Source organism: Xenopus tropicalis, chromosome 9 (genome assembly GCF_000004195.4).
Source record: "Xenopus tropicalis strain Nigerian chromosome 9, UCB_Xtro_10.0, whole genome shotgun sequence".
NCBI classification, from domain to species: domain Eukaryota; kingdom Metazoa; phylum Chordata; class Amphibia; order Anura; family Pipidae; genus Xenopus; species Xenopus tropicalis.
This window is the reverse complement of record NC_030685.2, coordinates 90561447-90633535: the sequence shown is the minus strand read 5'-3', so window position 1 is coordinate 90633535 and position 72089 is coordinate 90561447. Positions and strand designations below refer to the sequence as shown.

Sequence of the window (72089 nt, the reverse complement as noted above, 5' to 3'; positions counted from 1 at the left end):
CCGCTTCCCTTAAACCCACCGTGTCCCCCTCGGCGCAGCCAGACGGAGCGTCGGCCAAAAATGCCTCCTCAACCAACTCCGCTCCGCCTTTACGATCATTGTCTGCCAATTAATGGTCCCAGATGCCTCGGGCGGCCAAGTTGATGCCGATTTATAAACTGGCATTTGGGCTCCTCGCGTTACCGGCAGTAAGTCACCCGACTGGCACATTCACTAAGCACCAAATGCACAAACGTGCGGCGTGGGGGGGGGGGGCATTGTCCGATGCTGTTACTTTAATAGTAAATTGATTTCATGCTGCTAATGGAGAGGAGCCGGTTATGGGGTCATTAATTACAGTTAATGAGATGTTTCCCGCACGCAAAACCCGGGGGGGGGGGGGCAGGGGGTGATTATTTGCTTTAGTGCCATGAGAACTGCCCCCAGGGGAAGGAGATCCGGAGATCCAGGTTTATTTATATATAGTGATCAAATGTGTGTATGAGAGTTTGTGAGAGTGAGTATGAGTGTGAGTGTATGAGTGAGAGTGAGTGTATGAGTGAGAGTGAGTATGAATGTATGAGTGAGTGTGAGTGTATGAGTGAGAGTGAGTATGAGTGTGAGTGTATGAGTGAGTGTGAGTATATGAGTGAGAGTGAGTATGAGTGTGAATGTATTAGTGAGTGTGAGTGTGTGAGTGAGAGTGAGTATGAATGTGAGTGTATGAGTGAGAGTGAGTATGAGTGTGAGTGTATGAGTGAGAGTGAGTGTGAGTGTATGAGTGAGTGTGAGTATATGAGTGAGAGTGAGTATGAGTGTGAATGTATTAGTGAGTGTGAGTGAGAGTGAGTATGAATGTGAGTGTATGAGTGAGTGTATGAGTGAGAGTGAGTATGAGTGTGAGTGTATGAGTGAGTGTGAGTATATGAGTGAGAGTGAGTATGAGTGTGAATGTATTAGTGAGTGTGTGAGTGAGTGTATGAGTGTGTGTATGAGTTAGAGTGAGTATGAGTGTATGAGTGAGTGTGTGTATGAGTGAGAGTATGAGTGTATTAGTGAGTGTATGAGTGAGAGAGTGTGTATGAGTGAGTGTATGAGTGAGAGTGAGTGTAGGAGTGAGTGTATGAGTGAGAGTGAGTATGAGTGTATGAGTGAGAGTGAGTATGAATGTGAGTGTATGAGTGAGAGTGAGTGTAGGAGTGAGTGTATGAGTGAGAGTGAGTATGAGTGTATGAGTGAGAGTGAGTATGAGTGTATGAGTGAGTGTGTGTATGAGTGAGAGTATGTGTATGAGTGTATTAGTGAGTGTGAGTGTATGAGTGAGTGAGTGTATGAGTGAGTGTGAGTGTATGAGTGAGGGAGTGTGAGTGTATGAGTGAGTGAGTGTATGAGTGAGTGAGTGTATGAGTGAGTGAGAGTGTATGAGTGTATGAGTGTGAGTGTATGAGTGAGTGAGTGAGTGTATGAGTGTATGAGTGTGAGTGTATGAGTGAGTGAGTGAGTGAGTGTATGAGTGAGTGAGTGAGTGAGTGTATGAGTGTATGAGTGTATGAGTGAGTGAGAGTGTATGAGTGTATGAGTGTGAGTGTATGAGTGAGTGAGTGAGTGTATGAGTGTATGAGTGTGAGTGTATGAGTGAGTGAGTGAGTGTATGAGTGAGTGAGTGTATGAGTGAGTGAGTGAGTGTATGAGTGAGTGAGTGAGTGTATGAGTGAGTGAGTGAGTGAGTGTATGAGTGAGTGAATGAGTGAGTGAGTGAGTGAGTGTATGAGTGAGTGAGTGAGTGAGTGTATGAGTGAGTGAGTGAATGAGTGAGTGAGTGTATGAGTGAGTGAGTGAGTGTATGAGTGAGTGTATGAGTGAGTGAGTGAGTGTATGAGTGAGTGTATGAGTGAGTGAGTGAGTGAGTGTATGAGTGTGAGTGTAAGAGTGAGTGAGTGAGTGTATGAGTGAGTGAGTGAGTGAATGAGTGAGTGAGTGTATGAGTGAGTGAGTGAGTGTATGAGTGAGTGTATGAGTGAGTGAGTGAGTGTATGAGTGTGAGTGTAAGAGTGAGTGAGTGAGTGTATGAGCGAGTGAGTGTATGAGTGAGTGTGAGTGTATGAGTGAGTGTGAGTGTATGAGTGAGTGTATGAGTGAGTGTGAGTGTATGAGTGAGTGTATGAGTGAGTGTGAGTGTAAGAGTGAGTGTATGAGTGAGTGAGTGAGTGTATGAGTGAGTGAGTGTAAGAGTGAGTGTATGAGTGTATGAAGGGCAATTAAAGTGGGAACTGTGTCGGTGCGGCCGTGTCCCCATGTGACCAGCAGAGCTCAGGGAAGTGCTGATAAGTGCAGACTTGGCCTTTAATCTGGTTACTATGGAAGGTAACAGTGAGGGGGGGCCACTGCCCCCGCAGTCCCCAAATAGAGGCCATTTCCGTCCCAATATTTAATCTGCCCCCCCCCCCCCGTGTTGGCTGGGCAAGAGGGGCCTTAGATCAGAGCCCTGTGACGGCCCCCCGAGAGAGAATCCCATACAGGCTTAGTGGCACCCCTGGCAACCGCTCCATCTTCTATTTGCCCCCCCCCCCAGCAGGATGGATTAACCCCCAGGCTGGTGTCACTACATTCTCCTAAGGGCCAAACTGGAACCTTCCTGCAAGGCCAGAATCCTCTGCTTCATTGGTTCTGCCCCCCCCCCCCAGGCCAACTGGTTAATGAGGGGTTAATGTAATATAAGGTGCAAAGTGCTACAGGCCTAGTAACCCATAGCAACCAATTAGCATGTACATTTTCTGGGCTCTACTAAAAATGTTTCACATCTGATTGGTGGGAGTGGGTCAGGTGACACAGATGGAGTGTTCTGGTACTGATCCATCAGGTTTCCCTTGCACATACAGTGTAGCTCCCAATGCATTGCTTCTATAGTACCCAGTGTGAGTGTGAGTGCCTCTGTGTGAGTATGAGTGCCTCTGTGTGAGTGTGAGTGCCTCTGTGTGAGTGTGAGTGCCTCTGTGTGAGTATGAGTGCCTCTGTGTGAGTATGAGTGCCTCTGTGTCAGTGTGAGTGCCTCTGTGTGAGTATGAGTGCCTCTGTGTAAGTATGAGTGCCTCTGTGTCAGTGTGAGTGCCTCTGTGTGAGTGTGAGTGCCTCTGTGTGAGTATGAGTGCCTCTGTGTGAGTATGAGTGCCTCTGTGTCAGTGTGAGTGCCTCTGTGTGAGTGTGAGTGCCTCTGTGTGAGTATGAGTGCCTCTGTGTGAGTATGAGTGCCTCTGTGTCAGTGTGAGTGCCTCTGTGTGAGTATGAGTGCCTCTGTGTAAGTATGAGTGCCTCTGTGTCAGTGTGAGTGCCTCTGTGTGAGTGTGAGTGCCTCTGTGTGAGTATGAGTGCCTCTGTGTAAGTATGAGTGCCTCTGTGTCAGTGTGAGTGCCTCTGTGTGAGTGCCTCTGTGTAAGTATGAGTGCCTCTGTGTGAGTATGAGTGCCTCTGTGTGAGTATGAGTGCCTCTGTGTGAGTATGAGTGCCTCTGTGTGAGTGTGAGTGCCTCTGTGTGAGTGTGAGTGCCTCTGTGTGAGTATGAGTGCCTCTGTGTGAGTATGAGTGCCTCTGTGTGAGTGTGAGTGCCTCTGTGTGAGTATGAGTGCCTCTGTGTGAGTATGAGTGCCTCTGTGAGTGTGAGTGTCTCTGTGTGAGTATGAGTGCCTCTGTGTGAGTATGAGTGCCTCTGTGTGAGTGTGAGTGCCTCTGTGTGAGTGTGAGTGCCTCTGTGTGAGTGTGAGTGCCTCTGTGTGAGTGCCTCTGTGTGAGTGTGAGTGCCTCTGTGTGAGTGCCTCTGTGTGAGTGTGAGTGCCTCTGTGTGAGTGCCTCTGTGTGAGTGTGAGTGCCTCTGTGTGAGTGCCTCTGTGTGAGTGTGAGTGCCTCTGTGTAAGTATGAGTGCCTCTGTGTGAGTATGAGTGCCTCTGTGTGAGTGTGAGTGCCTCTGTGTGAGTATGAGTGCCTCTGTGTGAGTGTGAGTGCCTCTGTGTGAGTGTGAGTGCCTCTGTGTGAGTATGAGTGCCTCTGTGTGAGTGTGAGTGCCTCTGTGTGAGTGTGAGTGCCTCTGTGTGAGTGTGAGTGCCTCTGTGTGAGTGTGAGTGCCTCTGTGTGAGTGCCTCTGTGTGAGTGTGAGTGCCTCTGTGTGAGTGTGAGTGCCTCTGTGTGAGTGTGAGTGCCTCTGTGTGAGTGCCTCTGTGTGAGTGCCTCTGTGTGAGTGTGAGTGCCTCTGTGTGAGTGTGAGTGCCTCTGTGTGAGTGCCTCTGTGTGAGTGTGAGTGCCTCTGTGTGAGTGCCTCTGTGTGAGTGTGAGTGCCTCTGTGTGAGTGTGAGTGCCTCTGTGTGAGTGCCTCTGTGTGAGTGCCTGTGTGATGTGAGTGCCTCTGTGTGAGTGTGAGTGCCTCTGTGTGAGTATGAGTGCCTCTGTGTGAGTGTGAGTGCCTCTGTGTGAGTGTGAGTGCCTCTGTGTGAGTGCCTCTGTGTGAGTGTGAGTGCCTCTGTGTGAGTGCCTCTGTGTGAGTGTGAGTGCCTCTGTGTGAGTGCCTCTGTGTGAGTGCCTCTGTGTGAGTGTGAGTGCCTCTGTGTGAGTGTGAGTGCCTCTGTGTGAGTGTGAGTGCCTCTGTGTGAGTGTGAGTGCCTCTGTGTGAGTGTGAGTGCCTCTGTGTGAGTGTGAGTGCCTCTGTGTGAGTGTGAGTGCCTCTGTGTGAGTGTGAGTGCCTCTGTGTGAGTATGAGTGCCTCTGTGTGAGTGTGAGTGCCTCTGTGTGAGTGTGAGTGCCTCTGTGTGAGTGTGAGTGCATGATACAGACAGACATAAATGGCTTTAGACAGTTCTGGGAAATGACATTAAAATATGACGCTGTGCCCTGAGGGGCCCATAGGGCCCGGCCCCCAGCAGCATAACTGGAAGTGTCAGTTACAGACAATGGGGCTTTATATTCCCCCCCCCCCCATGGGGCTGGGGGCATTAGCTGTGGGGATAGGGGCCCAGTTACACCCAGTTATTCCCAGAGTGCCCCCCCCGTGCAGCTGGGGGCATTAGCTGGGGGTTATTCCCAGAGTGCCCCCCCCGTGCAGCTGGGGGCATTAGCTGGGGGTTATTCCCAGAGTGCCCCCCCCGTGCAGCTGGGGGCATTAGCTGGGGGTTATTCCCAGAGTGCCCCCCCCCGTGCAGCTGGGGGCATTAGCTGGGGGTTATTCCCAGAGTGCCCCCCACCCCGTGCAGCTGGGGGCATTAGCTGGGGGTTATTCCCAGAGTGCCCCCCCGTGCAGCTGGGGGCATTAGCTGGGGGTTATTCCCAGAGTGCCCCCCCCCGTGCAGCTGGGGGCATTAGCTGGGGGTTATTCCCAGAGTGCCCCCCCGTGCAGCTGGGGGCATTAGCTGGGGGTTATTCCCAGAGTGCCCCCCGTGCAGCTGGGGGCATTAGCTGGGGGTTATTCCCAGAGTGCCCCCCCCCGTGCAGCTGGGGCATTAGCTGGGGGTTATTCCCAGAGTGCCCCCACCCCGTGCAGCTGGGGGCATTAGCTGGGGGTTATTCCCAGAGTGCCCCCCCGTGCAGCTGGGGGTTATTCCCAGAGTGCCCCCCCGTGCAGCTGGGGGCATTATCTGGGGGTTATTCCCAGAGTGCCCCCCCCCCGTGCAGCTGGGGGTTATTCCCAGAGTGCCCCCCCGTGCAGCTGGGGGCATTAGCTGGGGGTTATTCCCAGAGTGCCCCCCACCCCATGCAGCTGGGGGCATTAGCTGGGGGTTATTCCCAGAGTGCCCCCCACCCCATGCAGCTGGGGGCATTAGCTGGGGGTTATTCCCAGAGTGCCCCCCCGTGCAGCTGGGGGCATTAGCTGGGGGTTATTCCCAGAGTGCCCCCCCGTGCAGCTGGGGGCATTAGCTGGGGGTTATTCCCAGAGTGCCCCCCCCGTGCAGCTGGGGGCATTAGCTGGGGGTTATTCCCAGAGTGCCCCCCCCGTGCAGCTGGGGGCATTATCTGGGGGTTATTCCCAGAGTGCCCCCCCCCCCGTGCAGCTGGGGGTTATTCCCAGAGTGCCCCCCCGTGCAGCTGGGGGCATTAGCTGGGGGTTATTCCCAGAGTGCCCCCCCGTGCAGCTGGGGGCATTAGCTGGGGGTTATTCCCAGAGTGCCCCCCCGTGCAGCTGGGGGCATTAGCTAGGGGTTATTCCCAGAGTGCCCCCCCCCCCGTGCAGCTGGGGGCATTAGCTGGGGGTTATTCCCAGAGTGCCCCCCCGTGCAGCTGGGGGCATTAGCTGGGGGTTATTCCCAGAGTGCGGCCCCCCCAGGGTGGGAAACTCAGATTTACTTTGGATTTAGCCCCAAATCTGCAATAAACGTTCCCTCAGCCAAAGATTTGTGGGATTTCCTTCCGCTCCAATCGGATCAATTCCAAGAAATCCCTTTAATTCCCATCTCTTCCAGCTGATCCCTCACACACTGTGGGATTCTGGGAAATTATTTGTTGGGGGAGTCATAAGTATTGTTCTGTGTAGGACTGTGCAAGGGTTAAATCCTCCCCATGGGGAACACTCTATTTAACCCTATCCTGCCTGTAATGTGCCAGCTTCCCCTGCACAGAGGCTCACACTCTATTTAACCCCATCCTGCCTGTAATGTGCCAGCTTCCCCTGCACAGAGGCTCACACTCTATTTAACCCTATCCTGCCCTGTAATGTGCCAGCTTCCCCTGCACAGAGGCTCACACTCTATTTAACCCTATCCTGCCCTGTAATGTGCCTTTTCCCCTGCACAGAAGCTCACACTCTATTTAACCCTATCCTGCCTGTAATGTGCAAGCTTCCCCTGCACAGAGGCTCACACTCTATTTAACCCCATCCTGCCCTGTAATGTGCCAGCTTCCCCTGCACAGAGGCTCACACTCTATTTAACCCTATCCTGCGCTATAATGTGCCAGCTTCCCCTGCACAAAGGCTCACACTCTATTTAACCCTATCCTGCCCTGTAATGTGCCAGCTTCCCCGGCACAGAAGCTCACACACTATTTAACCCTATCCTGCCTGTAATGTGCCAGTTTCCCCTGCACAGAAGCTCACACTCTATTTAACCCTATCCAGGCCTATAATGTTTCAGATTGGGGATATACTGACCCAAGAGCCCCCCATTTGTGCTGCAGGCCCCCCGCCCCCCAGTATCTGACAGTACCTTGTGGGACAGACAGGTGGCACCACCCATCACTTAAAGGGAATATAAACCCAAGAAATGAATGAGGTTGCACTTTGGCAATTAACATTCATTTTGCACATTTAGGCACCTAATACCCAGCTCAACAGAGAGTTGGCAACCCAAGGGTTAAATGAGACCAGGAAGTGCATAGAGTGTGACCCCCTGGGCCTTGCCGTGATTGGCTGATACTGGCAGTATAAAACTGCTAATGTGTGAGTAGAAAGTAGAAAATCCCTGGAAGAGCCCCGACCTCCTTTCCATCATTTCATTTTTTTGGTTTTGGATCCCCTTAAATAATAACTGGGGGGCCCAGACTTGGTCAGAGTGGCTCTTAGTGCTGCCGGGGCAACATGTCCTGTGTGGGGCCCGATTCCCAGCAGCCCCGGCAGCGACTCAATGAGCAGAAGGTCTCACCCCGGGGCCCCTCCCCAAGGTTTCCTCTCCTCCAATGAGAACATGAATTCATGTAAACGATGTCTTTCTTTTAATTACAATTAAATATTCAACACTCAGCGCATAATCAGGCAACGAGCTCATTTCATTGGTCGGGAGACATAATTAAACCTGCAGTCGCCTGTCCCTCCCAGTCATACGGCGCCCCCTGGGGATAGCGGCGCTTAATTACACTAACTCCGCCAGCGCTACCTGATTATTATATTAGGTACCTACCTAGCGCTACCAACCCCTATTCCCTATATATTAGGTACCTACCTAGTGCTACCGACCCCTATTCCCTATATATTAGGTACCTACCTAGTGCTACCAACCCCTATTCCCTATATATTAGGTACCTACCTAGTGCTACCGACCCCTATTCCCTATATATTAGGTACCTACCTAGTGCTACCGACCCCTATTCCCTATATATTAGGTACCTACCTAGTGCTACCGACCCCTATTCCCTATATATTAGGTACCTACCTAGTGCTACCGACCCCTATTCCCTATATATTAGGTACCTACCTAGTGCTACCGACCCCTATTCCCTATATATTAGGTACCTACCTAGTGCTACCAACCCCTATTCCCTATATATTAGGTACCTACCTAGTGCTACCGACCCCTATTCCCTATATATTAGGTACCTACCTAGTGCTACCGACCCCTATTCCCTATATATTAGGTACCTACCTAGTGCTACCGACCCCTATTCCCTATATATTAGGTACCTACCTCGTGCTACCGACCCCTATTCCCTATATATTAGGTACCTACCTAGTGCTACCAACCCCTATTTCTGTAGGGAAATGAGAGCAGGGCAGGCAGTAACCCTTCCAACACTTTCCCCTGTCTCTGCCCCTATATATTAGGTACCTACCTAGTGCTACCAACCCCTATTTCTGTAGGGAACTGAGAGCAGAGCAGACGTGCCTGTCTGAGCTGTGAGTGACCTACAGAATGGAGAGTGTTAGCCCGGGTCCAGTAGGGCCTGGGTGGACACGTTCTCAGCGCGAGGCCCAGGCCTTGGGGCCTACAGTGGAGGGCCAGAGATCCACAAGAAACATCACTAAGCCCCAGGAGGAGAAAGCAGGGAGGAAGCCAAGATCCCTGGGGAGAGTCCCTGCAGCAGCCCCGGAGGAATGGGCCAAGCCGGCAGCCAGAGGCCACAGGGAAGCTACTGGTAAAGGGGAGAGTGGAAGTGGGAAGGAGGGAGGAAAGAGCCACAAAGGTGGAAATGTGCTGAAGAAGTGTGTGGGGAGGAGAGGAGGCAAAGTGGAAATGGCAGTAAGTGCAGACTCAGACAGTTCTGTTGTAGAAAGTTCTGCAGAAAATGTTACTGATTATGTTGTTACACCTGCATGTAAAACTGAGTGTGTGGCTCCCCCGGCAGTGACTGCCCCTCACCAACATGGGGCCCCTGCTGCTGCCCCTGGGGGGGAGCCAACCCTGCTGCCCAGTCACAACACATTGCTGGGTGATGTTACACACACTGCTGAGAGTACAAGTTGCACAATAACACAAACTGTTGGTGTACATACCCAAGATGGCGCATCTGTAAGTGCAGTACCAGCTCCCATAAACACTTCCCCTGCTCCATCCCAGGCTCCCACTGCTCTGGGGAAGGGAACTCCTTCTCTCCCTGGGGGGAAAGTGCTGAAGGAAGCCAGCAAGCAAACACAGAATGCCAAACAGCAAGAGTCCAGCGGCCATCTTGGATTTCCTAAGCACATGGCTTCCAAACAGGAAGTGCATGTTGCTGGCGGCCATCTTGGATTTCCAAAGCACATGGCTTCTAAGCAGGAAGTGGATGTTGCTGACGGCCATATTGGATGTGGCAAAGAGCAGAGCCGGCTTCATGGCAGCCATCTTGGTACTCCCAATTTGAGTAGCAGCCATCTTGGAGGTGCAGAAGGTTTGCGGAAGCACAGTGGCGGCCATCTTGCTACACCTGAATTGGAAGGCAGACATGTTGGTGCTCCAAGCCTGAATGTTAATACGCACAGTGCCAAAACAATACCTTAGCTGGGCAGGCCATCTCTGTGCTTAAACAGTCTCCTTTTGAAGGGGACAAGATTGATAGTGACCAACTGATTCAGTCAATCAGACTGATGGAAGATCTGGAGGCAAAAAGGAAGCAGCTGAGTGTTGAGATGAAGGCTGCCTACAACCAGTACTCCTATGCAAAAGTGGAGGATCAGGAGTATTACTTGTCTAAAGTTAACCATCTAAATGCTGAAATGTTTTCGCTGGATAAAGAGCTGGACAGCGTGAGGGGCCAAATAGGGCCAATGGCGGAGGTGTACGCCAACAGGAGGCGCTTTGAAGCATCTGCAAAAATCCTGAAGGAGCCGGTGCCGTACAGATCTCCCAGGCAGGTCTCCTCATCCGAGAGCGAGCGGGAAGGAAGAACGCCAGGGAAACTGCACTATAAGAAGACGGTTGTTGCCCAGATACATGCCCCTAATTTCGTCTTTACCCAGGAGGAACTGGCAACAGTGCAAGGGAAGGTGAAGAAGGGCAACCTGCCCCAGAGAGAGGTGGAGACTTTTGTCTTTTCCCAAGATGACTTTCCATCTCTTCCATCCTATCAGGAAAGTGGGGCCCCCCAGGGCCAAACCGAGGTTTCTGTTGTAAAACAGAGTGCTTCAGATGCTTCTGCTCTGGGGCATGGGGAGTGTTCGGATATGGAATTGACGGTAACACCTTGTGTGGATGGGCCGGTGGCAGTGAGTGTTGGAGTGGCAGATGGCAAGAAGGAGGAGCCTAGTGTGGGTGTGGCTTGTATGAGTGATGGAGAAAGTGATGGTGAGAATGCTGGGGTGGTAACGCGGTGCGTGGAGTCAGTTCTGCAGGAACCACAGGGCAGGGAGAGTGGAACTGCAGGGGCAAGTGATGTGGCAGTTGAGGCACCCTCTGGGGCTCATCAGTCCGTTCCACTTACTGTGCCGGTACCTGGTGTCTCCTCAGCACCTAATCCATTAATGCCACCCCCTCCCTCATCAATCCAGGCAAATAACGCATCCATGGGTAGAAACTCAGGCCAAAAGACCAACCCCCCACAGCCACCTAATGCTTGGAATAGGCCCCTAAATCGAGTAAGAGTCCCAGGGGTGGAGCGGCGAGTTACTGGCCCAGTGTTCAAGCTGAGAAACCGCATTAGGCTGAAATGGGAAGGAGAAAGGGAGTCAATGCCCAGCAGGGATGTGATTGGGAAGGAGTTGCTGCTGAAACAGGCCACCCTAACCCCTGCAGATGTGAGAGCCTGCATAAAGAACTCCGAGTTGGAGTACGACATTGTTTTCAGGACCTCTAACAAACTTGAGTACTTCTGGCATGAGTATGATCACTTTAGATCCACGGGTCTCTGGAAGAACTTTAAGGTGATTCCAGTCACTAAGCCAGAGACCAAAAAGGTCACGATTTTGTTTAAAAATGACAATGTCCCTCCTGAAGACATAGCAATATGGCTGGGCAGGCATTGTAAGGTTCTCTCCCCCCTCACTATGGACATAGACAACAATGGGTACTGGTCTGGGGGTTGGTGTGCTAATGTGGAGCTCCGAATGCGCTATAACATCCCTCAGCATCTCCCTAACTCAGTCTTTATTGGGGATGAGAGGGGAGTGGTCTTTTACCCCGGGCAGCCGAGGGCTTGTTTCAAATGTGGCTCTTATGGTCACCGTGCAAATGCCTGTGCAGTGGTCAGGTGTTCACTTTGTGGTGATGTTGGGCACATAGGGCGAGACTGTAAGGACGTAAAGTGCAACCTGTGTGGATTCTTTGGCCACTCGCACAGGGCTTGTCCCGAGGCTCTTCATAATATCAGGGAGAGTTGCCCTAATTTGGAGGAGGAGATGGCTGAGGAAATGCTGGAAGAGATCAGAGAGGAGCTTAGAGAATGTCAGCCCCCAGTCCAAGGGTCAGAGTCTCATCAGTCCATAAGTCAGCCCATACTGGCCATAGAACCACACAACCCATCCCCACCTCCTCACCAACCCAAAGGTCCCAAGTCTGCTCCTTTGCCTCAGAGGCAGAGTTCTAAGCCCATACTCCTAAAATCTGGTTCTGTAGCTCCAAAATCCTCTGTCCCTTCTAAAGGAAAAGAATGGGTGGAAGTTGGTAGAGGGAAAGGAAAGCAGCAAGCCCCACAGAGACTAATTCCCTCCATGAAAATTGATCTCTCAAATAAATTTGCCCCTTTGAGTAGACAAAAATCTTGGGGGGAAGAAATGGAGGAACAGGATGAGCTCAAAAGAATGGAAAGGGAGGAGGAGAGACAGGCTGAGCCGGAGAGAGTCCCCTTTGGAAGCTGATCCTGTACATTCCCCTGGTCAATGTCTTGCTGAAGAATCTGATAGTGGGGCGGAGGGGGATTCCGAAAGCAAGAGTGGGGATGATGGGGAAATGGACACAGGGCAGGAGCATGTAACCCAAAAAAGGCCCTCTGAAAGGCAGGGGGTTAAAACCCAGGTAAAGAAAGGTAGTGGGGGTGGTAACCTTTCAGTGGACACAGATGAAATTGTGTCTATTGGGGATGATGATCCTGTCCCTTCAGGTGTTCAGGTCAAAAGGTATGGGGACCTGAAGGGGGATACCAGTCAGGAGGATAAGAGACAGGAAGAGGCAAGGAAGAGAAATAAAAGATATAAACATAAATCTTAACCATGGTTTTCTCTCCACTCAGGATCATGTCCACCAATGTATCAAGTATGAAGTCGCCCCGTGCCATGTTCCAAGTATATCAAGCCCTCGAACACTCCTCGGCAGATATCATTTTCCTCCAGGAAACCAGATTGGGATCCTCTGTGGATCTTCGGAGGGCTTCCCGGGAGTGGCATTGTGGTCCCAGCTTCTTCTCGATTGCACCAGAGCCAGGTGCAGGAGTTGGGATCCTATTTCGGGGACATTCAGGGATCCAGGTGCATCGTCTCGTGGAAGTTGAGGTAGGGAGATGTCTCCTGTTGGATGTGTCAGTTGCGGGGCGCAGATTGCGGCTTATTAACACCTATGGCGCTCAGTCAGGGCTCGGGAGGAGAACTTTACTTAGGGAATTACAGCAGTACCTCCACACCTCCATCCCGGTCATCTGGGCTGGAGACTTTAACCAAGTCCTTAATGCTGCTGATAGATCAGGTCGCTTCTTTGATAAGCATGAAAGTCACTTTTTGAAGAACATGCTGCAGCAGGCGGATATGGTTGATGTCTTCACCCATGATGGCCGGGTAGGGAAACATACTTATCACTGTGCTGGGAAAAGTAGTCGGCTAGATATGGCTTTTGTCCAGTCAGGGGAGGTCTTTACAGAAGTTGAGGAAGTCCTTGTTGACTACTCAGATCATCTTGCCTTATCCTTTCTGTTGGGGGCTTCCTCAGTTCCAGCTAAGGGTCGGGGGTTGTGGAGGTTGAGTGCTGAATCCCTGGAGGGGGAGGCAGTTAGGCACTCCTTTGAGGCACTCCTTCAGCTCGAGTTGACAAGGACTATGCTTTTCGACTCTATGTCGCAGTGGTGGGAGGAGGCTAAGGAGTCATTCCGCAACTTCTTCCATAAACTATCTGTTGTTAGGGAGGGAAATAAGTATAAAAAGTACCTGTCCCTACGAAAGAAGCTTGAGTCTTATATTTCGGATGGGGTGGCAGGGGATAAAGTTTCCCAGCTGAAGCTCTTGATCAGGGAGCATCAGTACAGTCGCTACAGGTCTCTGGTTCTAGAGAGGGATTATGGTGGTTTCCATTCCCCTGATCCTTTTCGGAATTGCAGAGAGTCTGTGGAGAAAAAGGTAATAACTGGCCTGAAGGACTCCCAGGGTATAGTCCAGACATCCAAGGGTGGGATCTTGCGAGTTGTTCAGGCCTACTATGCTGACCTGTTTAAGAGCAAAGCTTTGGAGGGGGAGAAGATAAAAGCCTTCTTGGAGGGAACCCCGGGTCCTGATCTGCAGAATTTGGACTTTTCCTCTTTGGTGGCTGACATTACGGAGGATGAGGTCAAAATAGCGATTGACCAGCTTCATTTAAAGAAAGCCCCAGGCCCAGACGGCCTCACAGCCGAATTTTATAAGACCTTTAAAGACCTTTTGGCCCCAATTCTCGTGGAGGTCTTTAGAGACTGCCTGGGAGGAGGTGTCTTACCTCCCTCCATGAGATTGTCCTCCTTAGTGTTGTTATCAAAAGGCAAGGAGCCCTCGGATGTCAAGAATTGGAGGCCTATTGCCCTCTTGAACACAGACAGGAAGCTTCTCGCAAAGGTGCTTTTTTCTAGACTGATTTTGTTTTCAGGCACTTTATTGTCCCGTGAGCAGTTCTGCACGGTGAAAGGGCGGAGCATCTTTGGGGCACTCTTGTCAATTCGTGAAGTGCTTGAAACATGCAAAGCTCAGAGTAGTAGGAGATATGTGGTAGGTCTTGACCAGGCCAAAGCTTTTGATAGAGTGGATCATCAGTACCTATGGGCCACCTTGCGTAAGTACGGCATCCCGGATCAATTTGTCGAGTGGCTCACTGTTTTGTACAGGGAGGGAGAGAGCTTCCCACTTGTTAACGGTTGGCGCGGTGAAAACTTCAGGGTTGAGGCCGGGGTGCGTCAGGGTTGTCCTCTGAGTCCATTGCTGTATGTCTTTGCCATAGACCCTTTCCTGCGAGCGGTGCAGGCCTTGGATTTGGAGGGCTTTCGGGCCCCTCGTTGCCTGCCCCTGAAGCTGGTAGCCTACGCGGACGATGTCACAGTCGTTGTCTCACATCCTGAGGAGGTGAACTTGTTGACTGATGCCATCGAAAGTTACTCAGAGGCCTCCGGGTCGCTGGTCAACACTGACAAGTCGGAGGCTTTCTGGACTGTGGAAGGGGAGCCAGATTTCCCTCTTCCTGATTTTCAGCTTGCCTCCAAAGAAATTAGTATCCTTGGGGTCAAATTTAGGAGGGAAGACAATTCCAAACTCAATTGGGAATCAAAGTTGGATGCTGTGAATGCAAGGGTACAGCGGTGGAAAAAGTGGAGGCTGTCCTATAGGGAAAGGGTGAAGCTCATCAAAACTTACCTGGTCCCTCTCCTCCTGTATGTGTCTTTTGTTTATCCTTTGCCAGAAGCTTTCTATGCGAGGATCCACAGCCTGTTCTTCCAGATGCTCTGGGGGAGCAGGCTGAACCCTGTAAAAAGAGGGATAACCTACCTGCGGACAAAAGAGGGTGGGTTGGACATGTTGTGTCCTGTGGCCTTCTTTGGCACCATTTTCCTGAAGTTTAACTTTGGGCACCTGGGTCAAAGAACTGAAGTTCCGTGGCAAAGCAGTGTCAGGGCCTGGGTATCCCCTTTTGTAGGTGACTGGTTACAGGGCGATAGGGTGAAGCAGGTGCGGGTGCGACATAGTCATCTCCCATCATACTTTGTCCTTGGGCTGAAGCTTTTGAGGAGATGGGATATCAGAGTAGATGATCTCGGTACAGCCTCCAGGCGCGCTCTTTATATGAGGGTGCTAGATGTCTACTTTGCTATTCCGCTCGCCTTGAGGGACTGCGTTGGGAACACTCTGGTCAGGAGCTTGCGTTTCCTCAATAGCAAGAGGTTGCCTCCCAAGTCATTTGACCTATCCTGGCTCTCTCTTCAGGGAAAACTCTTTGTCAGGGGAAATGTCAAGTATTTGTCGGTGGTCGACCGAAATTGCCCCTGGGGATGTGGTGTGGAGGAGTCCCAGGAGCATTTTCTGCAGCATTGTCCCTTGGCAAAGAGTGTGCGCTCTCAGGTCTCCCGAGCTCTCTGTGCTCCGCTCCTGGACACCCTGGGCTATGCTGAACTGGCCTATGGTGTGTCGGCCCGACAGCACAGCCACGACCACGAGACGTTGTACCTGGTCATTACGGTATATAGGTACCATCTATGGCACGGGCGATGCCGCTATTCCTTTGGTTCAGATGTGACCCCTGAGAACATTGCTAAATCCATCATGGTGGAGCTAAGGTACATTAGATCATTAGAGTCGGCTCGATCCTCTTGTACCCCAGCATTATGGGGGGGCTTTACCCTTTAGGCCTCACCTCTAGGCAGTTTCCTTCTGCTACTGAGTTGGTTTTTGTGTGTTTATATTTATTTCAAGAACGTGATACTGCCTTTTTGTTTATTTTTAGGCATTTTCGACAGATCCCAAGCCTTTGCCTTCATTATTATGGCGGAAGCCTTGAATTGGGTTTGGGGGTCTTCTTTTTCCTTTGGGTGGGGGAAGGGGTTAGGGTGGGCGTGGGCTTTGGACATTTTGCTTTGGTGGAGGGGAATGGAAGCCAAAAAGGACAGAGACAAGACTTTGGAACTGGCTATCCATTGGGTGTTGTGGGATTGGTGAGGGTGTGGGGAGGGGAGGCGGTCAATATGGACAAAGGGGTGGACTTTGATAGTTGGCCGTCCTCATGTGGGTGGAATGGGGAGGGAGTAACAAGTGAACTGGTTATGATTAATTCAACAAAACCCTTACTTTTGTATTGTTAGTATAAGAATTGTATTGTTTTGTTTCTTATTGTAAGCATTTTTATTTTTAATAAAAATTCCTATATATTAGGTACCTACCTAGTGCTACCAACCCCTATTTCTGTAGGGAAATGGGAGCAGGGCAGGCAGTAACCCTTCCAACACTTTCCCCTGTCTCTGCCCCTATATATTAGGTACCTACCTAGTGCTACCGACCCCTATTTCTGTAGGGAAATGGGAGCAGGGCAGGCAGTAACCCTTCCAACACTTTCCCCTGTCTCTGCCCCTATATATTAGGTACCTACCTAGTGCTACCAACCCCTATTTCTGTAGGGAAATGGGAGCAGGGCAGGCAGTAACCCTTCCAACACTTTCCCCTGTCTCTGCCCCTATATATTAGGTACCTACCTAGTGCTACCGACCCCTATTCCCTATATATTAGGTACCTACCTAGTGCTACCGACCCCTATTCCCTATATATTAGGTACCTACCTAGTGCTACCAACCCCTATTTCTGTAGGGAAATGGGAGCAGGGCAGGCAGTAACCCTTCCAACACTTTCCCCTGTCTCTGCCCCTATATATTAGGTACCTACCTAGTGCTACCAACCCCTATTTCTGTAGGGAACTGAGAGCAGGTGCATCAGGGTTGGGGTGCATCAGGGTTGGGGTGCATCAGGGTTGGGGTGCATCAGGGTTGGGGGTGCGTCAGGGTTGGGGCAGGGGAGGTGTCAGGGTTGGGGCCGGGGAGGTGTCAGGGTTGGGGTGCATCAGGGTTGGGGTGCATCAGGGTTGGGGTGTGTCAGGGTTGGGGGTGCGTCAGGGTTGGGGCCGGGGAGGTGTCAGGGTTGGGGGTGCGTCAGGGTTGGGGCCGGGGAGGTGTCAGGGTTGGGGTGCATCAGGGTTGGGGTGCATCAGGGTTGGGGTGTGTCAGGGTTGGGGGTGCGTCAGGGTTGGGGGTGCGTCAGGGTTGGGGCCGGGGAGGTGTCAGGGTTGGGGGTGCGTCAGGGTTGGGGCCGGGGAGGTGTCAGGGTTGGGGCCGGGGAGGTGTCAGGGTTGGGGCCGGGGAGGTGTCAGGGTTGGGGTGCATCAGGGTTGGGGTGCATCAGGGTTGGGGTGTGTCAGGGTTGGGGGTGCGTCAGGGTTGGGGCCGGGGAGGTGTCAGGGTTGGGGGTGCGTCAGGGTTGGGGCCGGGGAGGTGTCAGGGTTGGGGCCGGGGAGGTGTCAGGGTTGGGGTGCATCAGGGTTGGGGTGTGTCAGGGTTGGGGTGCATCAGGGTTGGGGTGCATCAGGGTTGGGGTGTGTCAGGGTTGGGGTGCGTCAGGGTTGTTCCATTTCTCTATGTGCCATAGACCCTTTCCTGCGAGCGGTGCAGGATGGGGAGGGCTTTCGGGCCCCCGAGGGGGGGAACTTATTGACTGAGGCCATTGGACGTTACTCAGGGGCCTCTGGGTCGCTGGCCAACACTGACGGAGGCTTTCTGGGCTGGGGAGCCGGATTTCCCCCTCCTGATTGCCAGCTTCCCTCCATAGGGATCAGTACCCGTGGGGGCCAGTTTGGGGGGGAAGATAATTCCAATAACTCAATTGGGAATCAAAGTTGGGTGAATATAGGGGATCAGCGGTGGGAAAGTGGAAACTGCCCTATAGGGAAAGGGTTAAGCTCATCAGAACCTCCCTGTCCCTCCCCCTGTATGTGTCTTGGCTTATCCTATATATATATATATACCCTATACACACAATATATATCCTTACATTCCCCCTGTTGGGGGTATGTGCTACTGTATATCCACTTTGCTTCTCCCATAATGCACTGCAAAGCCTGGGTGTACCACAGAGGATTGTGGGCCGGCTGGGTTGGAGTTGCCATAGACTCAGAGTATGAGACCAAGGGGTTAAAATGCCAGTAAGTACGGGGCATGGGCACCCGCTGGCTTTAGAGCTTGTATGTATAGAAAGAGTTAAAAGTGGGATTATTCCTGAGAGTGAGGACCTGCGGGGGTTAAAGTCTGCTGTTGCTGAGATGAAAGTGCTGCAGTGCAATGTGTCATGTGACCCTTCATTTAACCATGTAGGTGCCAGAGCAGGGGAATGGGCCGATATAACCTGCAATTCTCCCCCTAGGAAATCCGGCTGAGCTGGGGCCCCGGGGCCCCTGTAGGGGAGTCAGGGGGAGACGGTGCAGGTGGTTCTACCCCAGCCGGGGGTTCCAGAGAGGAGGGGGGATCAGCACTGAAAAGGTTACTGGGGTGGAACATGTGCTACAGATAATGACCCCCAGGCCTTTGCCCCTTGAGCCATAATGGGTGGTCTCTATGGCTGGCAGCTGTGTGAGTGTGTAATACCCCCCATGTGTGTAACACCCACCCCCTGTACCTCTGTGCCCACTCACCCCCTGTACCTCTGTGCCCACTCACCCCCTGTACCTCTGTGCCCACCCACCCCCTGTACCTCTGTGCCCACCCACCCCCTGTACCTCTGTGCCCACTCACCCCCTGTACCTCTGTGCCCACTCACCCCCTGTACCTCTGTGCCCACTCACCCCCTGTACCTCTGTGCCCACCCACCCCCTGTACCTCTGTGCCCACCCACCCCCTGTACCTCTGTGCCCACCCACCCCCTGTACCTCTGTGCCCACTCACCCCTGTACCTCTGTGCCCACCCAACCCCTGTACCTCTGTGCCCACTCACCCCCTGTACCTCTGTGCCCACTCACCCCCTGTACCTCTGTGCCCACTCACCCCCTGTACCTCTGTGCCCACCCACCCCCTGTACCTCTGTGCCCACCCACCCCCTGTACCTCTGTGCCCACTCACCCCCTGTACCTCTGTGCCCACTCCACCCCCTGTACCTCTGTGCCCACCCACCCCCTGTACCTCTGTGCCCACCCACCCCCTGTACCTCTGTGCCCACCCACCCCCTGTACCTCTGTGCCCACCCACCCCCTGTACCTCTGTGCCCACTCACCCCCTGTACCTCTGGCCCACTCACCCCCTGTACCTCTGTGCCCACCCACCCCCTGTACCTCTGTGCCCCCCCGGCATTCCCAGTACCCAGAGGCACAAACAGCCCCCCCCAGCCCAATAAATAGTGACTGTCTGTGGCACCTTACAGCCCCCCCTGGCATTCCCAGTACCCAGAGGCACAAACAGTCCCCCCCCAGCCCAATAAATAGTGACTGTGGCACCTTACAGCCCCCCTGGCATTCCCAGTACCCAGAGGCACAAACAGCCCCCCCCAGCCCAATAAATAGTGACTGTCTGTGGCACCTTACAGCCCCCCTGGCATTCCCAGTACCCAGAGGCACAAACAGCCCCCCCCAGCCCAATAAATAGTGACTGTCTGTGGCACCTTACAGCCCCCCCGGCATTCCCAGTACCCAGAGGCACAAACAGCCCCCCCCCCCCCCAGCCCAATAAATAGTGACTGTCTGTGGCACCTTACAGCCCCCCTGGCATTCCCAGTACCCAGAGGCACAAACAGCCCCCCCCCAGCCCAATAAATAGTGACTGTCTGTGGCACCTTACAGCCCCCCTGGCATTCCCAGTACCCAGAGGCACAAACAGCCCCCCCAGCCCAATAAATAGTGACTGTCTGTGGCACCTTACAGCCCCCCTGGCATTCCCAGTACCCAGAGGCACAAACAGCCCCCCCAGCCCAATAAATAGTGACTGTCTGTGGCACCTTACAGCCCCCCCGGCATTCCCAGTACCCAGAGGCACAAACAGCCCCCCCCCAGCCCAATAAATAGTGACTGTCTGTGGCACCTTACAGCCCCCCCGGCATTCCCAGTACCCAGAGGCACAAACAGCCCCCCCCCCAGCCCAATAAATAGTGACTGTCTGTGGCACCTTACAGCCCCCCCTGGCATTCCCAGTACCCAGAGGCACAAACAGCCCCCCCAGCCCAATAAATAGTGACTGTCTGTGGCACCTTACAGCCCCCCGGCATTCCCAGTACCCAGAGGCACAAACAGCCCCCCCCCCCCAGCCCAATAAATAGTGACTGTCTGTGGCACCTTACAGCCCCCCTGGCATTCCCAGTACCCAGAGGCACAAACAGCCCCCCCCAGCCCAATAAATAGTGACTGTCTGTGGCACCTTACAGCCCCCCCTGGCATTCCCAGTACCCAGAGGCACAAACAGCCCCCCCCCCAGCCCAATAAATAGTGACTGTCTGTGGCACCTTACAGCCCCCCCTGGCATTCCCAGTACCCAGAGGCACAAACAGCCCCCCCCCCCCAGCCCAATAAATAGTGACTGTCTGTGGCACCTTACAGCCCCCCTGGCATTCCCAGTACCCAGAGGCACAAACAGCCCCCCCAGCCCAATAAATAGTGACTGTCTGTGGCACCTTACAGCCCCCCTGGCATTCCCAGTACCCAGAGGCACAAACAGCCCCCCCAGCCCAATAAATAGTGACTGTCTGTGGCACCTTACAGCCCCCCCCCTGGCATTCCCAGTACCCAGAGGCACAAACAGCCCCCCCAGCCCAATAAATAGTGACTGTCTGTGGCGCCTTACAGCCCCCCTGGCATTCCCAGTACCCAGAGGCACAAACAGCCCCCCCAGCCCAATAAATAGTGACTGTCTGTGGCACCTTACAGCCCCCCCGGCATTCCCAGTACCCAGAGGCACAAACAGCCCCCCCCAGCCCAATAAATAGTGACTGTCTGTGGCACCTTACAGCCCCCCTGGCATTCCCAGTACCCAGAGGCACAAACAGCCCCCCCCAGCCCAATAAATAGTGACTGTTTGTGACCCCCCCTTAACTGCCCCCCCCCCCCCAGTGTAACCAATCCCAACTGGGCCAGCCTTTCCCCATAACTGAGCCCATTCCCTTTATCAGCTTAGTCGCTCTTCCCTGTACTTTCTCTATTTCATTACTGCCCCCCCTTATATATTTATATATAGTGCCCCCCCCTTAACTGCCCCCCCAGTGTAACCAATCCCAACTGGGCCAGCCTTTCCCCATAACTGAGCCCATTCCCTTTATCAGCTTAGTCGCTCTTCCCTGTACTTTCTCTATTTCATTACTGCCCCCCCTTATATATTTATATATAGTGCCCCCCCCTTAACTGCCCCCCCCCCCCCAGTGTAACCAATCCCAACTGGGCCAGCCTTTCCCCATAACTGAGCCCATTCCCTTTATCAGCTTAGTCGCTCTTCCCTGTACTTTCTCTATTTCATTACTGCCCCCCCCCTTATATATTTATATATAGTGACCCCCCCTTAACTGCCCCCCCCCCAGTGTAACCAATCCCAACTGGGCCAGCCTTTCCCCATAACTGAGCCCATTCCCTTTATCAGCTTAGTCACTCTTCCCTGTACTTTCTCTATTTCATTACTGCCCCCCCCTTATATATTTATATATAGTGACCCCCCCCCCTTAACTGCCCCCCCCCCCCCCAGTGTAACCAATCCCAACTGGGCCAGCCTTTCCCCATAACTGAGCCCATTCCCTTTATCAGCTTAGTCGCTCTTCCCTGTACTTTCTCTATTTCATTACTGCCCCCCCCCCTTATATATTTATATATAGTGACCCCCCCTTAACTGCCCCCCCCAGTGTAACCAATCCCAACTGGGCCAGCCTTTCCCCATAACTGAGCCCATTCCCTTTATCAGCTTAGTCGCTCTTCCTGTACTTTCTCTATTTCATTACTGCCCCCCCCCTTATATATTTATATATAGTGACCCCCCCTTAACTGCCCCCCCCAGTGTAACCAACCCCAACTGGGCCAGCCTTTCCCCATAACTGAGCCCATTCCCTTTATCAGCTTAGTCGCTCTTCCCTGTACTTTCTCTATTTCATTACTGCCCCCCCTTATATATTTATATATAGTGACCCCCCCTTAACTGCCCCTTCCCCAGTGTAACCAATCCCAACTGGGCCAGCCTTTCCCCATAACTGAGCCCATTCCCTTTATCAGCTTAGTCGCTCTTCCCTGTACTTTCTCTATTTCATTACTGCCCCCCCCCCTTATATATTTATATATAGTGACCCCCCCGTATCTCTCCAGCCCCCCAGCCCCTCGTTCCCACAAACACAGGAGAGATGACGTGTGATTGGCTGGGTTTATTGGGGCAATAAGTTAGGGCAGTCGCTCCGGGCACAACGCACTTTATTCACGTTACACAAACTCCAACAGCAGAAAATCTTTGGCTTTAAAGGGCAGTTCGGCGCTTGGGTTTTGGGGCCCAGAAACTGGTTCTACAGTTAAAGGGGAACAGTCAGAAACCCTGGAATTGACGAGGGGGGACATTGGGGTCCGTACAGCAAAAGCTGTATCTGTAGGGTCCGCACTGAGGAGGAGTTCATTGTATCCATATTATGGGGGGTCCCATTTTGCACCACAGGGGCAACAAGAAGCGGAGATTCCCCCGTTACTGGGAGGATTTCCCTGGGGTCTGTGCTGCACAACCGGTACCGGCACCGGACTGGCCCATTGGCTCCCTCTCCTGCCCAGTAGCAGAACAGCAGCTGCACAGTCACCGGGCAGAGTTGCCCCCTTTGCTCACTGTCCTGCACAGTAGTAGTAGATGATTGGCACAGTCACCGGGCAGAGTTGCCCCCTTTGCTCACTGTCCTGCACAGTAGTAGTAGATGATTGGCACAGTCACCGGGCAGAGTTGCCCCCTTTGCTCACTGTCCTGCACAGTAGTAGTAGATGATTGGCACAGTCACCGGGGGGCGCTGCCCTCACTCACTCTCCTCCTTCTCCTGGACAGTAGTAGTCGAGTGGTTGTACAGTCCCTGAGCCATGAGGTGCAGAGCCAGCCCGTTCTTCATCCCTGTTGCCTTTTTGATCTTGGCCCTTTTGTTCTGGAACCAGATCTTTATTTGGGATTCATTGAGACTCAGCTCTTGGGCCAAGGTCTGTCTCCTCTGCTCTGTGATGTAGCGATTGGCCTGGAACTCAGCCTTCAGTCTCTGGAGCTGCTCAGCAGTGAAGGCCGTTCTGGGCCTCTTGTCCTCCTTCTCACTCTTCTTCTTCTTCAGCTTGCGGGTCCTGGGCCCTGGGGAGGGGTACAGGGGGGGTACAGAGTGGTTAATGCCTGGGACACAGATACTCAGCACTCTCTGCACTGGCGCTCCTTGCCTGCTCTTACGTTACCAACAACACCAGAGAGCTTCTCTCCCCTACCAGTCTCCCTACTTCTCTCCCCTCCCTACCAGTCTCCCTACTTCTCTCCCCTCCCTACCAGTCTCCCTACTTCTCTCCCCTCCCTACCAGTCTCCCTACTTCTCTCCCTTCCCTACCAGTCTCCCTACTTCTCTCCCCTCCCTACCAGTCTCCCTACTTCTCTCCCTTCCCTACCAGTCTCCCTACTTCTCTCCCCTCCCTACCAGTCTCCCTACTTCTCTCCCTTCCCTACCAGTCTCCCTACTTCTCTCCCCTCCCTACCAGTCTCCCTACTTCTCTCCCTTCCCTACCAGTCTCCCTACTTCTCTCCCTTCCCTACCAGTCTCCCTACTCCTCTCCCTTCCCTACCAGTCTCCCTACTTCTCTCCCTTCCCTACCAGTCTCCCTACTTCTCTCCCCTCCCTACCAGTCTCCCTACTTCTCTCCCTTCCCTACCAGTCTCCCTACTTCTCTCCCCTCCCTACCAGTCTCCCTACTTCTCTCCCTTCCTTACCAGTCTCCCTACTTCTCTCTCTTCCCTACCAGTCTCCCTACTTCTCTCCCTTCCCTTCCAGTCTCCCTACTTCTCTCCCCTCCCTACCAGTCTCCCTACTTCTCTCCCTTCCCTACCAGTCTCCCTACTTCTCTCCCCTCCCTACCAGTCTCCCTACTTCTCTCCCCTCCCTACCAGTCTCCCTACTTCTCTCCCTTCTTTACCAGTCTCCCTACTTCTCTCCCTTCCCTACCAGTCTCCCTACTTCTCTCCCCTCCCTATCAGTCTCCCTACTTCTCTCCCCTCCCTACCAGTCTCCCTACTTCTCTCCCTTCCCTACCAGTCTCCCTACTTCTCTCCCCTCCCTACCAGTCTCCCTACTTCTCTCCCCTCCCTACCAGTCTCCCTACTTCTCTCCCCTCCCTACCAGTCTCCCTACTTCTCTCCCTTCCCTACCAGTCTCCCTACTTCTCTCCCCTCCCTACCAGTCTCCCTACTTCTCTCCCTTCCCTACCAGTCTCCCTACTTCTCTCCCTTCCCTACCAGTCTCCCTACTTCTCTCCCTTCCCTACCAGTCTCCCTACTTCTCTCCCTTCCCTACCAGTCTCCCTACTTCTCTCCCCTCCCTACCAGTCTCCCTACTTCTCTCCCCTCCCTACCAGTCTCCCTACTTCTCTGCCTTCCCTACCAGTCTCCCTACTTCTCTCCCTTCCCTACCAGTCTCCCTACTTCTCTCCCCCCCCCACTGCTTTCTTCCCTTTAGTCCCAGGCCGGCAGCCCCTGGGCAGTGGGATTGGTTGGTCGGTTAGTACATACAGTAGGTAGGGATACAGGGAGAGAGTTGTGTTGATATTAATAGAGGGGTTTGCCTGCCCCCCCCCCCCACACACACACATTTAGCTATAAATCTGGGTGCTCCCTAATCCCCTCCTCCTCAGTATTATTAATATTATGTTATTATTTCGCTGCCTGTGGAGGTCACTCAGTATTTGTTATTTGCAGCTAAGAGATACATTTTACCTCAAATGCCCCAAACTGCCCCAAATCCCCCCCCCCCCCCCCCCCCAGGGAGTCGGTAGGAGCCGCCAGTTACACGGTTTCCTGCGGAAACCTACCCCCCCCCCCCCCCTGTATAAACAGCCCCTTCTGCCTCCGTATTAGCGAGGGGTATTTCCCTGCCCCGGATCAGTATTATTATTGTTATTACATACAGTGTCGGTATATTGTACATTTGCCGGTAAAGGGGAGGGTGAGCTATTTACCCCCGGGGCAGGAGGCCGCAAGTCTAGGGGCACTTGGGGCACTGGCTCCTAGTTTTACCCTCCCCTAGGCCGGGCAATTCCCAGTGTCTTTGTGACATTTAGCGCTAATATTATTATAATTATATAGTATTTAATTGCGCGTCTGAGTATTTTGTGCGCTTTCTCCTTTATTTTTTGCTCGGTTTCTCCGCGTCTTTGTCTGCGCGATTTTGTCAGTCAATTTCTGTCTTGATTTCATTTTCGGCTCTTTTTTTAATTTCCACATTAAATAATGAAAATGTATTTCCTTTGTGTCTCTAATTAGAGCTTCTTCCTCATCGATCAATCCTATCGGCCGTTATTAGGAAATTATTATTATCACTATATTATTATTTCTATATTATTATTTGTTATTTAATTGTCATTATATGGTTCTTGGGCTGCTAATAATAATAATAATAATACATGGTAATATCGTTATTATCTGGATACAGTGACACTTCTAGGATTTTCATTTTACACCATTTTCTCTGCTCCCTGAAGAACGTTCTATTGTATTTACCAACAACTCTGCGACTGATACAATTCATTGTAATTATAATAAAGAGCCAGTTCCCCTCTTACCCCCAGTTACCCCCCAGTTACCCCCCCCCCAGTTACCCCCAGTTACCCCCCAGTTACCCCCCAGTTTACCCCCAGTTACCCCCCAGTTACCCCCCAGTTACCCCCAGTTACCCCCCAGTTACCCCCCAGTTACCCCGTCCCAGCACCCAGGATCGGGTCGGACACCGCAGAAAGACGATCCCAGCTAATTAGATACCAGGGGAAGGGTTAGAATACAAATAGAAATAAATAGATAGAAATATAGAAACCATTTTCCTGCCCCGCCGGAACCTACAGATATTTCTATAGATCAATGTGTGAATAGAAATAAATATACAGATATTTCTATAGATAAATGTATGAATAGAAATAGATATACAGATATTTCTATAGATAAATGTGTGAATAGAAATAAATATACAGATATTTCTATAGATAAATGTATGAATAGAAATAGATATACAGATATTTCTATAGATAAATGTGTGAATAGAAATAAATATACAGATATTTCTATAGATAAATGTGTGAATAGAAATAAATATACAGATATTTCTATAGATAAATGTATGAATAGAAATAGATATACAGATATTTCTATAGATAAATGTGTGAATAGAAATAAATATACAGATATTTCTATAGATAAATGTATGAATAGAAATAGATATACAGATATTTCTATAGATAAATGTGTGAATAGAAATAAATATACAGATATTTCTATAGATAAATGTATGAATAGAAATAGATATACAGATATTTCTATAGATAAATGTGTGAATAGAAATAAATATACAGATATTTCTAAAGATAAAGGTGTGAATAGAAATACATATACAGATATTTTTATACATAAATGTGTGAATAGAAATAGATATACAGATATTTCTATACATAAATGTATGAATAGAAATAGATATACAGATATTTCTATACATATGTGAATAGAAATAGATATACAGATATTTCTATACATAAATGTGTGAATAGAAATAGATATACAGATATTTCTATACATAAATGTGTGAATAGAAATAGATATACAGATATTTCTATACATAAATGTGTGAATAGAAATAGATATACAGATATTTCTATAGATCAATGTGTGAATAGAAATAAATATACAGATATTTCTATAGATAAATGTGTGAATAGAAACAGATATACAGATATTTCTATAGATCAATGTGTGAATAGAAACAGATATATGAAGCTACAGGCAGCTAAATAAATACACACAAATAATCTCATTATTGTCCGATCTAGTCGGCTCCTTCACCCCCAGTTCTACTCGGCGCCCCGAATCTTTACTCTCATTTCTATTATTGCGCCCCAGAAGGGAAACGTTCCGTTTCTTGCGATGATAAAGTCTCATTACACCGACCGATACAATCGCATAAATCTATGGGAATATCCCGGGTACAAACCCGACTCATTTTATTTTCTTACTTCCCAATTGTGTTCCACAAATTCTGCCGAAACTTCCACTGCAGATCTGTCCCTACACCCTCCGATCTCATTGTATAATTCTGCCCCAATACACCTGCCCCCCCCCCCCCCCAGATACAAAACCGCAGTCTCTAATTTCTTCCGATTCGTTCAGTTCGTTTATTTAATGGGGGAACATTGGGCCGAAACCGCCTGACAGTTCGGGAGATTCTGCCCCATTGAGTTTCTGTTTCTGATGATAAATAGACAAATATTTCCCTTTATTCAGTGACACAGAATATTATATTATTATTATTTATTAGATTATATAATCGGCTGTAATTTCCGTGGGTTTTACATATAAATCGCTCAGATCTTTGTCCCCTTTTTATTTCTATCAATCTCTGTGAATAGAAATCTAAGGGGCAGATTTGTGTGTGAAATAAAAACCCACTTTCTATTCGTTCCTGTAGGATTTTTAGCAGTTTATTTATCAAGGGGTAAAAGTTAAAATTCGCCATTTGATAAGAAAGAATAGAAAGGGTTTTTTTATTTCGCACGAATAAATCTGCGCTAAACGCAGCGCCGGGTCTGTGCGACACATCGATGTCGCTATTTCCAGTAAATATGAATTCGACTAAAATAATAATTCCCTCTGAATTTCCCCCCAGGAACCGCCAATAACCCCACTAAGGGGCAACTGGAAATCATCCATTTTGTGGAACAGTTTTTCCAATTGATAAAAATCGGGTTATTTCCAGTTTTGCGGCCAAAAATCCCATTTTATCTGCAGAGAAACCAGTTTGTATCTCCCGTTTCACTGTTTATAATTATAAAGCAAATTCTTACTTATATTCAACAATTTCCCTTGTTTTTTGCTTTCTCTTCAGATTTAATTTATTTATCAAAATGTTCCAATAATTCGGATTTTGCGATTTCTCCGGCTGCGAATAATAATTCGAGGGGAATTTCTGAATAGAAAAGTGAAATTTGAACAATTCTGTATATAAATTCTGCCCTTTGCCCCTCTCCCCTCATGGGGCAGGAATCCCAGCAAATAAAACATTTAGGGCACAATGTTAATGACACAATTCCCTAGAAATAAAAATACCCCAAACCCACTTGGCCCGTTTGGACCCTATTTACCAACCTTGGGCAATGTTTATCCGGCGCTAAATGAGCCGCAAGTACAGAAATAAATGTTATTCGGAAAGTGCTAGAGCCGATAGAATCGCCCGATGCGAATTGATAGGGAATTATTTTCAGTTTATTTAGGGGCAGATTTACCAAAATGTGTGAAACTGAATCCGTAAATCTCCCCCCATTCTGTTCATTCCTGGGGGATTTTAGAAGGGTATTTATCAGAACTCGCCGTTACCCCCCAGGAACGAACAGAATGGGGCGAGATTTACGGATTCAGTTTTACGGATTTTGATAAATTTCCCCTCAAACAGCGAAACTACAAGAACTTTTCTTCCTTTTCTTCTGATTTAATATGAACCTGAACCTTCTCCATATAAACCCCCGGGTTGTACTAAAGCCCCCGGGTATCAATCCCTGTGGGTACAGCTGTTACTCCCAATATTCCCTGTTAGACCCCCATTATATAAATACCTGTGAATAATAATAATACTATAATAATACTATAATAATACTCTTACTAATAATAATACTATAATAATACTACTAATATTAATACTAATATTAATACTACTAATAATAATAAGAGGCCCCGAAAGAATCGCTGTGACCCAGTGATATATTCGGATTCCTTCCCTGTCCCCCCATCAGCCCCCCCAGCCCCCCAGTTTCCCAAACCCAAAGATAAGGACATTGTTGTCCCCCACAGCCCCTGGCAGTGCCCCCCGGCCCGGGATATTGGGGCACCCCCCTGTACCCCCTGCCCCCGGGGGCAATAATAGGGGTAACCCCGTTTCCTGCTTATGGTAAAATGCTCTCCTTACAGCCCCCCCAGGCCCAGTTGTATTTACACCCCAATATCCCAGGTTCCACATTAGCTGCCCCACAGGGGGTGGCAATGTAAGTTTTGGGGCACAGGCAGAGTACGGGGGGAACAGAGGCAGATAAAGAGAAATGATGGGGGTGACAGGGAAGAATGGGGCCCCCCAGCAGACGTGGGGTTCGGGGCTCACTCACCGGAGGAGGGCCGGTCGGAGTAGCGAGTGCAGTAGACCCAGGCGGGCCACACCATGGGGTCGTTCTTGCGGGCGGGGGTCGCAGAGTTGCCCACCAGGAGCAGAGCCGGGTTGGAGTCGCTGCCCTTGGAACTGTCCGACGGGGTGTCCGAGTCGGGGCTGGGGGTCGGGTCCCCCTGGTGGCCGTGCAAGGGGCTGGGGTTGTCCCTGCCGGGGGGCTCCTTCCTGCAGCCAAAGTCCGGCCGGAGAATGTTGTCTATGAAGAAGTTAGTGGTCCGGTGCGAGGGGGCCGCGGGGTGCAGGGGGGGCGGGGAGGCCCCCGGTTCCGGCTGATGGGGGGCCCCGGGGCTTTGCTCAGTCTGTTCCTCCATGTTACTGCCCCCCAGCCCCGGGACCTCCTTGTGTGCGCTGCCTGGAGCAGCAGGGTAAGTACCCCCAACCCTCCGGCACAGCCCCCTCCCAGAGACACCCCGAAATACTGCGCTACACTCACCCCCAAACCTCTAGCCTACAGCCCGCAAGCCAGAACCCTGAACATTCAGCCCAGACCCCAACAAGCAGCACCAGAACATCTACCCTAGAACCAGCTCTACCGGCCCCCCAGCACCCAGCGCTTAGCACCCAGCACCCAGCGCTCAGCACCCAGCACCCAGCACTTAGTACTCAGCACTCAGCACCCAGCACCCAGCACTCAGCACCCAGCGCCTAGCACCCAGCGCTCAGCACCCAGCACTTAGCACCCAGCACCCAGCGCTCAGCACCCAGCACTTAGCACCCAGCACTTAGCACCTAGCACCCAGCACTTAGTACTCAGCACCCAGCACTTAGTACTCAGCACCCAGCACTTAGTACTCAGCACCCAGCACCAAGCGCTCAGCACTCAGCACCCATCCCCAGAGTGGAACTCATCTCCCCTTCACAAGAGACCCAAATCCCCCCAAACCCCAAGCTGAGACCCAGATTAATAGGAACCAACCGACACCAGGCAGCACCTACACCAACTCCCAGCAGCACCCAGCAGCACCCAAGTGCCTCTCTCCTGAGCACCCACTGCCCACTCAGCTCCTGGGCCCCCCAGATATATCAGTAGCGGCTCCAGGGCCCCCCAGCTCCAGCCTCCTGTGACCCCCACATATTTCTGTACTTCCAGAGTCCGGGCACCCCGATATCTCCCGGCAGCTCCAGAGCCCAGTGCCCCCAGGTGTCCCAGCGGCTGCTCCCGGGCTGCGCTCTCCGACTCTCTCCGACTGTCTGACTGTCTCTCTCTGACTCTCCCTCTCACTTCTCTCACTTTCTTCTCCGCAGCCGGAAGCACATGAGGCATCTGCAGGGCCCCAGCCAATAGGGAGCCGGGACTGCGCAGCGGGGCAGGGAATGGCCAATGGGAAGGCAGCCCATAATAATAATAATAATAATAATAATAATAATAATAATAATAATAATAATAATAATAATTGTATTAGCGGTGCCGTTAGAATTAATATTATTATTCTGATTTCTTATTATATATCAGATACGGACACGTCCCTGGGAGAGATACTCAGTACCGCTATATGTTCTGCCACTCACAGCAATATCCTTATCTGTTACTCTGTATATAAGGGGGGTTATTATTACTCTGTGTATAAGGGGGGTTATTATTACTCTGTGTATAAGGGGGGTTATTATTACTCTGTGTATAAGGGGGTTATTATTACTCTGTGTATAAGGGGGGTTATTATTACACTGAGTATAAGGGGGGTTATTATTACACTGAGTATAAGGGGGTTATTATTACACTGAGTATAAGGGGGGTTATTATTACACTGAGTATAAGGGGGGTTATTATTACACTGTGTATAAGGGGGGTTATTATTACTCTGTGTATAAGGAGGGTTATTATTACTCTGTGTATAAGGGGGGTTATTATTACACTGTGTATAAGGGGGGTTATTATTACACTGAGTATAAGGGGGGTTATTATTACACTGAGTATAAGGGGGGTTATTATTACACTGTGTATAAGGGGGGTTATTATTACTCTGTGTATAAGGGGGTTATTATTACTCTGTGTATAAGGGGGGTTATTATTACTCTGTGTATAAGGGGGTTATTATTACTCTGTGTATAAGGGGGGTTATTATTACTCTGTGAATAAGGGGGGTTATTATTACTCTGTGTATAAGGGGGGTTATTATTACTCTGTGAATAAGGGGGGTTATTATTACTCTGTGAATAAGGGGGGTTATTATTACTCTGTGAATAAGGGGGGTTATTATTACTCTGTGTATAAGGGGGGTTATTATTACTCTGTGAATAAGGGGGGTTATTATTACTCTGTGTATAAGGGGGGTTATTATTACTCTGTGAATAAGGGGGGTTATTATTACTCTGTGTATAAGGGGGTTATTATTACTCTGTGTATAAGGGGGGTTATTATTACTCTGTATATAAGGGGGGTTATTATTACTCTGTGTATAAGGGGGGTTATTATTACTCTGTGTATAAGGGGTTATTATTACTCTGTGTATAAGGGGGGTTATTATTACTCTGTGTATAAGGGGGTTATTATTACTCTGTGTATAAGGGGGGTTATTATTACTCTGTGTATAAGGGGGTTATTATTACACCGTGTATAAGGGGGTTATTATTACTCTGTGTATAAGGGGGGTTATTATTACTCTGTGTATAAGGGGGTTATTATTACTCTGTGTATAAGGGGGGTTATTATTACTCTGTGTATAAGGGGGTTATTATTACACCGTGTATAAGGGGGGTTATTATTACTCTGTGTATAAGGGGGTTATTATTACTCTGTGTATAAGGGGGTTATTATTACACCGTGTATAAGGGGGGTTATTATTACTCTGTGTATAAGGGGGTTATTATTACTCTGTGTATAAGGGGGGTTATTATTACACTGTGTATAAGGGGGGTTATTATTACACTGTGTATAAGGGGGGTTATTATTACTCTGTGTATAAGGGGGTTATTATTACTCTGTGTATAAGGGGGTTATTATTACTCTGTATATAAGGGGGGTTATTATTACTCTGTATATAAGGGGGGTTATTATTACTCTGTGTATAAGGGGGGTTATTATTACTCTGTGTATAAGGGGGTTATTATTACTCTGTGTATAAGGGGGGTTATTATTACTCTGTGTATAAGGGGGTTATTATTACACTGTGTATAAGGGGGGTTATTAATACACCGTGTATAAGGGGGGTTATTATTACACTGAGTATAAAGGGGGTTATTATTACTCTGTGTATAAGGGGGTTATTATTACACTGTGTATGAGGGGGGTTATTATTACACTGTGTATAAGGGGGGTTATTTTTACACTGTGTATAAGGGGGTTATTATTACACCGTGTATAAGGGGGTTATTATTACACCGTGTATAAGGGGGGTTATTATTACACCGTGTATAAGGGGGGTTATTATTACACCGTGTATAAGGGGGGTTATTATTACACTGTGTATAAGGGGGGTTATTATTAAACTGTGTATAAGGGGGTTATTATTACACTGTGTATAAGGGGGGTTATTATTACACCGTGTATAAGGGGGTTATTATTAAACTGTGTATAAGGGGGTTATTATTACACGTGTATAAGGGGGGTTATTATTAAACTGTGTATAAGGGGGTTATTATTACACCGTGTATAAGGGGGGTTATTATTACACTGTGTATAAGGGGGGTTATTATTAAACTGTGAATAAGGGGGGTTATTATTACACTGTGTATAAGGGGGGGTTATTATTACACTGTGTATAAGGGGGGTTATTATTACTCTGTGTATAAGGGGGTTATTATTACACTGTGTATAAGGGGGGTTATTATTACTCTGTGTATAAGGGGGTTATTATTACACTGTGTATAAGGGGGGTTATTATTACACCGTGTATAAGGGGGGTTATTATTACACTGTGTATAAGGGGGGTTATTATTACAACTGTGTATAAGGGGGGTTATTATTACACTGTGTATAAGGGGGTTATTATTACACCGTGTATAAGGGGGGTTATTATTACACTGTGTATAAGGGGGGTTATTATTAAACTGTGAATAAGGGGGGTTATTATTACACTGTGTATAAGGGGGGTTATTATTACACTGAGTATAAAGGGGGTTATTATTACTCTGTGTATAAGGGGGTTATTATTACACTGTGTATAAGGGGGGTTATTATTACTCTGTGTATAAGGGGGTTATTATTACACCGTGTATAAGGGGGTTATTATTACACCGTGTATAAGGGGGGTTATTATTACACCGTGTATAAGGGGGGTTATTATTACACCGTGTATAAGGGGGGTTATTATTACACTGTGTATAAGGGGGGTTATTATTAAACTGTGTATAAGGGGTTATTATTACACTGTGTATAAGGGGGGTTATTATTACACCGTGTATAAGGGGGTTATTATTAAACTGTGTATAAGGGGGTTATTATTACACTGTGTATAAGGGGGGTTATTATTAAACTGTGTATAAGGGGGTTATTATTACACCGTGTATAAGGGGGTTATTATTACACTGTGTATAAGGGGGGTTATTATTACACCGTGTATAAGGGGGGTTATTATTACACTGTGTATAAGGGGGGTTATTATTAAACTGTGAATAAGGGGGGTTATTATTACACTGTGTATAAGGGGGGTTATTATTACACTGAGTATAAGGGGGTTATTATTACAGCGTGTATAAGGGGATTATTATTACTCTGTGTATAAGGGGGTTATTATTACTCTGTGTATAAGGGGGGTTATTATTAAACTGTGAATAAGGGGGGTTATTTTTAAACTGTGAATAAGGGGGGTTATTATTACACCGTGTATAAGGGGGGTTATTATTACACTGTGTATAAGGGGGTTATTATTACTCTGTGTATGAGGGGGGTTATTATTACACTGTGTATAAGGGGGGTTATTATTACTCTGTGTATAAGGGGGGTTATTATTACTCTGTGTATAAGGGGGGTTATTATTACTCTGTGTATAAGGGGGGTTATTATTATACCGTGTATAAGGGGGTTATTATTACACTGTGTATAAGGGGGGTTATTATTAAACTGTGTATAAGGGGATTATTATTACACTGTGTATAAGGGGGGTTATTATTACACTGTGTATAAGGGGGGTTATTATTACTCTGTGTATAAGGGGGGTTATTATTACACTGTGTATAAGGGGGTTATTATTACTCTGTGTATAAGGGGGGTTATTATTACTCTGTGTATAAGGGGGGTTATTATTACACTGTGTATAAGGGGGGTTATTATTACTCTGTGTATAAGGGGGGTTATTATTACTCTGTGTATAAGGGGGGTTATTATTACTCTGTGTATAAGGGGGGTTATTATTACAGCGTGTATAAGGGGGGTTATTATTACACTGTGTATAAGGGGGGTTATTATTACACTGTGTATAAGGGGGGTTATTATTACTCTGTGTATAAGGGGGGTTATTATTACTCTGTGTATAAGGGGGGTTATCATTACACTGTGTATAAGGGGGGTTATTATTACACTGTGTATAAGGGGGGTTATTATTACACTGTGTATAAGGGGGGTTATTATTACACTGTGTATAAGGGGGGTTATTATTACACTGTGTATAAGGGGGGTTATTATTACAGCGTGTATAAGGGGGGTTATTATTACACCGTGTATAAGGGGGGTTATTATTACTCTGTGTATAAGGGGGGTTATTATTACAGCGTGTATAAGGGGGGTTATTATTACACCGTGTATAAGGGGGGTTATTATTACACTGTGTATAAGGGGGGTTATTATTACACTGTGTATAAGGGGGGTTATTATTACTCTGTGTATAAGGGGGTTATTATTACAGCGTGTATAAGGGGGGTTATTATTACACCGTGTATAAGGGGGGTTATTATTACTCTGTGTATAAGGGGGTTATTAATACACCATGTATAAGGGGGGTTATTATTACTCTGTGTATAAGGGGGGTTATTATTACACCATGTATAAGGGGGGTTATTATTACACCATGTATAAGGGGGGTTATTATTACACCATGTATAAGGGGGGTTATTATTTCTTTGGGTCGGAGCTGTTTATACTCAATTCTCTCTGTATTTGCAGCCAGTGCATATTTACTATTACTATTCCTGCTTTTTGACTTTTGGGCACCCACAATGCATTGCAAGTGCTTGTCCTTAACCCAAAGCCCCCAGCGCGTCTCAGAGACATTGTCACTCTGCCCCCAGAACCCCTGGAACCCCCCGACCCATAAACCCTCCGCTTCCTGATTCCTAAATATGGAAAAATGTCAATTTAACAAAATTTGCGCCCCTTGTACATCATGTCTCCCCTAAATATATTGTATAAAAAGAATTATTGGGGGATCCCTTGTACCTCATGTCCCCCCCTAAGTATATTGTATAAAGAGAATTATTGGGGGGGGCTCCCTTGTACCTCATGTCCCCCCCAATATATTGTATAAAGAGAATTATTGGGGGGAATCCCTTGTACCTCATGTCCCCCCCAATATATTGTATAAAGAGAATTATTGGGGGATCCCTTGTACCTCATGTCCCCCCCTAAATATATTGTATAAAGAGAATTATTGGGTGTTTTCCCTTGTACCTCATGTCCCCCCCTAAGTATATTGTATAAAGAGAATTATTGGGGGGATCCCTTGTACCTCATGTCCCCCCCTAAGTATATTGTATAAAGAGAACTATTGGGGGGATCCCTTGTACCTCATGCCCCCCTAAATATATTGTATAAAAAGAATTCTTGTGGGGGCTCCCTTGTACCTCATGTCCCCCCTAAATATATTGTATAAAGAGAATTATTGGGGGGGATCCCTTGTACCTCATGTCCCCCCTAAATATATTGTATAAAGAGAATTATTGGGGGGAATCCCTTGTACCTCATGTCCCCCCTAAGTATATTGTATAAAGAGAACTATTGGGGGGATCCCTTGTACCTCATGCCCCCCTAAATATATTGTATAAAAAGAATTCTTGTGGGGGCTCCCTTGTACCTCATGTCCCCCCTAAATATATTGTATAAAGAGAATTATTGGGGGGGATCCCTTGTACCTCATGTCCCCCCTAAATATATTGTATAAAGAGAATTATTGGGGGATCCCTTGCACCTCATGTCCCCCCCTAAGTATATTGTATAAAGAGAATTATTGGGGGGGATCCCTTGTACCTCATGTCCCCCCCCAAATATATTGTATAAAGAGAATTATTGGGGGATCCCTTGTACCTCATGTCCCCCCCTAAGTATATTGTATAAAGAGAATTATTGGGTGTTTTCCCTTGTACCTCATGTCCCCCCTAAATATATTGTATAAAGAGAATTATTGGGGGGAATCCCTTGTACGTCATGCCCCCCCAAATATATTGTATAAAGAGAATTATTGGGGGATCCCTTGTACCTCATGCCCCCCTAAATATATTGTATAAAGAGAATTATTGGGGGGGCTCCCTTGTACCTCATGCCCCCCCTAAATATATTGTATAAAGAGAATTATTGGGGGGGATCCCTTGTACCTCATGTCCCCCCCTAAATATATTGTATAAAGAGAATTATTGGGGGGGCTCCCTTGTACCTCATGTCCCCCCCTAAATATATTGTATAAAGAGAATTATTGTGGGGGCTCCCTTGTACCTCATGTCCCCCCTAAATATATTGTATAAAGAGAATTATTGGGGGGGCTCCCTTGTACCTCATGTCCCCCCTAAATATATTGTATAAAGAGAATTTTTGTGGGGGCTCCCTTGTACCTCATGTCCCCCCTAAATATATTGTATAAAGAGAATTTTTGTGGGGGCTCCCTTGTACCTCATGTCCCCCTAAATATATTGTATAAAGAGAATTTTTGTGGGGGCTCCCTTGTACCTCATGTCCCCCCTAAATATATTGTATAAAGAGAATTTTTGTGGGGGCTCCCTTGTACCTCATGTCCCCCCTAAATATATTGTATAAAGAGAATTATTGGGGGGGATCCCTTGTACCTCATGTCCCCCCCTAAATATATTGTATGAAGAGAATTATTGGGGGGGTCCCTTGTACCTCATGTCCCCCCTAAATATATTGTATAAACAGAATTATTGGGGGGAATCCCTTGTACCTCATGTCCCCCCTAAATATATTGTATAAAGAGAATTATTGGGGGGAATCCCTTGTACCTCATGTCCCCCCAAAATATATTGTATAAAGAGAATTATTGGGGGGAATCCCTTGTACCTCATGTCCCCCCTAAATATATTGTATAAAGAGAATTATTGGGGGGAATCCCTTGTACCTCATGTCCCCCCTAAATATATTGTATAAAGAGAATTATTGGGGGAATCCCTTGTACCTCATGTCCCCCCTAAATATATTGTATAAACAGAATTATTGGGGGGAATCCCTTGTACCTCATGTCCCCCTAAATATATTGTATAAAGAGAATTATTGGGGGGAATCCCTTGTACCTCATGTCCCCCAAAATATATTGTATAAAGAGAATTATTGGGGGAATCCCTTGTACCTCATGTCCCCCCCTAAATATATTGTATAAAGAGAATTATTGGGGGGAATCCCTTGTACCTCATGTCCCCCCTAAATATATTGTATAAAGAGAATTATTGGGGGGAATCCCTTGTACCTCATGTCCCCCCTAAATATATTGTATAAAGAGAATTATTGGGGGGAATCCCTTGTACCTCATGTCCCCCCTAAATATATTGTATAAAGAGAATTATTGGGGGGAATCCCTTGTACCTCATGTCCCTCCTAAATATATTGTATAAACAGAATTATTGGGGGATCCCTTGTACCTCATGTCCCCCCTAAATATATTGTATAAAGAGAATTATTGGGGGGAATCCCTTGTACCTCATGTCCCCCCTAAATATATTGTATAAAGAGAATTATTGGGGGATCCCTTGTACCTCATGTCCCCCCCTAAATATATTGTATAAAGAGAATTAATGGGGGATCCCTTGTACCTCATTGCCCCCCCTAAATATATTGTATAAAGAGAATTATTAGGGGATCCCTTGCACCTCATGTCCCCCCCTAAATATATTGTATAATGAGAATTAATGGGGGATCCCTTGTACCTCATGTCCCCCCTAAATATATTGTATAAAGAGAATTATTGGGGGGAATCCCTTGTACCTCATGTCCCCCCTAAATATATTGTATAAAGAGAATTATTGGGGGGAATCCCTTGTACCTCATGTCCCTCCTAAATATATTGTATAAACAGAATTATTGGGGGATCCCTTGTACCTCATGTCCCCCCTAAATATATTGTATAAAGAGAATTATTGGGGGGAATCCCTTGTACCTCATGTCCCCCCTAAATATATTGTATAAAGAGAATTATTGGGGGATCCCTTGTACCTCATGTCCCCCCCTAAATATATTGTATAAAGAGAATTAATGGGGGATCCCTTGTACCTCATTGCCCCCCCTAAATATATTGTATAAAGAGAATTATTAGGGGATCCCTTGCACCTCATGTCCCCCCCTAAATATATTGTATAATGAGAATTAATGGGGGATCCCTTGTACCTCATGTCCCCCCTAAATATATTGTATAAAGAGAATTATTGGGGGATCCCTTGTACCTCATGTCCCCCCCTAAATATATTGTATAAAGAGAATTAATGGGGGATCCCTTGTACCTCATTGCCCCCCCTAAATATATTGTATAAAGAGAATTATTAGGGGATCCCTTGCACCTCATGTCCCCCCCTAAATATATTGTATAATGAGAATTAATGGGGGATCCCTTGTACCTCATGCCCCCCCTAAATATATTGTATAAAGAGAATTATTGGGGGGGTCCCTTGAACCTCTTGCCCCCCCTAAATATATTGTATAAAGAGAATTATTGGGGGGGTCCCTTGTACATCTTGCCCCCCCTAAATATATTGTATAAAGAGAATTAATGGGGGATCCCTTGTACCTCTTGCCCCCCCTAAATATATTGTATAAAGAGAATTATTGGGGGGGTCCCTTGTACATCTTGCCCCCCCTAAATATATTGTATAAAGAGAATTATTGGGGGATCCCTTGTACCTCATGCCCCCCCAAATATATTGTATAAAGAGAATTATTGGGGGGAATCCCTTGTACCTCATGTCCCCCCCTAAATATATTGTATAAAGAGAATTATTGGGGGGGCTCCCTTGTACCTCATGTCCCCCCCTAAATATATTGTATAAAGAGAATTATTGGGGGGGCTCTCTTGTACCTCATGTCCCCCCCCTAAATATATTGTATAAAGAGAATTATTGGGGGCTGCTCTGTTACAGGCTGTGGAACTGACCCCCTTGCAGTTACTTCCCTCGGCCAATAGAGGGCGGCCTCCTATCAGAGCATCAGGGTCACACATGTCCGTATACTCATCCCAGATTCCTATTGGTTGTGCATCTCCCCAGAGTCTTGGGCCAAATTCCTACCCCCCAGATATTACCCTGTGGGGGGGTCTGTGTAGAACAGAGAGCACTTCCTGCTGGTATTGGGGTGATTATTTCTGGGGGGGCTGAATGCACAGCAGAGATGATCAGTCTGAGACCCAATTAGCCCAAAGGCCAGGATTCAGCACCAAAATCAACTATGGAAATATGACTTGATCAGATCCTTAATTACAGCTAATTATGGCTATCGAGCTGCTGCTGAATCAACAACCTGCGGCGGAAGCAGGGAGGCTGCTGGGAGTTGTTCTGTGCCCTGGGGAGACTGAATAGAACCTGCCTCTATACAGGGTAAGGCAGCGATAATTGCCCCATACTGTCCTGCATGCTGGTCAGGGCTATAGATGGGGGTATTGGTTTAGGGTTGCGGGAACTGGCTTAGGGTTGTGGGCATTGGCTTAGGGTTGGGGGTATTGCGTTAGGTTTGGGGGTATTGGCTTACGGTTGGTGGTATTGGTTTAGGGTTGCGGGAACTGGCTTAGGGTTGGGGGTATTGCGTTAGGTTTGGGGGTATTGGCTTACGGTTGGTGGTATTGGTTTAGGATTGGTGGTATTGGTTTAGAGTTGGGGGTATTGGCTTAGGGTTGGGGGTATTGGTTTAGGGTTGGGGGTATTGGCTTAGGGTTGGGGGTATTGGTTTAGGGTTGGGGGTATTGGCTTAGGGTTGGTGGTATTGGCTTAGGGTTGGGGGTATTGGCTTAGGATTGGGGGTATCGGCTGAGGGTTGGGGGTATCGGCTTAGGGTTGGGGGTATCAGCTTAGGGTTGGGGTATTGGCTTGGGTTTGGGGGTATTGGCTAAGGGTTGGGGGTATTGGCTTAGGGTTGGGGTATTGGCTTAGGGTTGGGGTATTGGCTTAGGGTTGGGGGTATTGGCTTAGGGTTGGGGGTATTGGCTTAGGGTTGGGGGTATTGGCTTAGGGTTGCGGGTATTGTCTTAGGGTTGCGGGTATTGGCTTATGGTTGGGGGTATTGGTTTAGGGTTGGTGGTATTGGTTTAGGGTTGGGGGTATTGGCTTAGGGTTGGGGGTATTGCCTTAGGGTTGGGGGTATTGCCATAGGGTTGGGGGTATTGGCTTAGGGTTGCGGGTATTGTCTTAGGGTTGCGTGTATTGGCTTAGGGTTGGGGGTATTGGTTTAGGGTTGTGGGAATTGGCTTAGGGTTGGGGATATTGTCTTAGGGTTGCGGGTATTGGCTTAGGGTTGGGGGTATTGGTTTAGGGTTGGTGGTATTGGTTTAGGGTTGGGGGTATTGGCTTAGGGTTGGGGGTATTGGCTGAGGGTTGGGGGTATTGGCTTAGGGTTGGGGGTATTGGCTTTGGGTTAAGGGTATTGGCTTAGGGTTGGAAGTATTGGCTTAGGGTTAGGGGTATTGGTTAGGGTTGGGGGTATTGGTTTAGGGTTGGGGGTATTGGTTTAGGGTTGGGGTATTGGCTTAGGGTTGGGGGTATTGGCTTAGGGTTGGGGGTATTGGTTTAGGGTTGGGGGTATTGTCTTTGGGTTGAGGGTATTGGCTTAGGGTTGGAAGTATTGGCTTAGGGTTGGGGGTATTGGCTTAGGGTTGGGGGTATTGCCTTAGGATTGGGGGTATTGGTTTAGGCTTGGGGGTATTGCCTTAGGGTTGGGGGTATTGGCTTAGGGTTGGGGGTATTGGCTTTGGGGTATTGTTTCAGGATTGGGGGTATTGTTTTAGGATTGGGGTATTGGCTTAGGGTTAGGGGTATTGGCTTAGGGTTGGGGGTATTGGCTTAGGGTTGGGGGTATTGGCTGAGGGTTGGGGTATTGGTTTAGGGTTGGGGGTATTGTCTTTTGGTTGAGGGTATTGGCTTAGGGTTGGAAGTATTGGCTTAGGGTTGGGGGTATTGGCTTAGGGTTGGGGTATTGGTTTAGGGTTGGGGGTATTGGTTTAGGGTTGGAGGATTGCCTTAGGATTGGGGGTATTGGTTTAGGATTGGGGGTATTGCCTTAGGGTTGGGGGTATTGGCTTAGGGTTGGGGGTATTGGCTTTGGGGTATTGTTTTAGGATTGGGGGTATTGTTTTAGGATTGGGGTATTGGCTTAGGGTTAGGGGTATTGGCTTAAGGTTGGGGGTATTGGCTTAGGGTTGGGGGTATTGGCTGAGGGTTGGGGTATTGGCTTAGGGTTAGGGTATTGGCTTAAGGTTGGGGGTATTGGCTTAGGGTTGGGGGATTGGCTTAGTGTTGGGGTATTGGCTTAGGGGTATTGGTTTAAGGTTGGGGGTATTGGTTTAGGGTTGGCGGTATTGGTTTAGGGTTGGGGGTATTGGCTTAGGGTTGGGGTATTGGCTTAGGGTTGGGGGTATATGTTTAAAGTTGGTGGTATTGGTATAGGGTTGGGGGTATTGTCTTAGGGTTGGGGGTATTGGCTTAGGTTTGGGGGTATTGTCTTAGGGTTGAGGGTATTGGCTTAGGGTTGGGGGTATTGGCTTAGGGTTGGGGGTATTGTCTTTGGGTTGAGGGTATAGGCTTAGGGTTGGAAGTATTGGCTTAGGATTGGGGGTATTGGTTTAGGGTTGGGGGTATTGGTTTAGGGTTGGAGGATTGCCTTAGGATTGGGGGTATTGGTTTAGGATTGGGGGTATTGCCTTAGGGTTGGGGTATTGGCTTAGGGTTGGGGGTATTGGCTTTGGGGTATTGTTTTAGGATTGGGGGTATTGTTTAGGATTGGGGTATTGGCTTAGGGTTAGGGGTATTGGCTTAGAGTTGGGGGTATTGGCTTAGGGTGGGGGTATTGGCTGAGGGTTGGGGTATTGGCTTAGGGTTAGGGTATTGGCTTAAGGTTGGGGGTATTGGCTTAGGGTTGGGGGATTGGCTTAGTGTTGGGGTATTGGCTTAGGGGTATTGGTTTAAGGTTGGGGGTATTGGTTTAGGGTTGGCGGTATTGGTTTAGGGTTGGGGGTATTGGCTTAGGGTTGGGGGTATTGGCTTAGGGTTGGGGGTATATGTTTAAAGTTGGTGGTATTGGTCTAGTGTTGGGGGTATTGTCTTAGGGTTGGGGGTATTGGCTTAGGGTTGGGGGTATTGTCTTAGGGTTGAGGGTATTGACTTAGGGTTGGGGGTATTGGCTTAGGGTTGGGGGTATTGTCTTTGGGTTGAGGGTATAGGCTTAGGGTTGGAAGTATTGGCTTAGGATTGGGGGTATTGGTTTAGGGTTGAGGGTATTGGCTTAGGGTTGGAAGTATTGGTTTAGGGTTGGGGGTATTGGCTTAGGATTGGGGGTATTGCCTTAGGGTTGGGGGTATTGTCTTTGGGTTGAGGGTATTGGCTTAGGGTTAGAAGTATTGGCTTAGGGTTGGGGGTATTGGTTTAGGGTTGGGGGATTGTTTTAGGATTGGGGGTATTCTCTTACGATTGGGGGTATTGTCTTACGATTGGGGGTATTGCCTTAGGGTTGGGGGTATTGGTTTAGGGTTGAGGGTATTGGCTTAGGGTTAGAAGTATTGGCTTAGGGTTGGGGGTATTGGTTTAGGGTTGGGGGATTGTTTTAGGATTGGGGGTATTGCCTTATGTTTGGGGGTATTGTCTTTGGTTGAGGGTATTGGCTTAGGGTTGGAAGTATTGGCTTAGGATTGGGGGTATTGCCTTAGGTTTGGGGGTATTGTCTTTGATTGAGGGTATAGGCTTAGGGTTGGAAGTATTGTTTTGGGATTGGGGGTATTGGTTTAGGGGTATTGGTTTAGGGTTGGGGGATTGTTTTAGGATTGGGGGTATTGGCTTAGGGTTGGGGGTATTGGTTTAGGGTTGGAGGTATTGGCTTAGGGTTGGAAGTATTGGCTTAGGGTTGGGGGTATTGGCTTAGGGTTGGGGGTATTGGTTTAGGATTGGGGGTATTGTTTTAGGATTGGGAGTATTGTTTTAGGATTGGGGTATTGGCTTAGGGTTGTGGGTATTGGCTTAGGTTTGGGGTAGTGGCTTAGGGCTGGGGGTATTGGCTTAGGGTTGGGGGTATTGTTTTAGGCTTGGGGGTATTGTTTTAGGATTGGGGTATTGGCTTAGGGTTGTGGGTATTGGCTTAGGTTTGGGGTATTGGCTGAGGGTTGGGGGTATTGGCTTAGGGTTGGGGGTATTGTTTTAGGCTTGGGGGTATTGGCTTAGGTTTGGGGTATTGGCTTAGGGCTGGGGGTAATGGTTTAGGGTTGGGGGTATTGTTTTAGGCTTGGGGGTATTGTTTTAGGATAGGGGTATTGGCTTAGGGTTGTGGGTATTGTTTTAGGCTTGGGGGTATTGTTTTAGGATTGGGGTATTGGCTTAGGGTTGTGGGTAGTGATGAGCGAATCTGTTCCGTTTCGCTTCACCGAACAATTTGCGAATCTTTAAAAAGATCCGCGAAACGGCGAAAATGTCGTGCGACAAAAAAAATTTGTCGCCCGCGGCTATTATTTTATCGCGCGGCTATTGTTTCGTCGCCCGCGGCTATTATTTTGTCGCGTGGCTATTGTTTCGTCGCCTGCGGCTATTATTTCGTCGCCTGCGGCTATTATTTCGTCGACTGCGGCTATTATTTCATCGCCTGCGGCTATTATTTCGTTGCCTGCGGCTATTATTTTGTCGCCTGCGGCTATTATTTCGTCGCCTGCGGCTATTATTTTGTCGACTGCGGCTATTATTTCGTCGCCTGCAGCTATTATTTCGTCGCCTGCGGCTATTATTTCGTTGCCTGCGGCTATTATTTCGTCGCCTGCGGCTATTATTTCGTCGCCTGCGGCTATTATTTTGTCGACTGCGGCTATTATTTCATCGCCTGCGGCTATTATTTCATCGCCTGCGGCTATTATTTCGTCGCCTGCGGCTATTATTTCGTCGCCTGCGGCTATTATTTTGTCGCCTGCGGCTATTATTTCGTCGCCTGCGGCTATTATTTTGTCGACTGCGGCTATTATTTCATCGCCTGCGGCTATTATTTCATCGCCTGCGGCTATTATTTCGTCGCCTGCGGCTATTATTTCGTTGCACGGCTATTCTTTTGACGCCGGCGACAATTTTTGGATGTGCTGCGAATTTTTCTGCGGTGAATTTTTTCATCCGTTTCGCAAAACAATCCACCAATGGCGAAACGCGGAAATTCGCCGCGAATCCATGCCTGGTGAAACATTTCGCCCATCACTAGTCACAAATACAGATTGCTGACATTTTTTATTTTCCCTTTTTCATTTCTGTAGCAATTCTTCTGTCGGCGCAGCTTTCACTCGCTAATTAACCCAAGTGATGCCGCATCGTAACCTCTCTATGAGTTTCTCTGCCTCGATATCATAAAGTGCGTCATTCGAGGGCATCCGGCGTTCCCTTAAGAACGGGCTTTTCGGTAGGCCGGTCAGTAACCCGGGAGGATGGAAACTTTTATATTGTACAAAATGATTCCGATCTGTAGGTTTTTTGTCACAAATTCATTATTTATGTACATTATATCTACGGCCAAAAAGTGTATATTCACCCACCAGGATATGTTACATAGGTACGTACTGAGCATATTCACCCACCAGGATATGTTACATAGGTACGTACTGAGCATATTCACCCACCCACATATGTTACATAGGTACGTACTGAGCATATTCACCCACCCACATATGTTACATAGGTACGTACTGAGCATATTCCCCCACCAGGATATGTTACATAGGTACGTACTGAGCATATTCACCCACCCACATATGTTACATAGGTACGTACTGAGCATATTCACCCACCCACATATGTTACATAGGTACGTACTGAGCATATTCACCCACCCACATATGTTACATAGGTACGTACTGAGCATATTCACCCACCCACATATGTTACATAGGTACGTACTGAGCATATTCACCCACCCACATATGTTACATAGGTACGTACTGAGCATATTCCCCCACCAGGATATGTTACATAGGTACGTACTGAGCATATTCACCCACCCACATATGTTACATAGGTACGTACTGAGCATATTCACCCACCAGGATATGTTACATAGGTACATACTGAGCATATTCACCCACCAGGATATGTTACATAGGTACGTACTGAGCAATTCACCCACCCACATATGTTACATAGGTACGTACTGAGCATATTCACCCACCCACATATGTACATAGGTACATACTGAGCATATTCACCCACCAGGATATGTTACATAGGTACGTACTGAGCATATTCACCCACCCACATATGTTACATAGGTACGTACTGAGCATATTCACCCACCCACATATGTTACATAGGTACGTACTGAGCATATTCACCCACCCACATATGTTACATAGGTACGTACTGAGCATATTCACCCACCAGGATATGTTACATAGGTACGTACTGAGCATATTCACCCACCAGGATATGTTACATAGGTACGTACTGAGCATATTCACCCACCAGGATATGTTACATAGGTACGTACTGAGCATATTCACCCACCCACATATGTTACATAGGTACGTACTGAGCATATTCACCCACCCACATATGTTACATAGGTACGTACTGAGCATATTCACCCACCCACATATGTTACATAGGTACGTATGAGCATATTCACCCACCAGGATATGTTACATAGGTACGTACTGAGCATATTCACCCACCCACATATGTTACATAGGTACGTACTGAGCATATTCACCACCCACATATGTTACATAGGTACGTACTGAGCATATTCACCCACCCACATATGTTACATAGGTACGTACTGAGCATATTCACCCACCAGGATATGTTACATAGGTACGTACTGAGCATATTCACCCACCCACATATGTTACATAGGTACGTACTGAGCATATTCCCCCACCCACATATGTTACATAGGTACGTACTGAGCATATTCACCCCACCAGGATATGTTACATAGGTACGTACTGAGCATATTCACCCACCAGGATATGTTACATAGGTACGTACTGAGCATATTCACCACCACATATGTTACATAGGTACGTACTGAGCATATTCACCCACCCACATATGGTTACATAGGTACGTACTGAAGCATATTCACCCACCAGGATATGTTACATAGGTACGTACTGAGCATATTCACCCACCAGGATATGTACATAGGTACGTACTGAGCATATTCACCCACCCAGGATATGTTACATAGGTACGTACTGAGCATATTCACCCACCCACATATGTTACATAGTACGTACTGAGCATATTCACCCACCCACATATGTTACATAGGTACGTTACTGAGCAATTCACCCACCAGGATATGTTACATAGGTACGTACTGAGCATATTCACCCACCAGGATATGTTACATAGGTACGTACTGAGCATATTCACCCACCCACATATGTTACATAGGTACGTACTGAGCATATTCACCCACCAGGATATGTTACATAGGTACGTACTGAGCATATTCACCCACCCAGGATATGTTACATAGGTACGTACTGAGCATATTCACCCACCCCACATATGTTACATAGGTACGTACTGAGGCATATTCACCCACCAGGATATGTTACATAGGTACGTACTGAGCATATTTCACCCACCAGGATATGTTACATAGGTACGTACTGAGCATATTCACCCACCAGGATATGTTACATAGGTACGTACTGAGCATATTCACCCACCCACATATGTTACATAGGTACGTACTGAGCATATTCCACCCACCCACATATGTTACATAGGTACGTACTGAGCATATTCACCCACCACATATGTTACATAGGTACGTACTGAGCATATTCACCCACCACATATGTTACATAGGTACGTACTGAGCATATTCACCCACCCACATATGTTACATAGGTACGTACTGAGCATATTCACCACCCACATATGTTACATAGGTACGTACTGAGCATATTCACCCACCAGGATATGTTACATAGGTACGTACTGAGCATATTCACCCACCCACCAATATGTTACATTAGGTACGTACTGAGCATATTCACCCACCCACATATGTACATAGGTACGTTACTGAGCATATTCACCCCCCACATATGTTACATAGGTACGTACTGAGCATATTCACCCACCAGGATATGTACATAGGTACGTACTGAGCATATTCACCCACCCACATATGTTACATAGGTACGTACTGAGCATATTCACCCACCCACATATGTTACATAGTACGTACTGAGCATATTCACCCACCCACATATTTACATAGGTACGTACTGAGCATATTCACCCACCAGGATATGTTACATAGGTACGTACTGAGCATATTCACCCACCCACATATGTTACATAGGTACGTACTGAGCATATTCCCCACCCACATATGTTACATAGGTACGTACTGAGCATATTCACCCACCAGGATATGTTACATAGGTACGTACTGAGCATATTCACCCACCAGGATATGTTACATAGGTACGTACTGAGCATATTCACCCACCCACATATGTTACATAGGTACGTACTGAGCATATTCACCCACCCACATATGTTACATAGGTACGTACTGAGCATATTCACCCACCAGGATATGTTACATAGGTACGTACTGAGCATATTTCACCCACCAGGATATGTTACATAGCGTACGTACTGAGCATATTCACCCCACCAGGATATGTTACATAGCGTACGTACTGAGCATATTCACCCACCCACATATGTTACATAGGTACGTACTGAGCATATTCACCCACCCACATATGTTACATAGGTACGTACTGAGCATATTCACCCACCAGGATAGTTACATAGGTACGTACTGAGCATATTCACCCACCAGGATATGTACATAGGTACGTACTGAGCATATTCACCCACCCACATATGTACATAGGTACGTACTGAGCATATTCACCCACCAGGAATATGTTACATAGGTACGTACTGAGCATATTCACCCACCAGGATATGTTACATAGGTACGTAGCTGAGCATATTCACCCACCCACATATTTACATAGGTACGTACTGAGCCATTCACCCCACCAGGATATGTTACATAGGTACGTACTGAGCATATTCACCCACCAGGATATGTTACATAGGTACGTACTGAGCATATTCACCCACCAGGATATGTTTACATAGGTACGTACTGAGCATATTCACCCCACCCACATATGTTACATAGGTACGTACTGAGCATATTCACCCACCCACATATGTTACATAGGTACGTACTGAGCATATTCACCCCACCAGGATAATGTTACATAGGTACGTACTGAGCATATTCACCACCAGGATATGTTACATAGGTACGTACTGAGCATATTCACCCACCAGGATATGTTACATAGGTACGTACTGAGCATATTCACCCACCCACATATGTTACATAGGTACGTACTGAGCATATTCACCCACCAGGATATGTTACATAGGTACGTACTGAGCATATTCACCCACCAGGATATGTTACATAGGTACGTACTGAGCATATTCACCCACCAGGATATGTTACATAGGTACGTACTGAGCATATTCACCCACCCACATATGTTACATAGGTACGTACTGAGCATATTCAACCCACCAGGATATGTTACATAGGTTACGTACTGAGCATATTCACCCACCAGATATGTTACATAGGTACGTACTGAGCATATTCACCCACCCACATATGTTACATAGGTACGTACTGAGCATATTCACCCACCAGGATATGTTACATAGGTACGTACTGAGCATATTCACCCACCCACATATGTTACATAGGTACGTACTGAGCATATTCACCCACCCACATATGTTACATAGGTACGTACTGAGCATATTCACCCACCCACATATGTTACATAGGTACGTACTGAGCATATTCACCCACCAGGATATGTTACATAGGTACGTACTGAGCATATTCACCCACCAGGATATGTGCAGTTCCAATCAAACTCATGAAGGTGTTGGCACAGATGCCATGTTGGCACCCGTTGCGCAGTCTCGGCGCTGCAGGTAAAACTCATTGTTAAACTGGAAATGGTTTTTTACCAATACATTTGGCAGATGGATGTTATGGGTCGGTAGATTAGTTCTGTACCGGTACAGCCGACAGTCCCATCCCTGGGAGAGACTGACCTGAACATCGAGAGAGCGCATGAGAAACCCTTCAGTAAGTTGCACAGTCTCCCAATTACATTGGAGTAGTATCCCATAAACAATGGGTTAAAAGTGCTGTTAACTCTTGTAGGGCCATATGCCCATAGCAAGCTAGTGCTTGGAAAAGGGACCCTATGTTGGACACTAGGGGGCACATTAACTAATCCACAAACGTCTGAAAAGCGTCCGAATGAGTTTTTTCGTAATGATCAGTATTTTTGTGCGACTGTTTCACTAATTTTTCGAGCGGTCAATATGAAAAAATTGCAGAAATTCGCGAAAGTCGTAATGGCTATGAAAAAGTCGCAACTCTTCACGAAAGTCACAATGGCTATGAAAAAGTCGCAACTCTTCACGAAAGTCATAATGGCTATGAAAAAGTTACGACAATTTACGAAAGTCACAATGGCTATGAAAAAGTTACGACAATTTACGAAAGTCACAATGGCTATGAAAAAGTCGCAACAATTCACGAAAGTCACAATGGCTATGAAAAAGTTACGACAATTTACGAAAGTCACAATGGCTATGAAAAAGTCGCAACTCTTCACGAAAGTCACAATGGCTATGAAAAAGTTGCGACAATTTACGAAAGTCATAATGGCTATGAAAAAGTCGCGACAATTCACGAAAGTCACAATGGCTATGAAAAAGTCGCGACTCTTCACGAAAGTCATAATGGCTATGAAAAAGTCACGACAATTTACGAAAGTCATAATGGCTATGAAAAAGTCACGACAATTTACGAAAGTCATAATGGCTATAAAAAAGTCACAACAATTTACGAAAGTCACAATGGCTATGAAAAAGTCACAACAATTTACGAAAGTCACAATGGCTATGAAAAAGTTACGACAATTTACGAAAGTCACAATGGCTATGAAAAAGTCGCAACTCTTCACGAAAGTCATAATGGCTATGAAAAAGTTACGACAATTTACGAAAGTCACAATGGCTATGAAAAAGTCGCAACAATTCACGAAAGTCACAATGGCTATGAAAAAGTTACGACAATTTACGAAAGTCACAATGGCTATGAAAAAGTCGCAACTCTTCACGAAAGTCACAATGGCTATGAAAAAGTTGCGACAATTTACGAAAGTCATAATGGCTATGAAAAAGTCGCGACAATTCACGAAAGTCACAATGGCTATGAAAAAGTTGCGACAATTTACGAAAGTCATAATGGCTATGAAAAAGTCGCAACTCTTCACGAAAGTCATAATGGCTATGAAAAAGTCACGACAATTTACGAAAGTCATAATGGCTATAAAAAAGTCACAACAATTTACGAAAGTCACAATGGCTATGAAAAAGTCGCGACAATTCACGAAAGTCACAATGGCTATGAAAAAGTTGCGACAATTTACGAAAGTCATAATGGCTATGAAAAAGTCGCAACTCTTCACGAAAGTCATAATGGCTATGAAAAAGTCACGACAATTTACGAAAGTCACAATGGCTATGAAAAAGTTACGACAATTTACGAAAGTCACAATGGCTATGAAAAAGTTACGACAATTTACGAAAGTCACAATGGCTATGAAAAAGTTACGACAATTTACGAAAAAGTTGTAACGGCGACGAAAAAATCGCAAAATGTTCATTTTCCAATCTGAATTTTTCCCATTCGTATTCGGATTGGTGGATTAGTAGATCAGCCCCTCGGCCTATCAGCAAAGTGAGCCTTTAATTTCACAGACCCAACAAATTGAAACATATCAATAACAAAATGAATAAACCGGAACAAAATTCAATGCTCTGTTTAAAACCGACAGTTCATTAAAGGAACAGTAACACCAAAAAATGAAAGTGTCGGGCCCACTCGGGGGGGTAGGGGCAGGATACCCGGGGGCCCCACTCGGGGGGGGGCAGATACCCAGGGGCCCCACTCGGGGGGGGGCAGATACCCGGGGGCCCCACTCAAGGGGGGGGCAGATACCCAGGGGCCCCACTCGGGGGGGGGCAGATACCCGGGGGCCCCACTCGGTGGGGGGGGGCAGATACCCGGGGGCCCCACTCGGGGGGGGGGCAGATACCCAGGGGCCCCACTCGGGGGGGCAGATACCCGGGGGCCCCACTCGGGGGGGGGGGGCAGATACCAGGGGCCCCACTCGGGGGGGGGGGCAGATACCCAGGGGCCCCACTCGGGGGGGCAGATACCCGGGGGCCCCACTCGGGGGGGGGGCAGATACCCAGGGGCCCCACTCGGGGGGGCAGATACCCGGGGGCCCCACTCGGGGGGGGGCAGATACCCAGGGGCCCCACTCGGGGGGGGGGGGCAGATACCCGGGGGCCCCACTCGGGGGGGGGGGCAGATACCCAGGGGCCCCACTCGGGGGGGGGGCAGATACCCGGGGGGCCCCACTCGGGGGGGGGCAGATACCCAGGGGCCCCACTCGGGGGGGGGGCAGATACCCGGGGGCCCCACTCACAGTTTCAGGATGCTGATCTCGTTCTTGGCCGCTCTGCGCACTTTGCGTCCGTCCTTCTTCAGGAATTTCTTACAGAGGAAGAGTCGGTCGGTCGGTATCTCGCGCGCCAGGCAGATCTCACAGAATTCCTTCCTGCGGGCACAACACGGGCACTTAGCGTGGCACAAACAGTCCCCCCATGTGCCCCAGGGTATTTAGCTGCTGCGGCCCCTAAAGTGACCAAACTCACGCGCACAGGAGCTCCCCGATGTCATACTTGTCTGTGATGTCAGAGAAGCAGTTGTAGGATTTGTCACTCCGAGCGGTGATGCACCCGAATGGCATGGCGCCACCTGTGGGGCAGAAAGGGCATCAGTCAGACTGCGGGCACCTACCCCCTATATGTATAAATACAGATATATAGAGAAGGAATGTTCTGGGCACACAATAAGCTGTACCCCCATACTGTACTGTCTAAGGGAAACACTATGGCACCCCCTACCCATATGTATAAATACAAATATACAGAGAGGGAATGTTCTGGGCACACAATAAGCTGTACCCCCATACTGTACTGTCTAAGGGAAACACTATGGCACCCCCTACCCATATGTATAAATACAAATATACAGAGAGGGAATGTTCTGGGCACACAATAAGCTGTACCCCCATACTGTATTGTCTAAGGGAAACACTATGGCACCCCCTACCCATATGTATAAATACAAATATACAGAGAGGGAATGTTCTGGGCACACAATAAGCTGTACCCCCATACTGTACTGTCTAAGGGAAACACTATGGCACCCCCTACCCATATGTATAAATACAAATATACAGAGAGGGAATGTTCTGGGCACACAATAAGCTGTACCCCCATACTGTTCTGTCTAAGGGAAACACTATGGCACCCCCTACCCATATGTATAAATACAAATATACAGAGAGGGAATGTTCTGGGCACACAATAAGCTGTACCCCCATACTGTACTGTCTAAGGGAAACACTATGGCACCCCCTACCCATATGTATAAATACAAATATACAGAGAGGGAATGCTCTGGGCACACAATAAGCTGTACCCCCATACTGTACTGTCTAAGGGAAACACTATGGCACCCCCTACCCATATGTATAAATACAAATATACAGAGAGGGAATGTTCTGGGCACACAATAAGCTGTACCCCCATACTGTACTGTCTAAGGGAAACACTATGGCACCCCCTACCCATATGTATAAATACAAATATACAGAGAGGGAATGTTCTGGGCACACAATAAGCTGTACCCCCATACTGTACTGTCTAAGGGAAACACTATGGCACCCCCTACCCATATGTATAAATACAAATATACAGAGAGGGAATGTTCTGGGCACACAATAAGCTGTACCCCCATACTGTACTGTCTAAGGGAAACACTATGGCACCTCCTACCCATATGTATAAATACAAATATACAGAGAGGGAATGTTCTGGGCACACAATAAGCTGTACCCCCATACTGTACTGTCTAAGGGAAACACTATGGCACCCCCTACCCATATGTATAAATACAAATATACAGAGAGGGAATGTTCTGGGCACACAATAAGCTGTACCCCCATACTGTACTGTCTAAGGGAAACACTATGGCACCCCCTACCCATATGTATAAATACAAATATACAGAGAGGGAATGTTCTGGGCACACAATAAGCTGTACCCCCATACTGTACTGTCTAAGGGAAACACTATGGCACCTCCTACCCATATGTATAAATACAAATATACAGAGAGGGAATGTTCTGGGCACACAATAAGCTGTACCCCCATACTGTACTGTCTAAGGGAAACACTATGGCACCCCCTACCCATATGTATAAATACAAATATACAGAGAAGGAATGTTCTGGGCACACAATAAGCTGTACCCCCATACTGTACTGTCTAAGGGAAACACTATGGCACCTCCTACCGTGGCAAGTCAGGTGAGGAAGGGGTGGGGCCACAGACAGAGCAGTTACTATTCCCGGGGGCAGTAATTATTTGCGTCTCTGGCGCCTCCGCTCCTCTCTCTGATTCTCCTGAATCTCTAGGGGCCAATTAGTGTCAATGGGACACAGTCTGTCTCTCTCATCCCCCTGCAGAGCATCTCACACCCAGAGCATTATTACTGCAGAGCATCTCACTCAGAGCATTATTACTGCAGAGCATCTCACTCAGAGCATTATTACTGCAGAGCATTTAACTCGGAGCATTATTACTGCAGAGCATCTCACTCAGAGCATTATTACTGCAGAGCATTTAACTCGGAGCATTATTACTGCAGAGCATCTCACTCAGAGCATTATTACTGCAGAGCATTTAACTCGGAGCATTATTACTGCAGAGCATCTCACTCAGAGTATTATTACTGCAGAGCATCTCACTCAGAGCATTATTACTGCAGAGCATACTCACTTAGAGCAGAGCATTATTACTGCAGAGCATCTCACTCAGAGCATTATTACTGCAGATCATCTCACTCAGAGCATTATTACTGCAGAGCATCTCACACACAGAGCATTATTACTGCAGAGCATCTCACTTAGAGCATTATTACTGCAGAGCATCTCACACAGAGCATTATTACTGCAGAGCATCTCACTCAGAGCATTATTACTGCAGAGCATCTCACTCGGAGCATTATTACTGCAGAGCATCTCACTCAGAGCATTATTACTGCAGAGCATTTAATTCGGAGCATTATTACTGCAGAGCATCTCACTCAGAGTATTATTACTGCAGAGCATCTCACTCAGAGCATTATTACTGCAGAGCATCTCACTTAGAGCATTATTACTGCAGAGCATCTCACTCAGAGCATTATTACTGCAGATCATCTCACTCAGAGCATTATTACTGCAGAGCATCTCACACACAGAGCATTATTACTGCAGAGCATCTCACTTAGAGCATTATTACTGCAGAGCATCTCACACAGAGCATTATTACTGCAGAGCATCTCACTCAGAGCATTATTACTGCAGAGCATCTCACTCGGAGCATTATTACTGCAGAGCATCTCACACAGAGTATTATTACTGCAGAGCATCTCACTTAGAGCATTATTACTGCAGAGCATCTCACACACAGAGCATTATTACTGCAGAGCATCTCACTCAGAGCATTATTACTGCAGAGCATTTAACTCGGAGCATTATTACTGCAGAGCATCTCACTCAGAGTATTATTACTGCAGAGCATCTCACTCAGAGCATTATTACTGCAGAGCATCTCACACAGAGCATTATTACTGCAGAGCATCTCACTCAGAGCATTATTACTGCAGATCATCTCACTCAGAGCATTATTACTGCAGAGCATCTCACACACAGAGCATTATTACTGCAGAGCATCTCACTTAGAGCATTATTACTGCAGAGCATCTCACACAGAGCATTATTACTGCAGAGCATCTCACTCAGAGCATTATTACTGCAGAGCATCTCACTCGGAGCATTATTACTGCAGAGCATCTCACACAGAGTATTATTACTGCAGAGCATCTCACTTAGAGCATTATTACTGCAGAGCATCTCACACACAGAGCATTATTACTGCAGAGCATCTCACTCAGAGCATTATTACTGCAGAGCATTTAACTCGGAGCATTATTACTGCAGAGCATCTCACTCAGAGTATTATTACTGCAGAGCATCTCACTCAGAGCATTATTACTGCAGAGCATCTCACTTAGAGCATTATTACTGCAGAGCATCTCACTCAGAGCATTATTACTGCAGATCATCTCACTCAGAGCATTATTACTGCAGAGCATCTCACACACAGAGCATTATTACTGCAGAGCATCTCACTTAGAGCATTATTACTGCAGAGCATCTCACACAGAGCATTATTACTGCAGAGCATCTCACTCAGAGCATTATTACTGCAGAGCATCTCACTCGGAGCATTATTACTGCAGAACATCTCACACAGAGTATTATTACTGCAGAGCATCTCACTTAGAGCATTATTACTGCAGAGCATCTCACACACAGAGCATTATTACTGCAGAGCATCTCACTTAGAGCATTATTACTGCAGAGCATCTCACACAGAGCATTATTACTGCAGAGCATCTCACTCAGAGCATTATTACTGCAGAGCATCTCACTCAGAGTATTATTACTGCAGAGCATCTCACTCAGAGCATTATTACTGCAGAGCATCTCACTTAGAGCATTATTACTGCAGAGCATCTCACACACAGAGCATTATTACTGCAGAGCATCTCACTCAGAGCATTATTACTGCAGAGCATTTAACTCGGAGCATTATTACTGCAGAGCATCTCACTCAGAGTATTATTACTGCAGAGCATCTCACTCAGAGCATTATTACTGCAGAGCATCTCACTTAGAGCATTATTACTGCAGAGCATCTCACTCAGAGCATTATTACTGCAGATCATCTCACTCAGAGCATTATTACTGCAGAGCATCTCACACACAGAGCATTATTACTGCAGAGCATCTCACTTAGAGCATTATTACTGCAGAGCATCTCACACAGAGCATTATTACTGCAGAGCATCTCACTCAGAGCATTATTACTGCAGAGCATCTCACTCGGAGCATTATTACTGCAGAGCATCTCACACAGAGTATTATTACTGCAGAGCATCTCACTTAGAGCATTATTACTGCAGAGCATCTCACACAGAGCATTATTACTGCAGAGCATCTCACTCAGAGCATTATTACTGCAGAGCATCTCACTCAGAGCATTATTACTGCAGAGCATCTCACTCAGAGCATTATTACTGCAGAGCATCTCACACACAGAGCATTATGACTGCAGAGCATCTCACACACAGAGCATTATGACTGCAGAGCATCTCACACAGAGAGCATTATTACTGCAGAGCATCTCACACACAGAGCATTATTACTGCAGAGCATCTCACTCAGAGCATTATTACTGCAGAGCATCTCACACACAGAGCATTATTACTGCAGAGCATCTCACTTAGAGCATTATTACTGCAGAGCATCTCACACAGAGCATTATTACTGCAGAGCATCTCACTCAGAGCATTATTACTGCAGAGCATCTCACACACAGAGCATTATTACTGCAGAGCATCTCACTTAGAGCATTATTACTGCAGAGCATCTCACTCAGAGCATTATTACTGCAGAGCATCTCACTCAGAGCATTATTACTGCAGAGCATCTCACTCAGAGCATTATTACTGCAGAGCATCTCACTCAGAGCATTATTACTGCAGAGCATCTCACACACAGAGCATTATGACTGCAGAGCATCTCACACAGAGAGCATTATTACTGCAGAGCATCTCACACACAGAGCATTATTACTGCAGAGCATCTCACTCAGAGCATTATTACTGCAGAGCATCTCACACACAGAGCATTATTACTGCAGAGCATCTCACTTAGAGCATTATTACTGCAGAGCATCTCACACAGAGCATTATTACTGCAGAGCATCTCACTCAGAGCATTATTACTGCAGAGCATCTCACTCAGAGCATTATTACTGCAGAGCATCTCACACAGAGCATTATTACTGCAGAGCATCTCACTCAGAGCATTATTACTGCAGAGCATCTCACTCAGAGCATTATTACTGCAGAGCATCTCACACAGAGCATTATTACTGCAGAGCATCTCACTTAGAGCATTATTACTGCAGAGCATCTCACACAGAGCATTATTACTGCAGAGCATCTCACTCAGAGCATTATTACTGCAGAGCATCTCACTCAGAGCATTATTACTGCAGAGCATCTCACTCAGAGCATTATGACTGCAGAGCATCTCACACACAGAGCATTATTACTGCAGAGCATCTCACACACAGAGCATTATGACTGCAGAGCATCTCACACAGAGCATTATTACTGCAGAGCATCTCACACACAGAGCATTATTACTGCAGAGCATCTCACACACAGAGCATTATGACTGCAGAGCATCTCACACACAGAGCATTATGACTGCAGAGCATCTCACACACAGAGCATTATTACTGCAGAGCATCTCACACACAGAGCATTATTACTGCAGAGCATCTCACACACAGAGCATTATTACTGCAGAGCATCTCACTCAGAGCATTATTACTGCAGAGCATCTCACACACAGAGCATTATTACTGCAGAGCATCTCACACACAGAGCATTATGACTGCAGAGCATCTCACACAGAGCATTATTACTGCAGAGCATCTCACACACAGAGCATTATTACTGCAGAGCATCTCACACACAGAGCATTATTACTGCAGAGCATCTCACACACAGAGCATTATGACTGCAGAGCATCTCACACAGAGCATTATTACTGCAGAGCATCTCACACACAGAGTATTATTACTGCAGAGCATCTCACTCAGAGCATTATTACTGCAGAGCATCTCACTCAGAGCATTATTACTGCAGAGCATCTCACACAGAGCATTATTACTGCAGAGCATCTCACTCAGAGCATTATTACTGCAGAGCATCTCACACACAGAGCATTATTACTGCAGAGCATCTCACTCAGAGCATTATTACTGCAGAGCATCTCATTCAGAGCATTATTACTGCAGAGCATCTCACACACAGAGTATTATTACTGCAGAGCATCTCACACACAGAGCATTATTACTGCAGAGCATCTCACACACAGAGTATTATTACTACAGAGCATCTCACTTAGAGCATTATTACTGCAGAGCATCTCACTCAGAGCATTATTACTGCAGAGCATCTCACACACAGAGCATTATTTCTGCAGAGCATCTCACCTAGAGCATTATTACTGCAGATTATCTCACACACAGAGTATTATTACTGCAGAGCATCTCACTCAGAGCATTATTACTGCAGAGCATCTCACTCAGAGCATTATTACTGCAGAGCATCTCACACAGAGCATTATTACTGCAGAGCATCTCACTCAGAGCATTATTACTGCAGAGCATCTCACACACAGAGCATTATTACTGCAGAGCATCTCACTCAGAGCATTATTACTGCAGAGCATCTCATTCAGAGCATTATTACTGCAGAGCATCTCACACACAGAGTATTATTACTGCAGAGCATCTCACACACAGAGCATTATTACTGCAGAGCATCTCACACACAGAGCATTATTACTGCAGAGCATCTCACACACAGAGTATTATTACTACAGAGCATCTCACTTAGAGCATTATTACTGCAGAGCATCTCACTCAGAGCATTATTACTGCAGAGCATCTCACACACAGAGCATTATTACTGCAGAGCATTTCACACCCAGAGCATTATTACTGCAGAGCATCTCACACCCAGAGCATTATAACTGCAGAGCATCTCACACACAGAGTATTATTACTGCAGAGCATCTCACACACAGAGCATTATTACTGCAGAGCATCTCACTCAGAGCATTATTACTGCAGAGCATCTCACCCAGAGCATTATTACTGCAGAGCATTTCACAAAGAGCATTATTACTGCAGAGCATTTCACAAAGAGCATTATTACTGCAGAGCATTTCACAAAGAGCATTATTACTGCAGAGCATCTCACACCCAGAGCATTATTGCTGCAGAGCATCTCACTCAGAGCATTATTACTGCAGAGCATCTCACACACAGAGCATTATTACTGCAGATCATCTCACACACAGAGCATTATTACTGCAGAGCATCTCACCCAGAGCATTATTACTGCAGAGCATCTCACACACAGAGTATTATTACTGCAGAGCATCTCACACCCAGAGCATTATTACTGCAGAGCATTTCACTCAGAGCATTATTACTGCAGAGCATCTCACACACAGAGCATTATTACTGCAGATCATCTCACACCCAGAGCATTATTACTGCAGAGCATCTCACCCAGAGCATTATTACTGCAGAGCATCTCACACACAGAGTATTATTACTGCAGAGCATCTCACACCCAGAGCATTATTACTGCAGAGCATCTCACTCAGAGCATTATTACTGCAGAGCATCTCACTCAGAGCATTATTACTGCAGAGCATCTCACACACAGAGCATTATTACTGCAGAGCATTTCACTCAGAGCATTATTACTGCAGAGCATTTCACACAGAGCATTATTACTGCAGAGCATCTCACTCAGAGCATTATTACTGCAGAGCATCTCACTCAGAGCATTATGACTGCAGAGCATCTCACTCAGAGCATTATTACTGCAGAGCATCTCACACACAGAGCATTATTACTGCAGAGCATCTCACTCAGAGCATTATTACTGCAGAGCATCTCACTCAGAGCATTATTACTGCAGAGCATCTCACTCAGAGCATTATTACTGCAGAGCATCTCACACACAGAGCATTATTACTGCAGAGCATTTCACTCAGAGCATTATTACTGCAGAGCATTTCACACACAGAGCATTATTACTGCAGAGCATCTCACTCAGAGCATTATTACTGCAGAGCATCTCACTCAGAGCATTATTACTGCAGAGCATCTCACTCAGAACATTATTACTGCAGAGCATCTCACACACAGAGCATTATTACTGCAGAGCATCTACCGCAGAGCATTATTACTGCAGAGCATCTCACACACAGAGCATTATTACTGCAGAGCATCTCACACACAGAGCATTATTACTGCAGAGCATTTCACTCAGAGCATTATTACTGCAGAGCATTTCACACACAGTGCATTATTACTGCAGAGCATTTAACTCAGAGCATTATTACTGCAGAGCATCTCACTCAGAGCATTATTACTGCAGAGCATCTCACTCAGAGCATTATTACTGCAGAGCATTTCACTCAGAGCATTATTACTGCAGAGCATCTCTCACACAGAGCATTATTACTGCAGAGTATTTCACACAGAGCATTATTTCTTCAGAGCATCTCACTCAGAGCATTATTACTGCAGAGCATTATTACTGCAGAGCATCTCACTCAGAGCATTATTACTGCAGAGCATCTCACTCAGAGCATTATTACTGCAGAGCATCTCACACACAGAGCATTATTCCTGCAGAGCATCTCACTCAGAGCATTATTACTGCAGAGCATTTCACTCAGAGCATTATTACTGCAGAGCATCTCACTCAGAGCATTATTACTGCAGAGCATCTCACTCAGAGCATTATTACTGCAGAGCATCTCACACACAGAGCATTATTACTGCAGAGCATCTCACACTCAGAGCATTATTACTGCAGAGCATCTACCGCAGAGCATTATTACTGCAGAGCATTTCACACACAGAGCATTATTACTGCAGAGCATCTCACTCAGAGCATTATTACTGCAGAGCATCTCACACCCAGAGCATTAATTATTACTGCAGAGCATCTCACACACAGAGCATTATTACTGCAGAGCATCTCACTCAGAGCATTATTCCTGCAGAGCATCTCACACAGAGAGCCTTATTAATGCAGAGCATCTCACACACAGAGCATTATTACTGCAGAGCATCTAACGCAGAGCATTATTACTGCAGAGCATTTCACTCAGAGCATTATTACTGCAGAGCATCTCACTCAGAGCATTATTACTGCAGAGCATTTCACTCAGAGCATTATTACTGCAGAGCATCTCACTCAGAGCATTATTACTGCAGAGCATCTCACTCAGAGCATTATTACTGCAGAGCATCTAACGCAGAGCTTTATTACTGCAGAGCATCTCACTCAGAGCATTATTACTGCAGAGCATCTCACACACAGAGCATTATTACTGCAGAGCATCTAACGCAGAGCATTATCACTGCAGAGCATCTCACTCAGAGCATTATTACTGCAGAGCATTTCACTCAGAGCATTATTACTGCAGAGCATCTCACACACAGAGCATTATTACTGCAGAGCATCTCACACACAGAGCATTATTACTGCAGAGTATTTCACACAGAGCATTATTACTGCAGAGTATTTCACACAGAGCATTATTTCTGCAGAGCATCTCACTCAGAGCATTATTACTGCAGAGCATTATTACTGCAGAGCATCTCACTCAGAGCATTATTACTGCAGAGCATTATTACTGCAGAGCATCTCACTCAGAGCATTATTACTGCAGAGCATTATTACTGCAGAGCATCTCACACACAGAGCATTATTCCTGCAGAGCATCTCACTCAGAGCATTATTACTGCAGAGCATTTCACTCAGAGCATTATTACTGCAGAGCATCTCACTCAGAGCATTATTACTGCAGAGCATCTCACTCAGAGCATTATTACTGCAGAGCATCTCACTCAGAGCATTATTACTGCAGAGCATCTCACACACAGAGCATTATTACTGCAGAGCATCTCACACACAGAGCATTATTCCTGCAGAGCATCTCACTCAGAGCATTATTACTGCAGAGCATCTCACACACAGGGCATTATTACTGCAGAGCATCTCACACACAGAGCATTATTACTGCAGAGCATCTCACACACAGAGCATTATTACTGCAGAGCATCTCACACACAGAGCATTATTACTGCAGAGCATCTAACGCAGAGCATTATTACTGCAGAGCATCTCACACCCAGAGAATTATTACTGCAGAGCATTTCACTCAGAGCATTATTACTGCAGAGCATCTCACTCAGAGCATTATTCCTGCAGAGCATCTCACTCAGAGCATTATTAATGCAGAGCATTTCACTCAGAGCATTATTGCTGCAGAGCATCTCACTCAGAGCATTATTACTGCAGAGCATCTCACTCAGAGCATTATTACTGCAGAGCATCTCACTCAGAGCATTATTACTGCAGAGCATCTCACTCAGAGCATTATTACTGCAGAGCATCTCACTCAGAGCATTATTACTGCAGAGCATCTCACACACAGAGCATTATTACTGCAGAGCATCGCACACAGAGCATTATTACTGCAGAGTATTTCACACAGAGCATTATTTCTGCAGAGCATCTCACTCAGAGCATTATTTCTGCAGAGCATCTCACACACACAGAGCATTATTACTGCAGAGCATCGCACACAGAGCATTATTACTGCAGAGTATTTCACACAGAGCATTATTTCTGCAGAGCATCTCACTCAGAGCATTATTACTGCAGAGCATCTCACTCAGAGCATTATTACTGCAGAGCATTTCACTCAGAGCATTATTACTGCAGAGCATCGCACACAGAGCATTATTACTGCAGAGTATTTCACACAGAGCATTATTTCTGCAGAGCATCTCACTCAGAGCATTATTACTGCAGAGCATCTCACTCAGAGCATTATTACTGCAGAGCATTTCACTCAGAGCATTATTGCTGCAGAGCATCTCACTCAGAGCATTATTCCTGCAGAGCATCTCACACACAGAGCATTATTACTGCAGAGCATCTCACTCAGAGCATTATTACTGCAGAGCATTTCACTCAGAGCATTATTTCTGCAGAGCATCTCACACACAGAGCATTATTACTGCAGAGCATTTCACTCAGCATTATTTCTGCAGAGCATCTCACACACAGAGCATTATTACTGCAGAGCATCTCACTCAGAGCATTATTACTGCAGAGCATCTCACTCAGAGCATTATTACTGCAGAGCATCTCACTCAGAGCATTATTACTGCAGAGCATTTCACTCAGAGCATTATTTCTGCAGAGCATCTCACACACAGAGCATTATTACTGCAGAGCATCGCACACAGAGCATTATTACTGCAGAGTATTTCACACAGAGCATTATTACTGCAGAGCATTTCACTCAGAGCATTATTACTGCAGAGCATTTCACACAGAGCATTATTTCTGCAGAGCATCTCACACACAGAGCATTATTACTGCAGAGCATCGCACACAGAGCATTATTACTGCAGAGTATTTCACACAGAGCATTATTTCTGCAGAGCATCTCACTCAGAGCATTATTACTGCAGAGCATCTCACTCAGAGCATTATTACTGCAGAGCATCTCACTCAGAGCATTATTACTGCAGAGCATTTCACTCAGAGCATTATTGCTGCAGAGCATCTCACACACAGAGCATTATTACTGCAGAGCATCTCACTCAGAGCATTATTCCTGCAGAGCATCTCACACACAGAGCATTATTACTGCAGAGCATCTCACTCAGAGCATTATTCCTGCAGAGCATCTCACACACAGAGCATTATTCCTGCAGAGCATCTCACTCAGAGCATTATTGCTGCAGAGCATCTCACACACAGAGCATTATTCCTGCAGAGCATCTCACTCAGAGTATTATTGCTGCAGAGCATCTCACACACAGAGCATTATTACTGCAGAGCATCTCACTCAGAGTATTATTACTGCAGAGCATCTCACTCAGAGTATTATTGCTGCAGAGCATCTCACACACAGAGCATTATTACTGCAGAGCATCTCACTCAGAGTATTATTCCTGCAGAGCATCTCACTCAGAGTATTATTGCTGCAGAGCATCTCACACACAGAGCATTATTACTGCAGAGCATCTCACTCAGAGTATTATTACTGCAGAGCATCTCACTCAGAGTATTATTCCTGCAGAGCATCTCACACACAGAGTATTATTCCTGCAGAGCATCTCACACACAGAGTATTATTCCTGCAGAGCATCTCACACACAGAGTATTATTCCTGCAGAGCATCTCACACACAGAGTATTATTCCTGCAGAGCATCTCACACACAGAGTATTATTCCTGCAGAGCATCCCACACACAGAGTATTATTCCTGCAGAGCATCTCACTCAGAGTATTATTCCTGCAGAGCATCTCACTCAGAGTATTATTCCTGCAGAGCATCTCACTCAGAGTATTATTCCTGCAGAGCATCTCACACACAGAGTATTATTCCTGCAGAGCATCACACACAGAGTATTATTCCTGCAGAGCATCTCACTCAGAGTATTATTCCTGCAGAGCATCTCACACACAGAGTATTATTCCTGCAGAGCATCACACACAGAGTATTATTCCTGCAGAGCATCTCACTCAGAGTATTATTCCTGCAGAGCACAAGTGCAGAGCATTCCGTAAGTTCAGTGCAGGGGGGCGCGCAGGACGGGGCAGAGCTTTCCCCCCGATGCTGAGAGTGCGGAGCCGGAGTAGAAGCCGCGCAGGAAGGTTCCGCAGGTACCGGGGGGACAGGGAAGGATCCGCCGCTAACCCCCCCCCCAGTCCCGGACACTCACAGCCCCATCCGCCCCGCTGCTCCGCAGAATATAATGGTGCAGAGAGGAGCGGAACATCAGGCACTTTGTGCCCTCAGCAAGGGCAGAACTATCAGGTTTGGGGGGGGGTATAAGGAATGAGCGGAGTTTGTGGGACCCCCCCCGGGGCAGAGCCCTCAGTACCTACCTGAGCCGGGCAGGGGTGGGTCCCGCTGGCACAGACGGACATGGGCAGAGTGAGAGAATGTGCTGCCCCCTACCGAGCTGCACCGCCCACAGGCCGCCACCGGGGGGCAGCAGAGCCGCACAGAGCGCCGGGCAGGTACAGCGGGTCAGGCGGGGACTCCGGGCAGGGACACTAAGGGGTTAAGTGATGCTCAGCCGCAATGGCCTCCAGCAATGGGGGGGTTAAACGGCGCAAAGGGAACTCGGCTGCTCCAGGTAAGGGAGACCCGGCGCACAAGGGGTTAAGTGAGGCTGCACAGGAATGGCTGGGTGTTACCATGGCAACTCCCCTCCCAGCGCCCCGGTACCTGCCATTGTGTAGTTTGTCCTTGGGAATCCGATCCGAAAGCGCAACTGTCATGTGACTTAGTTTGGGGGGAGAATCTGCACCCCGACATCCCCTGGGACCCCCACTGCCCTAAATGTGTCCGCCTCCTTAACCCCTTCTGTGCCACACGGGAGAGACTGCACCCACATATATGGCAGGGGCACCCCCAAACTAACCCACCCCAGGCCCAGAGCATTCCCTCTCTGTATATTTGTATTTATACATATGGGTAGGAGGTGCCATAGTGTTTCCCTTAGACAGGCCAGTATGGGGGTACAGCTTATTGTGTGCCCAGAGCATTCCCTCTCTGTATATTTGTATTTATACATATGGGTAGGAGGTGCCATAGTGTTTCCCTTAGACAGGCCAGTATGGGGGTACAGCTTATTGTGTGCCCAGAACATTCCTTCTCTGTATATTTGTATTTATACATATGGGTAGGGGGTGCCATAGTGTTTCCCTTAGACAGTACAGTATGGGGGTACAGCTTATTGTGTGCCAGAACATTCCCTCTCTGTATATTTTATTTATACATATGGGTACGGGGGTGCCATTAGTGTTTCCCTTAGACAGTACAGTATGGGGTACAGCTTATTGTGTGCCAGAACACATCCTCTCTGTATATTTGTATTTATACATAATGGGTGGCGGTGCCAATAGTGTTTCCCTTAAGACAGGTACAGTATGGGGGTACGCTTTATGTGTTGCCCAGAAATTCCCTCTCTGTATATTTGTATTATATACATATGGGTAGGGGGTGCCATAGTGTTTTCCCTTAGACAGTACAGTATGGGGGGTACAGCTTATGTGTGCCCAGAACATTCCTTCTCTGTATATTTTGATTTATACATATGGGTAGGGGGTGGCCATAGTGTTTTCCTTAGACAGCTACAAGTATGGGAGTACAGCTTTATTGATGTATGCCCAGACATTCCTCCTGTATATTTGTACTTTATTACATATGGGCTAGGGGGTGCCATAGTGTCTTCCCTTAGAGTACCGATGGGGGTACAGCTTATTGTGTTGCCAGAACAGTTCCCTTTCTCTGATATATTTGTATTATACAATATGGGTAGGGGTGCCCATAGTGTTTTCCCTTCAGACATACAGTATGGCGCGAGTACAGCTTGGTGCCCAGACATTCCTTCTCTGTATGATTTGTATTTAGAATATGGGTTAGGGGTGGGTGCCATAGTGTTTCCCTTTAGACATACAGTACTGGGGGTACAGTTATTCTGTGCCCAACGATCCTCTCTGATGATTTGATATTTATACATATGGGATAGGGGGTCCATAGTGTTTCTTAGACAGTTCAGTATGGGCGTACAGGCTTATTGTGTGCCAGAACAATTCCCATCTCGTATAATTCTTGTAGTATACATATGCGGTAGGGTTGCATTAGTGTTTCCCCTTAGACGATACAGTATGGCGGTACCAGTTACTTGTGTGCCCAGGCATTCCTTCTCTGTACTATCTTGTATTTATCAACATAATGGGTAGGGGCCATAGTGTTTCCTTAGACAGGTTACAGTATGGGTACAGCTTTATTGTGTGCCCAGAACATTCCCTCTCTGTATATATTTGTAAATTCTATACATATGGGTAGGAGGTGCCATTAGCTGTTTCCGCTTAGACAGACAGTACTAGGGGTACCAGGCCTTATTGTGTGCCCCAGAAATTCCTTCTTCATGTATATTTCGTATTATATACATATGGGCTAGGAGGCTGCCATAGTGATTTCCCTTAGACAGCATACGCAAATGAAATATATATGGGCGGTACAGCTTATTGGTGTGCCCAGAACATTCCCTTCTCTGTAATTTTATTTATACATATAGGGTAGGGGTCGGCCAATAGTGTTTCCCTTAGGACAGTACAGATATGGGGGTACAGCTTATTAGCTGTGCCAGGAACTTCCCTCCGATATATTCTGTATATTTATACATATGGGTTAGGGGGTGCCATAGTTGTTTCCCTTAGACAGTACAGTTGGGCGTTCAAGGTTAGTTGCTGTATGCCAGAACATTTCCCTCTCCTGTTATTTGTATTTAACATACGGGTTAGGTGGGCTGCCAGAGTGTATTCGCCCTTAGACAGCTACAGTATGGGGTACAGCTTCATTGTATGTGCCCAGACATTCCGTCTCTGTTTTCTGTATTCTATACCATCAATGAGAGTAGGGGGTGCCATAGTTGGTTTCCCTTAGGCACAGTACAGCGATGGGGACAGCTTATTGTGTGCCGCAGAACATTCCTTCTCTGATATTCTGGATTTACATATGGGTAGGTGCCATAGTGTTTCCCTCCCACATATAACGACAGCACACAAGAAAGAAATATTTGGGACACCCGCGCCCATAAGTGGGTGCAACTGCCCACTTTGCCAGCAGGGGTATCATCATGGCGATCTATTCTGCTTCGCAGTTGAGGCCCCGCCCTTGTATGGTGCACATGACCCGCTGTCTGTGTCATGTAACTGGATGAATTGCCCTGTGTCCCACTTGTGCCCCTACTAGCCCGGAACCCCCCCCCCAAATGCCCCACAGACCAAAGGACACCAGCATGTTTTGTTTCTCACACTTATATTGGATTCAGGGCTAAGGGGTGGGCAATTTCCTCTCTTCGGGGAGGCAAAACGATCTTCCCGTCGTGTAGTTAGGAGGCGATCAGCCGACAGGCCACTGGGCTTCTCCTCCGTAGCAACCCGCCCATCTCCGCCCCCCTGCGAGCGCCCACTTGCCTCATCTGTGGCAAGGGTCAGACATGTCAGCTCAGGGGCACAAACGAGTAACATCTGCACCCCCCCTCAGATTCCAGCAGGGAGGAGCATGCTGGGCAGCTGGATACACAATGGGGAGGGGCGGATGGGGGTACAGTTGGGATCGCAGGGAGGGGACAGGGCAGAGAGCTGGTGCAGGCTGGAGCTGGACTGGGTAGGGGGCAGGTGATGAGTATGAGGGGGCAGGGTGTGAGTGGCTGGGGGCGGGGCAGGCTGTCGAGTGGTGGGGGGGGCAGGCTGTGACTGACTGGGGGGGCAGGCTGCGTGATGGTGACTGAGGAGGGCAGGCGTGTGAGCGCTGGTAGTGGGCAGGCTGGTGAGTGGCTGGGAGGAGGGCAGGCTGTGAGTGGCTGGGGGGGCAGGCTGAGTGGCTGAATCGGGAGGGCAGGCTCGTGAGTGGCTGGGGGGGGCAGGCTGTGACGTGGCTGGGGGGGGCAGGTCTGTGAGTGCTGGGGGGGGCAGACCTGTGAGTGGCTGAGGGGGGCAGGCTCAGTGAGTGGGCTAGGCAGGGAGCGTGCAGGCTTGTTGAGTGGGCTGGGGGGGGCGCCTGTGATGGCTGGGGGGGGGCAGGGCTGTGAGTGGCTGGGGGGGCAGGCTGTGAGTGGCTGGGCGGGGGAGCTGTGAGGCGGGGCGGCAGGCTGATGAGTAGGCTGGGCGGGGGCAGGCTGTGAGTCGGCTGGGGGATCGGCAGGCATTGTGAGTGGCCTGTGGCGGGGCGGCTGTGATGGCTGGGGGGCAGCTGTGAGTGGCTGGGGGGGCAGGCTTGTGAAAGTGGCTGGGGGATCAGGCTTGCTGAGTGGCAGGGGGGCAGCGTGTGTACTGGATGGGGGGGCAGGCGCTGTAGTGGCGGGGGGGGGCAAGGCTGAGAGTGGCTGCGAGAGGGGCAGGCATGTGAGTGGCTGGGGGGGCAGCTGTGAGTGGTGGGGCAGGCTGTGAGTGGCTGGGGGGCAGGTGCTGATGGCGGGGGCAGGCTGTGAGTGGCTGGGGGGGCAGCTTGAGTGGCTGGTGGGGGCAGGCTGTGACGATGGCTGGGGGGGGCAGGGCTGCGAGTGGCTGGGGGAGGCAGGCTGTGACGTGGCTGGGGGGGGGCAGGCTGTGCAGTGGCTGATGGGGGCAGGCTGTGAGTGGCTGGGGGGCAGGTGTGAGTGGGCTGGGGGAGGCAGGCTGAGTGAAGTGGTGGGGGGCACGCTGTGAGTCGCTGGGGGCGGCAGCTTGTGAGTTGCTGGGGGCAGGCTGGAGGGCTGGGGCAGGCAGTGAGTGCTAGGGGGGCAGGCTGTGAGTGCTGGGAGGGGCAGGCTGTGAGTGCATGGGGGGTGCAGGACTGGAAGTGCTGGGGGGGGGCGGGTGGTGGCGGGGGCAGCTGTGAGTGGGCGGGGGGCAGGCGTGAGTGGCTGGGGGCAGGCTGTTGACGTGGGGGGGCAGGCTGTCGAGAGGCTGGGGGGGCAGGCTCGTTGAGTGGCGAGGTGGAGGAGCAGGCTGGTGAGTGGCTGGGGGGCAGCAGGCTGTGGTGGCTGGGAGGGGGCAGGCTGTGAGCTGGCTGCGGGGGCAGGCTGTGAGTGGTGGGGGGGGGCAGGCTCAGATGAGTGGGACTGGGCGGGAGGCAGGCTGTGAGTGGTGGGGGCAGGCTTGTGAGTGGCTCGGGGGCGGCAGGGCTGAATGAGTGCGGGGGGCAGGCGGAGTGGCTGAAGGGGGGCAGGCTGTGATGCGCTGGGGGGAGAGCTGTGAGTGGCTGGGTGGGGCAGGCTCGTGGTGTGGGGGGAGCAGGTGTGAGATGGCTGGGCGGAGGAGGCTGTGAGTGGCTGGGGGCAGGCTGTGAGTGGCTGGGCGGGCAGGCTGTGAGTGGCTGAGGGGCGGCAGGCTGTGAGTGCTGGGGGAGGACTGTGAGTGGCTGGGGGGGCGGCTGTAGTGGCTGGGGGAAGCAGGCGTGAGTGGCTGAGGGGGGAGCAGAGCTGTTGAGTGGCTGGGGGGGGCAGTGTGAGTGAGTGGGGGGGGGCAGGGCTGATAGAGTGGCGGGGGGCAGGCTAGCAGTCTGGTGGGGGGGCAGGCTGTGACGTGCTGGGGGAGGGCAGGCTGTGAGTGGCTGGGGGGCAAGGCTGTTGAGTGGCCTGGGGGGCAGGTTTGTGAGTGCTGGCAGGGATACAGTCAGCGCAGCATGAATATTGATGGGGGCTCGTTCGGTGCCAGTAAGCGCCGCTGTCTCCCCACTAATTACCCCCCAGGGCCGGACAGATCCCTTTCATGAGGGGGAGACTGGGGGGGGGGTTCCTGTGACTCTGCCCCCCCATCCCGGCGCTACCAGCCAATTAGCGGCTATTTATAGGCTCCGCTGGGGTTTGCTCCACATTCCCTGACACCCCCGGCTCTGGGTTTGGGAGGGGCCGGCCAGGCAGTATGTGGAGTAAATTGGTGTCAGACCGGAGAGTTATGCTGCATTAACAGCCGCGGGAAATCGGCCTCTGGCGAATAGTCCCGACCCCCAACTTATCGGGAGGGGCAGCCGCGGGGCATCACCCACACTGGACGGGGGGGGCACTCACCACACATGACGGGGGCGCATCACCCCACTGAACGGGGGAGCAACCAACCCACACTGACGGGGGGGGGCACTCACCCACCTGACGGGGGGGGCACTCACCCACCCGACGGGGGGGGGGCACTCACCCACACTGACGGACGGGGGGCAGGCACTCACCCACACTGACGGGGGGCACTCACCCACACTGACGGAGGGGGCACTCAACCCAAACACGACGCCGGGGGGACAACTCACCACACCGACGGGGGCACTCACCACAACCGACGGGGGCACTCCACCCACTACCGAGGGGGGCACTACCCACACGACGGGGGGCACTCACCCACACCGACGGGGGGCACTCACCCACACCGACGGGGGGCACTTACCCACACTGGACGGGCACTTACCCCACCGACGGGGGCGCATTAACCCACACTGGGGGGGCACTTACCCACACTGGGGGGGCACTTACCCACACTGGGGGGGCACTTCACCACCACTGGGGGGCACTTACCCACACTGACGGGGGGCACTTACCCACACTGGGGAGCGACTTACCCATGGTCGGGCTGGTAATACACAAACACGGAGCCCAGTACGAGCACCACACGGAGAAGCGAGAAAGAACCACGCACGCCAAGCAATGGTTACCACAGAGTCCACCACGGCGTCTTATCGTTTTACCCGTGCCGAGTCTGGGTTCTAGCCAGGAGAGGAGGAAGAGGGTGAGGGCAGACAGGGTAATAGTAAGGGCTACCCAACGGCCCCGGGCAGATTACCCACAGCAGCCAATCACATGCCCAGCAGGGAGAGAGGTAGGAAACATTATATAGGTACAGGGGGGGTGGTAGAGAGTGGGCCCAGCAGACATTATATTAGGGTCGCAGGGGGGGGCTGCTCTAGAGAGTGGGCCCAGCAGACATTATTAGGCTACAGGAGCGTGCTAGGAGTGGGCCCAGCAGATTATGAGGGCTGCAGGGGGGTGTTAGAGAGTGGCGCCAGCAGACCACTTTTAGGGGTGCCAGGAGGGGCTGTTGAGGTTGGGCCAGCAGACTTATTAAGGGTGCAGTGGGGCTGTTGAGAGTTGGGGCCCAGCAGA

The 72089-nt window shown here is 48.3% G+C and overlaps 2 protein-coding genes across 3 annotated transcripts; both read right to left on the bottom strand.

The window, feature by feature from the left end:
- Nucleotides 1–22125: 22125 nt before the first annotated feature.
- Nucleotides 22126–29816, bottom strand: en1 (engrailed homeobox 1). Of its 2 annotated transcripts, XM_031893637.1 has the most exons (3): nt 29122–29816; nt 22721–23086; nt 22126–22656 (listed from the first exon to the last, which is right to left on the bottom strand). In XM_031893637.1, exons 1-2 carry the CDS (start codon nt 29489–29491, stop codon nt 22770–22772), a joined length of 687 nt encoding a protein of 228 aa, XP_031749497.1. In that variant the 5' UTR covers nt 29492–29816; the 3' UTR covers nt 22126–22656; nt 22721–22769. The 2 variants fall into 2 exon arrangements, with proteins under 2 accessions (XP_031749497.1, XP_031749496.1); XM_031893636.1 differs by having other exon boundaries at nt 22126–23086.
- Nucleotides 29817–52050: 22234 nt separating this feature from the next.
- Nucleotides 52051–71694, bottom strand: LOC100216185 (caM kinase-like vesicle-associated protein; the record flags this gene model as incomplete). The annotated part of the gene is given in 4 exon segments (NM_001142154.1): nt 52051–52183; nt 52281–52383; nt 68272–68439; nt 71549–71694. Coding segments are annotated over 2 exon segments (228 nt in total), but the record flags the coding sequence as incomplete, so codon positions are not given.
- Nucleotides 71695–72089: the final 395 nt, after the last annotated feature.

What these genes read in the sequence shown, in the direction of transcription:
- en1 (XM_031893636.1), bottom strand. Translation starts at nt 29,491, where the DNA reads ATGGAGGAACAGACTGAGCAAAGCCCCGGGGCCCCCCATCAGCCGGAA. An exon ending in CTCCGACCGGCCCTCCTCCG is followed by an intron (nt 23,087 to 29,121) that starts GTGAGTGAGCCC and finishes ACCCCTCCCCAG; the next exon opens with GGCCCAGGACCCGCAAGCTG.